Below are 72,089 nucleotides of genomic sequence, written 5' to 3' on the forward strand. Positions count from 1 at the left end.
ATTTGTCTCTGTCAAAGACTGGTTAAGATAGCGGCAGTTTTGTGTATCAACTGCCGCAAATAACATGTTGCTCAATTTGATTTAATAATCAAAATTTGGTGATGCCAGGGCAATTAATCTTCGTTTTTGCGCGAATCCAAAAGGGGGCAAAGGCGCCAATCACCAGTTTCAAGACTCCTTGCCGCCGTATACCTTCCCTCCATCAGCTGTAGCGCTACATCCTTCCTCATCACGGATCTGCTCAAGCTGCCGCATAGCTCCCGCACGCGAAAAGAAGGTGGAGAGGCACGTCCGTTGTTCGTCCCTCTACTGTGCACGTCCCGGTGTCGTCGCGTGGCTTCCCAATCGTCCTGGTGTCATCGTCCTCAACCTTCCCCCCATGCCATGTTGTGTGCCGTGTGAATGCACCTTCTCCCCGCTTCCTGGTTCGCTTTTTCTCCCTTTTTCTGTTGTTCCAATTTCATCTTTTGTCTTTGTACTTTTGTTTCACTTTAATCATTTTGCTTGTTGACCGAATATCTTTGCACCGATTTAGTTTAATTTTGCTTGTTTCCAATTTGTTTGCTATTTTGGTTCGAACCCTTGTGATCATCTGATGGAAACTCAATGGGTTTTCCTTCATGTTCCTGAGCTCAATTCCTATGTGATCATCATTCCTATTGTTGAAAGAAGTTTCAGGTCTGCACTCCACCCTGGCTCTGATTTCCACATCATGATTTGTGCAGAGAGTGGTTCCATGATGAGCGGATAATTTATACGCTTTTTGGCATTATTTTTAAGTAGTTTTTAGTATGATTTAGTTAGTTTTTAATATATAATTATTAGTTTTCATGCTAAAATCACATTTCTGGACTTTACTATGAGTTTGTGTGTTTTTCTGTGATTTCATGTATTTTCTGGCTGAAATTAAGGGACCTGAGCAAAAATCTGATTCAGAGGCTGAAAAAGGACTGCAGATGCTGTTGGATTCTGTTCGAAGCCTATTTAACGCGCTCTCAATTATGTTGGAAAGTAGACATCTTGGACTTTCCAGCAATATATAATAGTCCATACTTTACCCGAGATTTGATGGCCCAAACTGGCGTTCCAAGTTAGCATAAAAATTCTGGCGTAAAACGCCCAAACTGGCACTAGAATTGGAGTTAAACGCCCAAACTGGCACCAAAGATGGCGTTTAACTCCAAGAAAAGCCTATGCGCGTGAAGGCTTCAATGCTCAGCCCAAGCACACACCAAGTGGGCCCCGAAAGTGGATTTCTGCATCATTTACTTATTTATGTAAACCCTAGGTTACTAGTTTTCTATAAATAGGACCTTTTACTATTGTATTTTCATCTTTTTGATCATCTTTGATCTTGGGATCAGGTCTTTGAACCCTTTTTCGTTTGTTTCATGCTATTTGGGAGGCTTGGCCATTCGGCCATGCCTAGACTTTGTTCTTATGTATTTTCAACGGTGGAGTTTCTACACACCATAGATTAAGGTGTGGAGCTCTGCTGTTCCTCATGAATTAATGCAAAGTACTATTGTTCTTCTATTCAATTCAAGCTTATTCTTGTTCTAAGATATTCACTCGTACTTCAACATGATGGATGTGATGATCCGTGACACTCATCACCATCCTCCCTTATGAACGCGTACCTGACAACCACCTTCGTTCTATCTACGAGAGCTTGATTGTGTATCTCTTGGCCTCCTAGTTCACGATGCATGGTTGCCTCTCCTGACAATAGAGCTTCCATTCCGTGCGATCAGAGTCTTCGTGGTATAAACTAGAATCAAATGGGTAGCATTCTTGAGATCTGAAAAGTCTAAACCTTGTCTGTGGTATTCCGAGTAGGATCTGGGATGGGATGACTGTGACGAGTTTCAAACTCATGACTGTGAGGCGCAGTGACAGTGCGCAAAAGGATCAATGGATCTTATTTCCACACGATCGAGAACCGACAGCTGATTAGCCATGCGGGAAACCATAGAGGACCTTTTTTCACTGAGAGGATGGATGGTAGCCATTGACAACGGTGATCCACCTACATACAGCTTGCCATAGAAAGGAGTATGAATGATTGGATGAAGGCAATAGGAAAGCAGAGGCTCAGAGGGAACAAAGCATCTTCATACACTTATCTGAAATTCCCACCAATGAATTGCATAAGTATTTCTATCCTATTTTATGTTTTATTTATCTTTTAGTTATCAAAACCCCATAACCATTTGAATCTGCCTGACTGAGATTTACAAGATGACCATAGCTTGCTTCAAGCCGACAATCTCCGTGGGATCGACCCTTACTCACGTAAGGTATTACTTGGACGACCCAGTACACTTGCTGGTCAGCTGCACAAAGTTGTGTATCACGATTTCGTGTACCACTCCACACAAGTGAAAGCTTCGAGTTTTAATTTAATTGCTTATGTTCATTTGTCTGGGAATCCATACAACTTATTCAGAGAGGCTTATAGTGCTCTGAGAGTTCATCTCAACACCTTTAAGCTCTTGGAAGAGAAGAATATCCCTAGCATTGTTGACAAGTTTGGTTGGTGCACTTGGGATGCATTCTACTTATCCGTGGAGCCTGTTGGAATTTTTCATGGCTTGAAGGATTTCGCTGAGATTGGTGGTGTGTCTCCAAGGTTTATGATCATTGTTGATGGATGGAAAAGCATCAATTATGATGATGGTGATGACCCATATGAAGATGCCAAAATCTTATATTGGGTGGACCACAAATGACAGCAAGGCTTCACAGATTTGAAGAATGTGACAAGTTCAAGAGTTACAAAGGAGGACTTATCTTAGGTCTTAATGCTCCTCCTTTTGATCCAAACAAAGCCAAGGCATTGATATCAAAGGGGATTGAACTTGAATGTTTGGTGAAGGATCGAGACAAAGTAGTTGAATCCAGAAGCTCTGATTTGGCAGAGATTGAAGCAAGGATTGGAGAAAAGGCAGAGGAGTGTGGATTGAAGGCTTTTACAAGGGATTTGAGGACACAGTTTAAAGGGTTGGATGATATATATGTATGCCAATGACTTTTATGAATCTATGCACTCTTATCTTGCAAAATCTGGTGATTTTTAAGGGATGATTTTTGGTTCCGAGATCCATATGGTGACCCCATGGGAGTGTTTTGGCTACAAGGGATACACATGATTCATTGCTCATACACCGGCTTGTGTTCCCTGATGGCACTGTCCCTAGATGCAGCAAAAAAAAATCCCATAAATTTGAAAAGCACACTCATCATTCTTAGGAGGGTGTATCATATACTAAAACACATGAATTACGATTTTTGGTGAAAACAAGAGGTAAATATATATTTTTTCGTGTTTTCCTGACCCCGATTAAACCATGTTTAGCTCCAGAGTCCATGCAAACACTTTCCATTTCCAACAAGAGATTGTCTCTTCAATAATCCTCTATTTGACCACAAAACTCTCCTCAAAATTTGGAATTTAAATAAAGTATCTATCTCACTTTATCATACTATGTTAAATCATATCGTGTTATGATACTATTTCTCACTGAAACTTAAGCTGACATGAGGAGACGAATAAAATAAAGTCTCTTTCTAAATTTGCATGTTTTTTTCATAAGATTTCTTGCTTATACTAAAATTCTTTCAAAATATTTTTTTGAATTTTTAAAATAAATATGCACATAATAATTTTTGTTATAAAAATTTTATAAAATTAATTAAATTTGAAATTTAACAATTTTTAATATTGAAAATAATAGAATCGATGAGTAATACTTTTACTTATTTTTAAAATATAATAATAATTAAAAATGTTATTTGTATATCAAAATTAGTAATCTCACATCAATTATTGTTTTTTTTTTTACCAAAGATAGGAAGATTCGAATCCGTGACTTCTTAAGTGAATATGGAGAGACTATGCCATTTAAATTATAACTCATTGACCAGTTATTGTATTTTGTTAATAGTAATTAAAAACGTTATTGTATTTTTTATATCAAAATTAGATACCTTTGAGTTATGACGGACCTTGTTTGGACTTGTTTCCCACATCAGTTAATTATTGTCATCATTATTAGTATAATTATAATTATAATTATAATAATCATCATAATAATATAATTATTTTTAGTTCTATTATTATTATTATTATTATTATTATTATTATTATTATTATTATTATTTTGTTATGGTGTTTCTTATTATTAGTATTTGTATTATTTTATCCTACTGCTTTGATTTATTGTTTTTATTATTATTATTATTGTAATTATTATTATTATTATTATTATTATTATTTGCAGCTAACATTACTCAAATCGTTCATTATTTGAATCACAGAACTCACCGTCACTACCATAATCCTTATTACTCTCACCACTAAACCATTCGTAGTTCAGCCCCTCCATCCGTTGTCGTTGGCCCTAGTCTTCTTCTCCACGTCGTGCTCGGAGCGGTGGCGTTACAGTACCCGTCGTCGTCGTCGTTGGCCGTAAGAAAACGTCTTTGTCCCCGCGGCGAGCCTTTGTCTTCGAGCCCTTCTCTCTCTGTCTGAGGCCCCGTCGTTCCTCTCTCCTCGTCAATACCATTTCTTCCGCTGCCGGTAAGCACCATTAGTTCATCCTGTGTGGTTGCTGATTTGCTTAGAGAAAGTGAGGCCATTAATGGTTGACAGTTGACATGCATGATTCTTTTGATATTGTTAGCTGAGTTAATTTGTTGAAAGGAGTTTTGAAATGGGGTTTATGGTATTTTTGAATGCGTTTTTAAGTGAGTTAATGCCGAGTAAGATTTGTTAGGTGCGCTAATGTTGTTGATTATTGTTTAACAGTTTTCTTAATCCTGAATTTTGTTGCTGATTATGGTTGCTTCTCAATGAGATTAATGAGAAAGTTGTACTCAGCAAGACTAATCTTTTAGCTTCAGCATTTTATTGCTCCCTCCTTCAATTTATTATTCTTTTAGTTGTCATTGCTGCATATACACTTCATAGTTGTTGTTGACTATATATTCTTTATATTGGTGCTGTTAATAATTGCTTTTAATTTGAGTTTGTTACTTAACAGGAGTTATTGCTTCCCATATTGTTAATTGTTATTCTTAAATTCTGCTTTCGTATGTAAATAATAAAAATTGAGAACTATGTAAAGCCAATATAATTTGGGTAGTCACAATATTGTTGCTGATAATTGCTTTTACTTTTCTTATTGTTACCTAGTTTATTTGTATTCTTTTTTGTCGTTGGTTCTCCTTATTTCCTAACACTATAATTCTAGAAATGCAATATATTTAAAGGAAAAATAAGTGTTGAAGAAAAGACTCTCTTATTATTCGTTCTTTATTCCTTTGCCACACACACTCAATTCAAATGAAAAGACAAAAGTATTATGTTATATTCCTTTTGAAAAATTAATTTTGAATATTTTAGACCAAAATAAACTTTAACTATTTTTCAATTTAAGCATTATTTTATGATTCAATAGAAGAATATATATATATATAATTAACTAATCAATTAATTTAGTTTTCTTTTCATGTCACCCCCTTCAATTTTTCTCCATTCCTCCAATGATGCAGTTTTTTAGGTTGAATTATCACATCATTATGTTTGTAGAGATTAGTTAAAAAAGGCTTAATGTTTTGAGTGGGTGGAAAGGGATTAAAATCTGGTTTCTATGTCTTTTATTTTTTTGTCTAGCAGATTATGAATTTCTATTTTTCAAATATTGAGAACTATTTAAAGCATGATGATTTTGAGTATTCTTAATATTGTTGCTGCTATTTGCTCTTAATTTGACTTTGTTACCTATTAATTGTTATTCGTGGTGGTGTGTTGAGGTTGAACAAGTCTACATGTATTATGATCTTGACGGCTGCTACTATTTTTTGTCTTGAACTTGTTATTGATTCAAAGATTTCATGTTTCTCTATATTTTGGTTTGGATTTACTGTTGCACTGATAAATAAAAAAATTTTATGCATATAGTTTACACTTATATATTAAATTTTGCTGTTGTGCTGATATTTTTTGGCAGTTAAAATTTTCTACTTTATGTATGAATGCATTTCTATATGAAAAAAAAAAACTCAAATACTTGTTTCTATGGTGTTATGATCCGAATGCAGTATATTAAGATGCCCATGATAAGTTGTTGCACTACAAGAAAAAAGGCCTGTTGGCACATTTTTTTCTTTTCACGCTTTTAAAGCGTGCCTAAAAGTGGTCTATGGCCACGCTTTTGCGAGGGTGGCCACTGATTTGTGATTTAGCCACACTTTTTTTGCCACCCTTGAAAAGCGTGGCCATAGAGAAAAATTGGCACGCTTTTATGAGGGTGTCCACTTACTTGAAATTTGGCCACGCTTTTTTACTGCCACACTTAAAAAGCGTGGCGATAGAGGGAAATCGGCACGCTTTTATGAAGATATCCAAGTTGGACACAACATGTCAGCAACCTCAAGTAGGATCTGCTACGGCTTCATCCTCTAATCAAAGGGATTTCCTAGTTCCCCGTCCAGTGGTGGTGGTGCCCCGCAACCTCATCTTTACGCCCCTTTCATCCGCCCCATAGCGAATCACTGCTTGCTCCACAGACTTGTACGAATGGTGTTCAAAACTCATAGCCGGGCGATGAAAACTTAGACCCAAAGGCAGGTGAGGTAGAGTCTTTTGAGCAACACATTGACAACCTTTTTGCTACATCTGAGACTCAAAAGCATAAGGGACATAAGACTACTGAATTTTGGGATGTTAAAACAATTAGTATACAAGATTTTAACAGTTAAAATTTTTTATACTCTATTTTTCTATGATTTCATCGCATCTTGGCCACAATGGTTATTCACACAGACTAACTATGATTTACAGAATCCGATGGAACAATCAAACAATTTCGTTTGAGTGTGAAGGAAGCTATAAGCCACCTAACGGTAGAAAGATTGTACTCAGGTTCAATTGAAACCTGCAACAAGTTGGAGATGAAGCTGGTATACTAAGCGGCGTTTTCGGATTGCTAAGATCTGACTACACCAAATTCCCAATCTGCGATGTCTAATTCAAAGGCACGGTGGGGAGCTTCCACCAGACGTCACTGCAGAGATGAATTCATTGGAGGGACAGAGTGGAAAGTAGATCTTAGGATTGGAAATTGATTTTTTTAAATATACATTTTTTTGTTGACTATGCAACTCTTAGTAGTGAATATACTTTGTTGATATTTGGATAAATATATGAATTTGCTTTATAGTTTTGCTAATGCCTTTTACCCATCAATTTATTTTTTAAGATACAAAATAATTAAGATTTGTAGTATTAAGAAAACCTCAAAAAAAAGAAAGAAAAAGAAAACAACAAAAATAATACCTAATACATTCAAACTAAAAAAAAGCGTTGATTGCCGATGCAAAATACAATATTTTGCGGCCATTTAGTCGGAAAAATAATGGCAATCACAAAATGGCTAAAAATAAGTTTAAAAATATTGAATATCAAATAGCGACAGTTTCTAACCGCCACCAAATATATTTAAAAAATACAACGGTACTTAAATAGCAGCGTGTCATGACTGTCGGTAAAGTGTTATCGAGTTTAAAGTTGGTCAAATAGCGGTGGTTTTACACCGACGCCATTTGTTGATTTTGCTTCGATTGTGTCAACAATCATTAGAACCACTGCAAAATCAAATATCTACCTCTTAAACTCCAACGTTTCTAGAAACGTTGATATGTTGTTTTGTGGTGATTTAAAATTGTCGCAAATTTATTAAAAAACTGTTATAAATTTCCGTTTTTCTTGTAATATATTCATTCTTTTTTTTAATTTTCTATTTGTTTTAATTGTTATAATTTATTTTGTCTTCAACACCTTATATTTTTTGTTTATTTATTAATTTCATTCTTTTTTATTTTTATTGATATTACAATTACGACACTAAAATATACAATTTCTTTTAAATATATAACAAAATTTGAGTAAAAAAGCATGTAGTTGAAGAACAAGTGGTGATGCGTTTATAATATTATTATGTGACGTATGGTCATAGATTTCAACTACCCATTTTCATATAGTAACATATAATTAAGATGATGTCATATATTATTAGTTGTTATTAAAGTTAAGGACAAGCATAGAATCAAATAATTATTTTATAATAAGGTACGTTATCTCATGCCGCCCTTGTGTACCAATTATACGGTAAAGAAAATTTTCAACTTACCAAGTATAGTAGGGGAATGACGGTATCATCCACCCACCTAATAGAGGTCGTTTTAACATGTAATATTTATTTAATTGGTAACTCTTAATCATCAAGCGAATTAAACCAAGTTATGTTTAATATATATAATACAATCTTAATCATAGATAAGAATGAGGTAAGATGCAAGAACATGATTGGCGAGGTTTTTTTATTATATAAAATGGTTAGTTGAGACTTAAGAGAGAGTGAGGGTGTAAATAAATTACGATTATTATTTTAGAATTAGGCAAAAAGCATGGCCTCTTTTTAATTTTAATTTGCACAGGTGGATTGGCACGTACGTTGTATACATGGTCCACATGGTTAGAACCCTATGTTTCCCAGAAGCTTCCTCTTCATTTTTCTACATAAAGAAATCCATAAAGTTGATGAACTCACAGGCAAAGTTAACCCAATTAATTAGATTTGCAAATGTCATCTTGCTTTATGGGTAAAGTTGTATTATGGGTAGATAATAATATAAAAAAAACACTCTATTATACAGATTAAAGTTGTATAGAGAAAAAATATAAATTCTTTTTATAGTTATTTTTTATTATTGTTCAAAATGTGGATCCTAATTTTTTCAATCTCTTTTTCATTCCATAAAAAAAAGATCTGTAAACTTACATCTTTACCTTATAATTTACCAAAAAATATTTAGACGATAATAGAAAAAAAAAGTCTAAAATAGGATAAATGATTTTATTTTATATTTTTAATTATTATTTATTTTATTTTATATTTATTGATTAATGTTAAAATACTTGAATAGTGTTAAATATAATAAATATATAATTAAAGATATATATTAAATAAAAAAATAATTTAAGATTAGAGATAAATACCAAATTGATACTCGAAAGATTCTGACGCTGACAAAATGGTACCTGACTTTTATTATTGACAAAATAGTCCCTAAAAGATTTTAAAATTTGACAAGTGTCCCTGAACTCGCCGGAGCAAATCTCAGACAAGCACAATGCTGACATGGCCACCGTATTTTGGTGACCTGGCAAACCACCCCCAAACCCTAATCCCTCCCTCCCCAATGCAGCTCCATCTCCATCCCCATCGCAGCCCACCCCCTACTCAACGCAATCCCTCCCCCTCCCTCCCCATCCCAGCCCTCCAACGCACACTCTCCCTTCGCTTTTTCTCCCCATCGCAGCCCCCTTCCCTCTCCCTCTTGTCATTACAATCTACTAATACCAGTTGTGATTTTTTTTCAAATGTATTACACTATTTCATCAATTACATTAAAAAAAGAAACAAAAAATCAGTTACAAACCCCCCAAATTTCTTTCCCTTTGATCATACATCCAGATTCTCTATTTGAATGCTGCTCTTAAGAGGCACCTACACTCTACGCCAATATAGTAGATGAACAAATTCACAATCCCATCAAATTCACAATGACCAACACACCCACAATAATCGCAAAAAATAGTAGAGGAAGATAAGGATATCAATTTCTATAATAATTAAAATCAAGAAAATCACGAAGACAAATTTATAGATGAACATAAAAAACGTGACCCAGAGGTAAGTGATGAACAAACGCTTGAAGACTTTGCATTGGGGATTGCAAAGATAGTGGAAGGAAAGGAGACAGCTTTGTTGGTGTAGAGGGAAGCGACAATGAAGACGACGGCGGTGGTGGAGAGGAGAGAGAAGGCGAAGAGGAAGAGAAGGTAGCAGAACTGGATTGTGAGGAGAAGAGTCCATTCATGGTTAGTTTGGGAAGAGTCTTGATAAGGGTTCTGAAACTGAGTGAGGAATGGGTGTGTGAAGAGTGAGTGTGTGAAGATTGTGAATGAGAGAGGAAAAATTAGGGTTAGGGTTATAAAGTAGAACGTCTTCGGTGATCTCTTTAGAATTGAGAGGGAAGGGGGCTGCGATGGGGAGGGAAAGAGGAAGGGGAGTGTACGTTGGGGGCTGCGATGGGAAGGGAGGGATTAGGGTTTGTGAAGTGATTTGTCAGGTTATCAAAATACGGTGGCCATGTCAGCATTGTGTTTGTCGGAGATTTATTCCGACGAACCCAGAAACACGCTTGTCAAATTTTAAAATCTTTTAAAAATTATTTTGTCAATAACAAAAATTAAGTACCATTTTGTCAACGTCAAAATTTTTCGGATACCGATTTGGTATTTATCTCTTTAAGATTATTATCTTTCTATTATTGTTCAATAATATATATATGTTATTAGTGCTTTACATTTTGTTTTAAATTACTTTTTTAAATAAAACGTTATCTAATTTAAATGGAATTCATATCTAATTATAAATAATATTTAAATTAACGTGATATTAGGTATTTAAGGAGTGCCGTTGAAAATGAGATTGTGTGTGTGATGTTCCACCCGGATTAACTTTTAATTTGACTATATATTATAAAATTATGAATTTTAATAACTGGTCACTCAAATTAACCCCCCACATTACCAACCAACATTAAGGTTGCTGCCATATGAGAGTCTCATAGAGAGCTAACTGGTCACTACGGCCACCAATGATTTGAGCAGTTTTAATATATAGTATTAAATTAAGTGCACCATTGCACATTATGCACATAGTGTTAAAATAATATAAAAAATAATTAAAAAAACCCTTAATTTTGAAGACTCACTTATTGCAAGCTTAGTTGTCAATTTATGGCAGCCAGAAAAGGCCAAGGTATGATTCCTGGTTTCTAGGATTATATAAAAACTACATATATCCAAATGATATATTATCCAAAAACATGATGGTATTCTGAATTTCTTGTATTTACTTGTTAATTTGGTTACAAGCAAGAACAACCCATCCTTCTCTATTGCACTTTGTGGCCTAAAATTGCTTGCCTCATCAGATAAGGAATCACAATCAAGTTCAATGTCAATTCAACTATATCATTGACAATAACTTCACTATGGCAACATTATGGAGAGAGAGAAAAGAGGGGGAGGGGATGTTGCAAAATCCATATCTATATCCATTAATTTAAAATGATTGAGGTTCTTTAATTTTCCAGCATATGGTTTCACTTTATTTATCTATTTTTGTTGTTATTGGAAGCACTAGTAACATGGATATAAGGCAAATAATTCATTTTTCTATTATCTGCTTTAGAAAATAAAACAAAACTGGTAAAGAAATAAGAGATGCTTCCATTATTGCAGGAATTTCCACTTTATATCATAACGTACTATTGCTAATTAATTACCAGAGCTCTGACAAGTCATGAAAAAAAAAATTATCAAAGCAAATCTGGGAGCTTTTCGATGCTTTGGATAGCCAAATTTAATGTTAGAAACATAATTTATAATTTATATTCATAGCTCACATGGTCTTGTTTCCATATGTTCACACCCGAATGTGAATTAATGATTGTCACATTGTCGTGTTAGCCACCACTTTCAAAATTTTATTTCATGCATATGAAATTATCCTTTGTTATTTCATGATGATCTTGTCTTACTTAAATTTGTATTCCAAATTTTGTCCTTTGCTAAAACATTAAATACACATTATTATTGGTCCCAAAATTTGGCTTGATGATTTTGAACTAGTCCAACTCCAAAGTCCAAGCACAAATTTGTGGTCAATTGAAAAAATAATTATGCTAAATATACACTAAAATCAGACTATATATAAAATATATATTGAAATATAAAATATATATTAAAAATAAATTAAATAATATATATATTTAATGTACAGAATATATTATGATAAATTTTAATAGTTAATTTTAGTATACAAATAGATTTTTGTTAAACCAAACACACGGTCAGCTAACTAACTAACTTGTTATCAACGTGTAATGTAGTAATCATCACTTTTAACAACCATACAAGCAATAATATGACACAACCTTCAGTCCTTCAGCACTAACCTAGTTCCTTGACTTGACCTAACTTGAATTGGGTTCATTTTATGTAAAGATCTTTCAAGCATCCACATTGATTCATTTTTAATTTTTTTTTTTCAATTTTCATGACTTGAAATAAGGCAGATTTTTTTTTAATATTATAAAACGAGGAGTGTAAATACGGAAATATTACATTAATTTAGTATAATGCACTAATATAAAAATTGTCATTATCACAAAAAATCGTGACTAACAATTTTAAAAAATAACAAAAAATAAAGCAAAATGTGACTAACAATTTTAAGTCAGCCAAATCTTTTTTTTTTTTAAATCTCTGATACCATAAAATCAGTAGTCCCAAATTTAAGTATGATCCCAACCTATAATCAATAATCCAACGATTTTTTATTTTTCTTCCACCTTTTCTCTCTTTACTAAAATCATTATTAATGATTTTTTTAAATTGGTTTGATCAATTTCTGTAAAACACCGTTATGAATCTCATATCTATGTATTACACAGCTAAAGCCTCATTTTGCGTATTACACAAACTTAATTGGCATATCAAAAATAAAAATCCGAAATATAATACATGAAATTAAAAGAAAATGAAATGAAATATGAGAAGTTCACATGGGTTTGTCCAATGATATAGGGGCGAAGCATGCTGGAGTGAGGAGGGGATGTGGACATGGGAGTTTGAAGTGTCTTATCTCTCATTGGTGGGGATAATTGGTCTGGTCAAACACTCAATATGTGTTGGTTTGGTTGGGAAACTGACCCTTTTGGCATTTTCTCACTTCAATTATTTTATTTTTAAAAAATAAACTACCAATGTCCTTCAAAAATTTAGTAATTGATTAAAATACTTAAAAAATTGAAAACTACAAAAACATGATTTAAAAGCGACACAAAAGTATTTTGATATAAAATAAATACAAAGATGATGATTTTAATTACTACATAAAAATAAATACTTTTTTCATCTTTTTAAATATTTTAAAATATTTTTATCATTTATCAGACTAAATATTTTTAGAAAAATATTCCTTTTATTTTAGCATCTAATTCATCATAATTTCTTTTATATTGCAAGAATGTTTAAGGTCTTAATTAAGGAGGAATAATGGGACAAAGAAGCTGAGATAAGAGATTCTGTAAACAATAAATTATGCATACCCAAAATGACCTCAACAAATTATTTTCAGTTGCCTATGCTGTTGCTGCTCTCTAAGCTAGAACCCTTTTTCTGCTTTTGCTTGTCTCCAACACCCCACTTGCCATGCCATGCCATGTGTCTTTTCTTAACATGGCTTTGGAGACTGTAAAACGAATAAGTATCATGTGATCCCCAAACTTGTTACAACATTCTTGGTTACTCTCTGTGTAGATTCCCACCATATAATCTAGACAATAGATGAGTTCTTAAATTGTATTTACTTTGTTTTTTATAAAAAGAAAAAATTTAAGCTAAATTGTCGTTTAAGATTTGAAATAAAAAGCATTAGATATAATGGTAAATGGGTTGCATTCAATTACATATAACGTAATTATTGAAAAGTTATTTTAATCACGATAGTATCTAGGATATATAAAGAAATTATGGCGAATCAAATCATTTTTTTAACTTTTTTTATTTTTTTCGATATCGGCTGAAGGTGAAAATCTAATTTATCGCATTTTGAAATTCTATATATGAGTTTGTTGTTGGCTAACAAATTATCATTTACTAAAGACAAAATTTGAATCATCAACACATATTTAAATAGGTATAAGATGAATAAGCTGACTACTCGACCAATTCAAATTAGTTATGATTAATCAAATTATTGCAATACAAAGAACAAGGAAATTAAATATGAGCTTCAAATTTGGGACCTAATTTATTCATGTCTCACTGAAATTCTTTTCGGTAGCTTGCGGATTTGGTAAACAGTCCACTTTCATCAGGAAGAAATATTGGTTTAGCTAGCTTTAATTTGTTTTGTGTTAAGTATTAATTTATGGATAAATATGAGCTTGAGTAAAGCTCTTCTATAACGTTAGGTCATTGTCAATTCTTTTAAGTGTAAATATGGTTTTTAGGTAAAGCTTTTACTTGCTTGTTGAGAAAGGGAACTCCTTTGCACATGACTATGTTCAGTTGTCCATGTTAGAATTTCAGCACTTGATCACGTTTACAACCTAAATATGGCTTCCATATCTTACCTTCACGCATGTTGCATATTGCCCCACCAAATTAATTATAGTGGAAAATACTATTTATACACTAAAATTAGTCATTAAAACTAATCACTAATATATTTATGTATAAATACATGTGTGATTTAATTTATTTTTAATGTATATTTATATTTTAACATATATTTTATATTAGTTACTGATTTTAGTATATTCGTAGCATAACTCAATTATATTAGATGTATATTTGAAATTAATTATAAAATTAATTATATGTATAAAATATATATTAAAATATAATAAAATAATACATATATTTATACATAAATATAGACGTGTGCGCATACATATATCAATTATATTAGATAATTACTAAAATTATCTGTTAGTGTAAAATACAAAATATATATTTAAAATAATTAAAATATACATATATTTATAGTTAATTTTAGTATATATATATATACACTAAGTTACCAACAAAGACAAATAGCATACATCCATATTTATTGGACCTAATGAAAATTTAACCCCAAAATGATACTTTTCTTTATCTTCAATTCCAAAGTTGGGATACTCTTTTTCCCTTCATGGGATTGGGCCCAATCATATAAAATTAGATTAGTTATTTTTCCTAATTTTACTTATGTATTTGTTATTTGCACTTATTAATAAAGAAAAAATGTATGATTTTTTTTATAAAATATTAAATATGTACCCACCAAAAAATGAGTGGAAGAAATGAAGAATGAAGAAGAGAAGATTAACCTACACTGTATTCCATCACAAGAATTCTATTTATTTGTATTCACAAATGTCACAGAACACAATACATTTTCCTAAGTAGAAAAGAAAAGGTAAGAGACTAAAAGTAAAAAGAAGAAAGAAACAAGATAATAGATGGATTTAGAGTTATGAAAAGAGAGAGAGAGAAAGAGAGGCCTAGAAGATTACCCTACAAAACACAAATATCAACAAAATCTCCCTATTCTTCACAACTCACAAGGAAAACCCATCCAATCAGCAATCACTAACACTGATAAGAGAGCTATACTTCTTGTGGTGGCCCATCCCCTCTGCTCTTCTATTACTTCCTAAACTAAAAAATTCTTCTTTGAAATTTAAAAAAAGGAAAATAAAAAAAAGAAGCATAATAAGAAGAATATTCATATTGAGAGAGAGAGAGAAGAGAGAAGAGAGAAGAGAGAAGCAAATCAACAAGAGTAGGCCAAACGTTGGGCCACACGATCCCTTAGAATTCCGTTATACAAAGCTACCCTGTTTTCTGGCATTCCTCTTCTTCTTCTTCTTTCCCCATTTCCGCAAGTTTCAACCTTTGATTCTGATTCAGATTCATAGTTTGACCTAATCCTCCTCCTGAACTCTTCTCCGTCTCCACAAGAATCCATCACGTCCTCTGCAAAGTGCACCCTTTTCTTCTTCTTCTTCACACTCTTCTTCCCAGCTGCAACAATTACCATGAATTTAGAGAAGAAACAGGGCCAAAGACTAAAGCTTTTGCATTTTCTTGTGAATGTGTAACGAGAAACAGGAGAAGGAAAAAACAGAGACAAAAGCAGAGTACATACCAGAGGAAATGCAAGATCGGAGAGTTTTTGGAGTTTGGGAAGTAGGGATTTCGTGGAAGGAGAATTGGGTTGGGGGGAAAGATTTCTGAAGGCGGAGAGCGAGGAGGATCACCGTGCCGGAGACAGCCATGGCGGTTGCAAACACCACACCTTGTGCGCTCATCATTGAAGACATGCGGCTTGATTTGATGGCGATGGTTCTTCAAAGAAGAAGAGAGGAGAAAGAAGAAGAGATGGAAATGAATGAAGGGAATGGATGTGGTAAAGGTTTTGAGAGAAAGTGGAGAGTGAGAGGAAGGAGCAGTTTTCCTTTTCTTTCTTCTGAGAGAGAAGAGAGAGCAATCAATCAATATTTGTATATTTTTATTTTATTTATTTATTTATATTTTATTGTAAAGTAAAAGGAAATGGTGATGGTATGAAGGAGAGCAACAAGCATGGGTGAATACTATTATATTTTGCATTCAATGACAATTCTCTTTGATTCTTTATTTTATCGGGAATCTTCACAAAGCAAAACACCTATTATTATGCGAAATGTTAATTACACAATCTAAAAGTACGTCATAATTGGCAAAAATATAATAGTGCGTAGTATATACAACTATTTAATAACAAGGTCTTTATTAACGGCTAATTTTTTTTGATATGATTTAAGGGTGTGAGTAATGCTTCATTATGATCATTTTAGGGGAGAAGAAATCGGTGGCACCGATTTCAAGCAAAGAGAAGAGGGAACACAAATCGGTGCCACCGATTTGTGTAAGATGGAGAAACCAAATCGGACCCACCGATTTGTAGGAGTCCTGCTTGATAACATAGTAATCGGTGGCACCGATTTCTGGCGGGAAAAAAAAATTTTTTAATACGACCGTGCACCGATCGGAGCCAGCGATTTGTGTGGAACGCGGTCGGTGGGTACGATTTGCGGTAACTGCTTAAATAAAATGAAGAAAACATCACAGAAGCTTCATTGCTTCGTGTGTGCTCTCCGTCTAAGCTGATGTTCTTCCTCCTCCTCTCCTTTTATTCTTCTCCGTTATTCTTTCCATCATTCTTGTAGCAAAAAATTTAAATGAGTGTGAAAATAGACAAGTACGTATACTGATATGGATGATAGAGTTGTGTTGAAGATTTATTGTTATGGGCAGATTTTGTTGCAAACATACGAAGGAGTTCAATTTGTGTGTGAAAATCCAGTAGATGTTGTTATTCCGTTCACGTTGTCGTTTGAGGAATTGAAAGGTGTGATTTGTGAGAAGATAGATTCTCAAAGATCTAGAAGAGTATCCTATATTTTGTACAGATATCCTTTATCTGTGTTTGGTGGGTTCGTTCAATTTCAGACCAAGTACGTGACGGATGAAGCGAGTATGCATGAAATGTTTTCAATGTATATGGAAAATCGCCACCGAATGTCTTATATCGAGTTGTATGTTGAGTTTGAGCAATCTGAAGCGGACTGTAACATTGTGTTGGAAGATTATAATAGTGAAAGCGAGGATGAATTTGAAAGTAACTATGAGATTGTTGGTCCAGGTGAACACGAAGATGAAGCTGGCGGCGACATGAATGCAGATGTGGCGGCAGTTGTAGATGCACTAGCAAACCCGCATCCGTTTCAGGAGCCTTCTTTCATGCGGTCGTTGGATTTGGAGGCTATGCACGCACCGGAGTTTCCGCAATATATGAATCCAGGTGCGTAAAGCTAGATAGCTGTATGAAACTCTTAAGTAGCAGATCGTTATGTCAGATAAGTAATATATGTGATATGTGGATAGTCATTTGTGAGCATAGCATTTGGTTTTTTTATTAATTAATAGTTCTTTGTTATGAGTTATATTTAGATGTTCTTTACGTAGATAGAATAAGGACAAAGAAGACTATTATGATCTTACATGGTAAAGTGTGTTTATTAATTGAGTTGTAATAAATGATTTATTGCTATGAACACAATAAAGGATTTATTATTTTTGATGTATGCAGTGCTTCCTGTTGTGGCGGGATGGTGAGTTTACAGTGGGGATGGAATTCAGTTCAAGGGAGGCAGTAATCAAGGCAATGAAAGATTATACCATCCGGAGAGGTGTAGATTATCGGGTATATGAGTCGGAACCGACGACATTCTATGCCAAATGTACAGAATATGGTAATGGTTGTGACTGGTTGATCAGGGTTACCAAAATGCAGAAGAAGTACTGTTGGGAGATAAGGAAGGTACAATGGAAGTCACACCTGTACAAGGTCTACTATTTCTCAAGACCATTCGAAGCTGGATTCGAAGACAGTTGTAGAAGCAATTAAGCCATTGGTAGAGGCTGACCCGTCTATGAAGGTAAAGTCAATAATTGCTGAAGTCCAGTCAAAGTTTAACTACACCATCAGTTATCGCAAGGCTTGGTTAGCAAAGCAACAGGCGGTGGAATCAATTTTCGGAGGTTGGGAGGCATCGTATGAAGCTTTGCCCATATGGTTTGAGGCGATGTGTCACAAGGAGCCATCAGCAGTGGTTCACTTCGAAACAATGCCTGCTTACCAGGGGGATGATTTGGTTCCTGATATACGTGTACTGCATAGAGTCTTCTGGAGTTATTACCCTTGTATAAGGGCCTTCAGACACTGCAAGCCAGTGGTCCAGGTGGACGGGACTCATTTGTATGGAAAATACAAGGGTTGTTTATTGGTTGCAGTCTCACAAGATGGTAATAACAACATCGTGCCTATTGCATTCGCAATAGTGGAGGGAGAGACTTCTGACGCATGGTACTTTTTCCTGAGTAACTTGCGTCAACATGTGGTGACACGTGATGGTGTGGGACTCATCTCTGATCGACACGATTCTATTAGGTTAGCTATTGAGAGAAGTAACGGGGCTTGGTCTCCTCCTAGAGCGTTCCATATGTTTTGTATCCGACATATTGAATCCAACTTCTTGAGGAAGTTCAAGGCACCTTACTTGCACAGTCTCACAAGATGGTAATAACAACATCGTGCCTATTGCATTCGCAATAGTGGAGGGAGAGACTTCTGACGCATGGTACTTTTTCCTGAGTAACTTGCGTCACAGTGGTGACGTGATGGGTGTGGGACTCATCTCTGATCGACACGATTCTATTAGGTTAGCTATTGAGAGAAGTAACGGGGCTTGGTCTCCTCCTAGAGCGTTCCATATGTTTTGTATCCGACATATTGAATCCAACTTCTTGAGGAAGTTCAAGGCACCTTACTTGCAGAAGCTAATAGTCAATATTGGTAAGTTTAAATACAATGAACTTTGAATTTATTGTCAGTACGGTCAAATAGAATGGTTTTCATTGTTGACTGAATGTTTTTCATAGGATACTCGAGGACCATCAGGGAGTACCAGATGCGCTATGAACGATTAAAGGAACGGGGTGAGGCTTACACCAACTGGCTTGATCGGATCCCACGTGAGCAGTATGCTTTGGCATTTGATGGTGGATACCGATGGGGTCATATGACCACCAATCTTGTGGAGTGCATCAACTCCGTCTTAAAGGGTGCACGCAATCTCCCGGTGACTGCGCTTGTTAAGGCTACATTTTATAGACTGAATGAGTTGTTCACTAGAAAAAGAGCTGAAGCTGAAGCCCGAATAAATGTTGGACTTGTGTTCTCTGAGTTGGTGACCACCAAGGTGCATGCAAATCAACGGGCATCGGGTAACATACAGGTTAGTTGTTTTGATAGAGAAAATGAAGTATTTGAGGTACGGGAGATGCCAAGTGGGGTTGAGTATGCAGTTGACCTACGCCAGCGTCGTTGCGACTGTGGTGAATTTCAGGTTGACCGAATTCCGTGTCGACATGTGTTTGCTTGTTGTGCAAATCAGCGGTTGGACTGGCAAGTGTACGTTCATGATGTATACAAGATGGACCAAGTTCGAAGAGTATACAGGGCTAGGTTTAGACCACTGGGAAATCCTGCAACCTGGCCTGCTTATCATGGACCTCGATTTGTTGGAAACCCGTTCCTCAGACGTGTGGCCAAAGGTCGTCCGAAGATGACCCGCTTCTTGAATGAGATGGACACTCGTATGTTGCGTCGCCCTAGGCGATGCAAGCAATGCGGTGCCGATGGCCATAGTCGTAGTAAATGTCGCCAAAGTGCCGGACCAAGTGCAGGTCCAGTCGAAGAGTAGTAGTTACCTTTTTTTACATTTCATCTGAAGTTACATTGACATTTATATTCACCAACTCGTGCTTGTATTCATCTGAATTTACATTGAGATTCATATGTACCAACTCATTTTAAACCTGATTAACATATTCGATAAGTAAGTAGTACAACTTAATTTTTAAACTGTAAGAACAACCAAATTGACATACTAATTAAGTAAATAGTTCTACTTAATTTTTAAGTACAAGTAACAACCGAATTGACATACTCATTAAGTAAATAGAACAACTTAAATTTTAAATAGTAATAACATCCTAATTGACAAACTCATTAAGTAAATAGTACAAGTTAAATTTTAAATAGCGATAACAACCAAATAGACATACTAGTTAAGTAAATAGTACAACTTAATTAACAACTTAGTTCATCCATACAACTTCACTTCCTTGGTGCCCACTTCATATTGGTGTATAACTTTTTGCACTTCTTGGCAACCCTGTTAAAAGCAGATGGTGTATACCGATTCGCACTCCGACGAGGAGGATCAGCTCTAAGGTTGTAACCTTTTCCTCTTTCACTTGTGGCCGTTCCTACGAAAACACAACATGTAATACAAATATGTAATACAAATATGTAATACAAATACATTTTCACCATAAAGCTACTAATACAAATACAAATTGTGGATCCTATTACTCAAATGGGTATTCAATATGTAATACAAATACAATTTCTTGAGTAAAGCTACTAATAGAAATTAAGTAATTAAATACAAAAACAACTTTATTTTACCTGCACTGGGAGCTGGATCCTCATCATCATCATCCTCATCCTCATCCTCTCCCTCTCCCTCATCCTCATCCTCATCCTCATCCTTGTCTTCATCATCTGGATGGTCTACTAGGTAGTTATCAGTCTCATCAACTGTCCTATTACTCTCATGAATCAGACTCATCGGAATACGTCTAGGATTTCCACTCTGTATAATCCCTCCAATGCCTTCAGCACTTCTGCTTGAGTCAACAGACATTCTGGCACCAGAATTAGCCGAGAAAGTGTGAACCCGAGGTCTCGAATCCAATGACCTCCTAGCCGGAGTAATCCCACCCGAATGTGCTTGATGGTCGGTGGGAATGTCAACATAATTACCTGAATGTGAGGGGTGCGACCCCGATGCCATAAAACAACATACACATTTTATTATTATTATTATTATTATTATTATTATTATTATTATTATTATTATATTATTATTATTATTATTCATAACACAGCATTATAATTTTTTAATCTAGCGTTAAGTTACTACTAAATTATTTTCTAAATTTTACTGAATTAAAATTCATTTATTATTGATCAAAACTAAAATAATTTATTAAATTTTAATTATTAATCATAATAAATTATTAAACTCAATCAGATGTACTACTAATAATAACTACAATCTACTTTAGGGGAGCATGTACAGTATTTTAGTTCATTAACTAAAAAAAAATTAATTATTTACAGCTTACCATACATACCATACATACATACATGATTAATTTCGATTTTAATTTCTATTACTACCACCTAATCATACATCCATACATACATACATACATATACATACATATATGATGAATTTCTATTTCTCACCTAATAATAAAAATCATACATACAATATGATTTAATTCTGTGTGACGCGTGGCGAAGGTACAAAAATCGGTGCCACAGATTTGTGCACCCTGTCCCACCTGAAATCGGTGCCTGCGATTTCCTAGTCTCCAATCGGTGCCACCGATTTCTGTTGCCCAGCCATCACAGATCCGTTAATCCCCAATAATCACCATATCCCTGCATAACTCCCTCAACGGCATCATATCTAAATTAAAAAACTCCTTTATTAACATCCTATACATTACGCGGATTTACATGGTATATATTTATGATGCACGGACACACGATACTGAATATACACGACAAATTTTAAAATTTTATAAGATATAGTATATATAAATATATAATATTTTTTAGTTAAATTATAATAATATTTTGATATTTTATTAATATTAAAATATAAATTAATTTTTTTATTATTTTAAATATTTTTTAATTATATAAAATATTTAAAATATGTTTTTGTTTTAATAATTAATAATAGAGTTAAATATTTTTTTTGTCTCTAAGATTTTGGGTTAAAATCAAAATCGTCTCCAATCTTTTTTTGTTAAAATCATTCTCAACGTTACAAAATGTTATAAAATCGTCCTTTATCCATAAAAAATAATTTTCGGACAATTTTACTCTTTGTTATGGCCTGGCCCAAAAAAAATATGGGCCGGCCCGACCCGACAAACTCCCGACCCTGACGGCCGGGTAGAAAACATCCAGCTGTCAACCCGGACACGCGTCCTAGACAGTTGTGATAGGAAGCTTTTACGATGATTGGGCCTGACCTTGAGGGGTCAACTCCTGACACGGTATATATGGGGAGGGTCCTACCCCTCCCCCAAGGTACGTCACACATATGACATACTCACTTTTCGCCTGCACACTGACAGACTAGAGCGTCGGAGTGTCTTTGCAGGTGACACCCCCTTTATCCACAACAACTCCTCGGCTGCCCGGTTGATCTACATCCAGCACAGCCACGCTGAACAAGGCGCTCCCCCCCACCTCAAGTCACTATCCAAACCGTCCAGTATCTGACTAACCGAACATTGGTGCCGTCTATGGGGATCGCCTGAATGGACATCGTGCTAGGTCCTGGAGACCATGGCCGTGCAGCCAGCGTGGAAGGGGGCAGCCTCTGTCGCTTCACCAGGAGGAAGACGGAGATCCCCCCGGCAACGTACTGAACCACATTCGAGGGCACGAGAAACACGCCCCTTCGGAGGAACCAGTAGCGACAGCGCCAGGATAATGCAGGAACTGCGCCATAGGGTGCAGAACCTGGAGCGACAACTAGCGTATCAGGAGCACCACCAACGAACTACCGACCCCACCTACTCCACATCTCCCGAAAGCCGAGAGAGAGCCTCCCACCGAAGTCGTTCCCGGCACACCTCCGCCTCCAGGACAGAAGCGGAAAGTAGTCGGGAAGACACACCAATCCCGAGGAGACGAAATGACACAATTATCTACGCCAGAGAAAAGGAAACGCGCCCTACCAGGCGAGATCGCGAGGCAGAGAAGAGAGGTCCGAGAGGACACGGCGACCCATGATAATGGGCGCCACCCCATTCCATCGATCCATCCTCGAAGTCCGGTTGCCAAAGCACTTCGACAAGCCAACGGACATGAGGTACGATGGAACCCAGGACCCACTGGAACACCTCACGGCCTTCGAGGCCAAAATGAATCTGGAGGGAGTAGGAGACGAGGTAAGGTGCCGCGCCTTCCCGATCACGCTTGCAGGACCTACGATACGGTGGTTCAATAGCCTCCCGCAGGGCTCAGTGACCGGCTTCTCTGACATTAGCCGTGCCTTCCTGGCACAATTCACCACCAGAATTGCGAAGGCAAAACACCCAATCAATCTTTTCGACGTGACTCAACGCACCGGGGAGACGACCAGGAAGTATTTAGACCGGTTCAACGACGAATGCCTGGAAATCAAGGGATTAACCGATTCAGTGGCCAGCCTTTGTCTGACGAACGGCTTCCTTAATGAGGACTTCCGAAAATACCTCACCACAAAGCCGGTCTGGACGATGCACGAGATCCAAACCGTAGCCAAGGAATACATAAATGATGAGGAAGTCAGCCAAGTTGTGGCTGCCAACAAACGGCAGCCCTTCTACAATCAACCCAGGCAACCCGGTAACGGAGAAAGGCAGAAGGAGCATACCAGAGACGAGGCCCCGAGCAAGGCACCCAGACCGTTTTCCCGGGTCAGAAAATTCACCAACTACACCCCACTCACCCTCCCCATCATGGAAGTTTACCAGCAAATAGTCGAAAAGGGAATCTTGTCGAAGCCCCGACCTTTGAAGGACTGTACAGGGGGGAACAAAAGCCTCTACTGTGATTACCATAAGGGCTATGGGCACCAAACATAGGACTGCTTCGACCTGAAGGACGCCCTAGAACAGGCGATCAGGGATGGCAAACTGACCGAATTCTCCCACCTTATCAGGGAACTGAGGAGACGACATCGCGACCATGATAAAGAAGGCAAGACCCGATCGGCAAAACGGCGACAAGAGCCAGAGGACAATGACCACGGCCTCACCATAATAAACGTGGTGACCGCCAGAAATGCAGCGCCAAAGTCGAGATCAGCGCACAAGAAAGACGCCAAAGTCCTGGCAGTCTCCTCTTCGTCGGCGCGAAGTTCCAAGAGGCCTCCAACCATCTCTTTCGGCCCAAAAGATCAATGGTTCGATGAGGTTTCTGAGAGCCCACCCATGGTCATCACGGCCAGGGTGGGAACCGGCCTCGTCAAACGAATCCTTGTGGATACAGGGGCAGACTCGAACATTATGTTTCGCAACGTGTTTGATGCACTGGGATTATGGGACACCGACCTAACGACTCACCAGCACAGTGTCGTAGGGCTAGGCGACCACTTTATCAAGCCAGACGGGGTAATATCTCTACCGGTCTCCGTGGGACAGGGACAAGGGCGAAGGTCAATAATGGCCGAGTTCGTGGTTCTGTGGGACTCCACTACCTACAACATCATCCTGGGGAGGAAAATGATTAACGATGTTGAGGCGGTAATCAACACGAGGCTGCTGGTAATGAAGTTTGTTACTGATGACGGATCCGTAGGATCCATAAGAGGAGATCTAGAAATGGTAGTCGCTTGCGACAGCGCCAGCCTCTCCTTGAGGAAGAAATCTAAGGAAGCGTCTGGAGTGTTCCTTGCTGACCTAGACGCCAGAGTTGACGATAAGCCGAGACCAGAACCAGAGGGAGACCTGGAAAAGTTTAGGGTCGGCGACACGGAGGAAAAATTCACGTTTGTTAATAGAAACCTCCCGCATAAATTGAAAGAGCCTCTAGTAGAAATGATAAGGGCTAATGGAGATCTATTCGCCTGGACACCAGCCGATATGCCAGGGATAGACCCCTAAGTCATGTTGCATCACCTGGCAGTCAAGCTGGACAACCGCCCAGTGGCCCAAAGAAGAAGGAAGATGTCGCGAGAAAGAGCAGAGGAGGTGGCCAAGCAGACGGCCAGCCTCCTAGAAGCAGGTTTCATACGAGAACTAGACTACTCGACTTGGTTGTCAAATGTAGTTCTGGTAAAAAAACACAGTGGTAAATGGAGAATGTGCGTGGACTATTCCGACTTCAACAAGGCGTGTCCCAAGGACAGTTTCCCCCTTCCCAACATAGACGTACTCGTCGATGCGGCGGTGGGGTATCGATATCTGAGCTTTATGGATGCTTATTCCGGCTACAATCAGATACCGATGCACCGACCCGACAAGGAAAAGAAAGCATTCATAACACCAGGAGGAACCTATTGCTATAAGGTGATGCCATTCGGCCTAGAAAACGCAGGAGCAACATATCAGAGGCTGATGAACAAAATATTTGGCAACCTTATAGGCAAGATAGTGAAAGTCTACGTGGACGATATCCTTGGAAAGACTACGCAGCCTGACGACCTCTTGAGCGACCTGAAAAGTGTATTCACATCCCTCCGACAACACAGCATGAGGCTCAACCCCCTCAAGTGCGCCTTTGCCATGGAGGCCGAAAAGTTCCTGGGATTCATGATAACCTAGAGGGGAGTAGAAGCCAACCCAGAGAAATGCCAAATAATACTCCAAATGAAGAGTCCGGGCTGTGTCAAGGACGTCCAGAGACTGGCAGGTCGACTCACCTTGTTGTCCCGCTTCCTCGGATCATCGGCAGCAAAGGCCCTGTCATTCTTCAATCTAATGAGAAAAGAAATAGCATTTGAATGGACTCCCGCATGCGAGGAAGCATTCAATCAATTCAAGGAAATCCTAGCAACACCCCCTGTGCTTGGAAAGCCAAGGCCGGAGAGCCACTATACCTATACCTAGCCATAACGGGGGAAGCCCTGGCAGCGGTCCTGGTACGAGAAGAGGGAAAGGCTCAACAACCAGTCTACTTCGTGAGCAAAGCACTACAAGGGGTGGAACTGAGGTATAGCAAACTGGAGAAGTTAGCTCTGGCGCTCCTGACCTCTTCTCGAAGATTAAGGCAATACTTCTAAGGTCACCAGATTGTCGTGAGAACGGACCAAGGAATCAGACAAGTGCTCCAAAAATCCGATTTGGCGGGAAGAATGATGACTTGGTCCATTGAACTCTCCCAGTACAACATACGATACGAACCCCGGCATGCGATTAAGGCGCAAGCAATGGCAGACTTCCTGGTAGAAGTGACGAGGGACCCAACCGAGGAGACGGGCATACGGTGGAGGCTCCATGTTGACGGGGCCTCCAACCAAACGTCCGGGGGTACCGGGATCATCCTAGAGAGCCCAGCTGGGGTCGTGTACGAGCAATCGATCAAGTTTGAGTTTCCTATTTCGAACAACCAAGCAGAGTACGAAGCCCTCATGGGAGGCTTAGCCCTGACAAAGGAAGTCGGAGTGACAAGGCTAGAAGTGCGCAGCAATTCACAAGTCGTTACCTTGCAGGTAAACGGAAGCTACCAAGCCAGAGACTCGCTATTACAAAAGTACTTGGAGAAGGTCAAGGAACTGAGCAAGCTATTCGAGGAGGTCGCGATCCAACATGTTCCGAGGGAAAGGAACACACGGGCAGATCTCCTATCCAAGTTGGCCAGCACGAAATCAGGAGAATGCAACCGGTCTCTCATTCAGGGTATGATGAAGGAGCCAGCAGTTACCCTACACTTGTCAAGACTAAGCCCCTCCTGGATGGATCCCATCACTAGCTTCCTGGAAAGCGGCAAACTCCCTGACGACGAAAAGGAAGCTAAGACGCTGAGAAGGGAGGCGGCCAAGTACGCGATCATCTAGGGACAGTTGTTTAAAAAGGGACTCAGCCAGCCCCTATTGAAGTGCCTACATCCCGACCAGACAGACTACGTGCTCAGGGAAGTCCACGAAGGGTGTTGCGGCCATCATATAGGGGGCAAAGCCCTAGCAAGAAAACTATTTCGAGCAGGATATTACTGGCCATCGATGATGGCAGACTCCAAAGAATTCGTGAGAAAATGTGTAAAGTGTCAAGAGAACGCCAACTTCCACAAAGCACCAGCTTCCGAACTAAGCCTGCTAATGTCCTCCCGACCCTTTTCCCGATAGAGAGTCGACCTCTTGGGACCCTTCCCGGTGGGTCCAGGGCAAGTCAAGTACCTCATAGTCGCCATCGACTACTACACCAAATGGATAGAGGCCGAACCGCTGGCCAGCATATCCTCGTCCAATTGCAGGAAGTTCATGTGTAGACAAGTGATAACTTGGTTCGGCATCCCGGAAGCTATCATCTTAGACAACAGGACACAGCTCTCAGACAAGAAGTTCACGGAGTTCCTCGCCGGCCTGGGCATAAAACAAAAATTCTCCTTGGTAGAACATCCTCAGACAAACGGCCAGGTCGAGTTTGCAAACAAGGTCATCTTGCTAGGACTCAAGAAGCAGCTGGATAACAAAAAAGGTGCCTGGGCCGACAAACTCGCATTGGTCCTCTGGTCCTACCGAACAACCGAGCAGTCATCCACAGGAGAAACCCCATTCCGACTAACATACGGGCTAGATGCGGTAATACCTGTGGAAATCGGTAAACCGAGCCCACGACTACTCCTGAAAGGAGTTGAGGAAGCTATAGAAAAAGACCTCATGGATGAGGCCAGGGAGATGGCCCACTTGTCAGAAACGGCACTCAAGCAAAAAGTGGCCCTACACTACAACGCCAAAGTGTTCAAAAGAGAATTTAAACAAAATGACCTCGTCCTAAGACGCAACGACATCGGTTTACCGACCCCAGGAGAAGGCAAACTGGCGGCAAACTGGGAAGGTCCCTACAGAGTCAAAGAGGCGATTGGCAAGGGTGCCAACAAGTTGGAAAAGCTCGATGGTAAGGAGATCCCGAGAACATGGAATGCGAGCAACTTGAGAAGATTTTACTCCTAGCTCACGTGCCGTCCTGGCGACCAAACAAGCTAAGTAGTTAACTTCTGAGACAGTACCTTTGTTATGACTTTAGACCTTTGGTATGAAATTAGGGTTGTTTAATTGCTTATTAAATTGTACTTGTCAAAGTTTTGTTTCTTTTGTTTGCTTTTCTTGGCCAACTCATCGCGCAAACGAGTTCCACACAATGCGTGTCGAACGGGACAACGATACACGGCCTCGGGACTGATAACCCCGGGAGCCCCCTAAGTTAATGCCATAACGGACGGCTACATCAAAAGCCACGACTCGGCTTAACTAAAATACCAATAATACGGTAAACAAACGCAACTGACAAACCGATAATAGTAAAACGATGTCAAATCAAACCAAGAACACTGCCAGATAAACAGAAAAGTATTAACTACGTTAGCTAAGAAAGCGGCCCAAGAGGTCATTTTTTTACAAAGTTCCACAAAACGAATCATAAAAAAGAGATTCACAAAGTTCTACAAAGTTACCCAATCTACAAAAGACATGAAGAGGTCATTTTCTAGGCATATCAACAATCTTGTCGTCTTTAATCGTCTTGAAGACTCCGATTGCCGATGTGTCGAATTTAGTAGCAACGAGTTTGACCTGAGCCTTAAGGGCCTCTTCAGTCGCTAAAATCGCACCTTTCCCCTGTTTCACGACTTCCTTGTACTTAGCTTTCCATTCCGCAAGTTCGGCTCGGGCAGTCTCTATCGACGAAATGGCCTCATCGCGCTCTCCCTCTAAAGCGGCCACCCGCCCTTGAGCAGTATTGACTTGACTCTCTAAAGTCATTTCTCCCTCGACGAGTTGCAAAACTGTGGCATCAGACGCCTGCAGCTTTTGCTCAGCAACTGAGGCCCTATCCTCGACAGCCTGGAGCTTCTCATTGGACTGGGAAAGTTACTCCCGAAGAGTTTCAACTTCGCGCTTAAGGTCATTATTGGCTTTCCCAGCAGATTCGAGCCTCCTGCGCAGGGACTCCATCCCGAACAGCTCAAACTCAGCCTTCCGAGCTATCACAATACCACGAAGGAGAGTACGATACATCCATCTTGCCTGTCCCGGCAAGAGAGGATTCATGGAAATGCTCTTCCGTTCCAGGAATCAGTTGGGCATCTATGAAGTTCCCGGCATCAAAGTTTTTTTCCATTACGGTGAGAACCCCCTCGGGACTACTAGATGGTTTCCTCTTTTTGAGATTGGGCACCTCTTCCACGTCGTCGTTGGTCACTAGGTTGGACGTCGAACCCCCAATACCGACCACTTCATGAAAAGGGGAAGTATGCATCCCTTCGGTCTCATGAGCCGATGTACCATGAGCTGGCGTACCGGCCTCCTGGGCTCCAACCCCCTGCTTGGATGAAGCCTTGCTCTTATCCTCAGGGGGAACAGTCGACTTCTCATCGGCCGCTTCATCGTCACTCGCGGCCAGGAATGTCTGGAACAAATCATTGAGACCCGTCACTTCAGCAGACATCCCCACTACAACAGAGAGAGAAACCGTTTAGTCGCAAAAAGACATAAGGCAAAGCAAGAAATGAAGAAGAAAGCACAAGTTAAAACTACTCACAAATATAATTCCGACCGACCTCCCGATCACCCATAAGAAGATGAGGCTTCACATGGTTCTTCCCGAAGACTGCCAACAGCACGTCGGCAACCTTCTTGTCCACGGTGGACATGCCCTTATAAGTTAACTTAATGAAGGTATTAGACCCTGCCCCGAAGCTCTAATACGTCGGGATGAGGCGCTCCCCTTCTAGCGACAACCAGAAAGGATGACGGCCTCTGGCGGGGCGCACCTTGAAATATTTATCTTTAAATCCGTGGTAGGAGTCCTCGAACAAACCAAAAATCCTTCGACCTTGGGCAGATCGGAAGGACATGAACCCCTTCCTCACTTTCCCTTCCTTTAAAGGGCTTGTAAGGTTGAACAAGAAAAGGAAAACCCCCACAGAAATCGACAGCTCGAGATATTCACACACCATCTCGAAACAGCGGATCGAAGTCCAACTGTTCGGATGTAGCTGCGACGGCGCCACGGAGATCCGACTAAGAAATGCCATTCGGAAGGCAGAAAAAGGAATGCGAACCCCCACTTGAGTGAACATGGATTTATAAAACCAAATCCAGTCAGGAACTCGGGGAGAATTGAAGTTGATCTCGTATAACCGCTCGTGTGGGGCTGGGACGAAAATGTCATAATTGGATTCCTCGTCAGTTCCTCCGCACAAGTATTCGTTTTGGCGGAACTCGGTGAGCTCCTCCTTGCCCATTTGGTTGGGGGAGTCCCTCAAATCAGAAACCACCCAGGTTTAGGGATCGTACGCCGCGGGAGAAGGGGAAGCTTGTGAGGCGGTGCGAGCCATACCTACATTGGGGGCACCACCCGGTTAGTCTAAGAGGTCGGAAACTCGGAACAAACCCAGAAACTACACCTAACCTATTCTACAACTAAAATAAGCAAGGCCAAAGCACTATCCAATAGAAAAAACCTACCCTGGAATGGTAGCCCCCCTAACAGACCTACTTGACGCAGAAGATCGTCCACCACACAGAACCAGACAAACAGTATGCATGCAGAAAAAACAGTGGCAAAGGCAAAATGGACATAAAATGGCGAAATAAACACTTACCTGGATTGATTACGAAAGATTCGGAGGAGAAGGTAAGAACAACACCCTGAGAAACCCAAGGAAGAAGAAGATGATGATGAGCCTGAAGAAGGAGAAAATGATTGTTGATGGGAGCAAAAATGTGAGAAAGAAACGAACGCAAAATGTTTTAAAACTGCCACTCAAGAAGCGCGAAAGGCCCAGGGGTAGAACGGTCTTTACGCGGAGGGTTTTAACCCATTATGAGCATTTAATGTTCTGCACGAAGAACGAGGAGACGAACGGTCATTCTAGTAACAAATGGGCACGCGCACACGAGGCGCGTCCCCTCAACGAACGGCCGACCTGACGACAAGGCATGGGAAAAGGCATAATCCACCATCAACGATCCGCACGATCCTTGCTGGTGTGTTGGGGGCACTGTTACGGCCTGGTGACAAACTCCATTTTGACGGTTTATCTTGTATTGATTTTAGGGGATTTTGTGACCTTTTACCCACATTTATTCAATGAAATAGCATGGTTTTATAACTTCTCCCTTAATTGTGCTTAAGAGTGAAAACATGCTTTTTAGGTCTTAAAATAGCTAAATTTAATTCACCTTGATTCCATTAGATGCCTTGATATGTTTGTTAAGTGATTTAAGGTTTAGGAGGCAAAGATTGGATTAAGGGAATGAAGAAAGAAAGCATGAAAAGTTGGAGAACTCATGAAGAAATGAAAGAACCGGAAAGCTGTCAAGCCGACCTCTTCGCACTTAAACGACCATAACTTGAGCTACAGAGGTCCAAATGATGCAGTTTCAGTTGGGTTAGAAAGCTAACATCCGGGGCTTCGAAAAAATATAAGATTTGCCATAGTTGCTACACGTATGGTGGCGCGCACGCGCATAGCACGCGCACGCGCCGTTGCTGCCACCTAGTCCACTTAAAGCAAAACGTGGCCAGCGATTTTAGAAGCCTTGTGGGCCCAATCCAACTCATTTATGATGCTATTTAAGCCAAGGATTGAAGGGGAATCAATATACTTTTCATACTTTATAGGTTAGTTACCATTAGTTTTAGTTTAGTTTTGGAAGTAGTTTCTAGAGAGAGAAGCTCTCACTTCTCTCTAGAATTAGGATTAGGTTTAGTTCTTAGATCTAGATTTTAGATTCATCTTCTTCTACTTCTATCCTCTTAATTTCTAGTTGTTACATTCATCTTCCTTTACTCTTTTATTGTAATTTCTTTTATGTTGTTCTTATATTTTGTTGTAGATCTAGTATTGTTCCTTCCATTTTCTTTCAATTCAATAAGAGGTAATTCATAATAATTGTTCTTCTTTGCTTTTCTATTGTTGATCTCTTACCTTTGTAGTTAGATCTCTCTTTAATTCTTGCAATTTATGTTGTTTACTTTTATTGCAGTCTATGTGTTTGTTAAAATGTCTCTTTTAGTTTTAGTGTAGATTTTGTTCCTCTTGGCCTAGGTAGAGTAACTAGTGACACTTGAGTTATCTAATTCCTTTGTTGATTGATAATTGGAGAGATTGCTAATTGGTTTGGAGTGCACTAAAGCTAGTCTTTCCTTGGGAGTTGGCTAGAACTTGTGGCTCAAGTCAATTCATCCGCTTGACTTTCCTTTATCTAGTAAGGGTTAACTAAGTGGTAGCAATGAACAATTCTCATCACAATTGAGAAGGATGACTAGGATAGGACTTCTAATTTTCATACCTTGCCAAGAGCCTTTTATAGTTATTAGTTTATTTTCATTGCCATTTACTTTCACGCCTCTTATCAAAACCCCAAAACAACTCAAACCAATAACAAGACACTTTATTGTAATTCCTAGGGAGAACGACCCGAGGTTTGAATACTTCGGTTTATAAATTTAGGGATTTGTTTTAGTGACAAACAACTTTTTGTATGAAAGGATTATTGCTTGGTTTAGAAACTATACTTCGACGAGATTTTATTTGAGAAATTCTAAACCGTCAAAAATCTATTTGTCACCTGGTCCAAAAGAAATATGGGCCGGCCCGACCCGACAAACACCTGACCCTGACGGCCGGGTAGAAAACGTCCAGCTGTCAACCCAGACACGCGTCCTAGACAGCTGTGATAGGAAGCTTCTACGATGATGGGCCCTGCCCTCGAGGGGTCCACTCCTGACACGGTATATATGGGGAGGGTCCTACCCCTCCCCCAAGGTACGTCACACATACCACCTACTCACTTTTCGCCTGCACACTGACTGACTAGAGCGTCAGAGTGACTTTGCAGGTGACACCCCCTTCTCCACAACAAGTCCTCGGCTGCCCGGTTGATCTACATCCAGCACAGCCACGCTGAACAAGGTGCTCCCCTCCACCTCAAGTCACTATCCAAACCGTCCGGTATCCGACTAACCGAACACTCTTAAATAAAAATAAAAAATATTAAAAAACAAAATAAACCCTTCCCAACCCCTTATCTCTTCGCTCTCTTCTGATTTTTTCTCACCATCCCCTTCCTCCTATCAACTCTCTCTTCCAACTCCTTGCATGGCCCCTTCTTCTTTCTTATTCCTTATTCTTCTCTTCACTCCCTTTTCGCCACCCCACCACCTCTGTCCTTCTTCCTTCTCCACCTTCTTCTCCCTCTCCATCACGAGCCTCAACCCTTTCTCCATTGATGTCAGTCTCGCTTTCCAATTTCGATTTCCTTCTCCAATATCGAGCCCAAAGATATCAGTTTGAAGTTGAATCTCGATATAGGTTAGTAACTTTTTCAATTAAAACATTTGTTCATTCACCCAATTCACCAAGAGTATCAACGACAAAAGAAATTTATGGGCTTGTGGGTGTGGAACAGTTTCAAAACGGGCAGAGGAGACACAACGATTTCTAGTTTTTTGTTGCTATTTTCTTCCCTTGCACTCTTTTCTTGTTTGTTGTTCTTATTTTCATCTTCGTTTATTTTTTTTAATTTTGTTGCTGATTTTGGATTTAAAATTGTTGTTAATGATTACTAAATTGTTGTTTAATATGAAATTTTTATTGATTTATTTCATGGTTGTTGCTGTTGTTAAATTGTTGCACAAAGAAGAAAAGTGGTGATTGTTGTTAAATTGTTGCTGTTTCAGTAAAAAGAAAAGGATTAGAAGTAGTGGCTAGGTGGTACTGATTTAGGATGAAGAACTGATAATAGAGAGAAAGAAAGTGTGCTGACTCTGGTGGCAGTGGTCATGGTGATGATGATGCAGAAGTTAGTGGTGAAGGGGAGATGGTTTTTTAATTTTTGTTTAAAGGTAAAATTGTTCGAAAAATATTTTTTTTGGACAAAAGGATGATTTTATAACATTTTGTAACGTTAAGGATGATTTTAATAAGAAAAAAGGTCAGGGACGATTTTGATTTTGACTCAATATTTTAGGGACGAAAAAAGTACTTAACCATTAATAATATATGTTATTTTTAAATTTATTTTAAGAATACATATTACGAATAATACTGGACACGTGATGATATTTAGATGTGTTCAAAATTTTTTTTGTATTAAAACACGGTTGGACACAGCAAACACACGTGTCGGACGAGTATGTCGTGTCCGAAATATGTCTAACACGCGAATACGGCAACTCAACGAACTGTCTGTGTTTCATAGGTTATGTATATATATATAACTCAATTATTAAAATCATCTATCATATATTTGTGTATAAATACATGTATAATTTAAATAATTTTTAGTGAGTATTTTATATTTTAATATATATTTTATACTGATAACTAATTTTAGTATGCATCTAGTATGATTGAAATATATAAGAGTTTAATTTTGATAATGTAAAATAATTTTATATCATTATTTAATTATATCTTTTTTTATAATTATTTACATGATTAATATAAAAAAGGGTAAAGTATACTTTTTTTCTCTAAAGTTTGGCAAAAGTTTCAAAAATACTCCAAAGTTTTATTTTGTTTCAATTTTGTCCCAAAAGTTTTTTATTTGCATCAAATATATCCTAGACGGCTAAATTTGCCAAAAAATTAAGACCAATCTAACAATAATGTATGAAAATTATGCTTGATTTGCTTGTATTAAGAGTTGTTCTTATGAAATTGTTGTTGAATTGGTCTTAAATTTTTTTTAAAATTTGTCGTCAGGGGTATATTTGATGCAAATCGAAAACTTTTGAGACAAAATTGAAACAAAATAAAACTTAGGGGTATTTTTGAAATTTTTATCAAACTTCAAGGATAAAAAATATATTTTACCCAAAAAAAAAAAATGATTGAAAACTTAGCATTACCTAATTAGATATTTGTATAAAATTATTTATACTATTAAAACATTAAAACTTTATATATAATGAAAGAGGTTAATTTTGATATAATATGACCGTGTAAAATTTTATATAATTATTCAATTAAATTGATGAACACTTTTGTTGATGTTATAATATAGGGTAAATACCCTATTCGGCTTCTTACTTTTTTTTCTGTGAGACATAATGTATCTTAATCATTCTTAAGTCTCAACCAGGCCCCATCCATTAAGAAAAATGGACAAATCGATCCCTACTACCAAAGGACAAAAATTGTTCGCTGACATGTCATGTAATAGTCTCAAGTGATACTTTCAAATAGTTGTAAGGGCTAAAAATCCCCCTTCTTTATCTCTTCTTCTTCTTTTTCTTCTTCCTTCTTCCTTCTTTTATTAATGGCGAATTCCACTGCCATCCCTTACACAACTACTAAACCTCATTCTCCATTCACCTCAAGGATCCACCATTCAAAACTCTTTCAACCTCTTACGTAACTACTATTTCTCGTTGCTCTCCTACTATTTTCCTTCATAAGTCCCTTACTTTGTGACCCAAACCATACTCACAAAATTTTGAGAGCTTCTTTATTTTCTTTTTATTAAAATTGTTGTCCAATATTTGAACACATTACAATTTGCTAACTTTTAACCTAGGTATAGTTTATCATATTCCCTATCTTTAGAAAATAAGAGCATCTAACCTAGAACCTCACTAATAATTTAATTGAGAATTAAAGAGAAAAGAGTACTTAATAATCCATAAAAGTTTTAAGCAGATAAAATTTAGAAATATTATATATAATATATCACGTCACAATTGCATAAAAATTCAAATTTCCATTTGTTCATTAACACAAAATAAATCTAAAAATCATAATGAAAAAGAAGAAGCTAACTGCTTCGGAGAGGACAGAGGAGGTATCGACGCCGTCTAGAGAGATGTTGGTAGAGATGTTGAGGCATGACATCGTTTCTCTATTTTTATTCTTTAATGCTTACTATTGAACTGAAACATGTAAAGAAAAAAAAGAAGGAGAAGAAAGAGGAGGTAGAAAGGGGGTTGTGTAAGGGATTGGATGGATTTTGGATGGTGGATTCTTGAGGTGAATGGGAAATGAGATTTAATGGTTGTGTAAGGGGTGGCAATGAAATCCGTTTGTCAGAATATATTAGGATTAATTACCATTCTAGACAACTTGAATAGACACAAAACTTTTTTTCTGTTGCTCTCTCTTACCTTTTCTAACATGGTATCAGAGCCATGGTATCCTCCTTGAGGATGATATGTTGTTTTTCTTCTGGTGAAATCACTGTATTTTTAATAATTTTCTTCTGTGCTATTTTTTTTCCTTCTCTTTTGTCAATACTTTGATGCTTTCTCACTTAATCGATTAGCTCATTCCCTAGCTACTTATTTATTCTCATGGATAAACCATATATTTTTCGTCACCTTCCGATAGTTTTCCATCTCTTTACAATTTGTTACTTTCTCAGCAGTTTTCACGCAGTTCGCCATCTTTTCAGCAGTTTTTTGGTAGTTGGCCACTCTTCTGATAGTTCCATCTGTATTTTTTTGTGGCAGTTCTGTCTGCGTTTCTTTATGATAGTTCCATCTGTGTTTTATTCAGACAGTGGCAGTTTCATCTGCGCTTCCTTCCGTCAGTTCCGTCTGCGGTTTCTTCAGACAACAGTAGTTCTGTCTATGCTTCTTTCAGACAGCGGCAGTTTCGTCTGCACTTCTTTTAGACAGCAGCAGTTCCATCTGTACCCGTTCTATTAGTTTATGCATTTTTTTATTTTGTTGTTTTAAATAAAATATTTATTTTATTTATTAAAATAAAAAATTCTTCAGATATACTAAATAATTCTAATGAATGTTAATTGATCCAAATATATTTTGATACCGTTATTGATAAAGGAAGGAAGAAGGAAGAAGAAGAATAAGAGGTAGAGAGGGGGTTTTTAGTTCCTACAACTATTTGGAAGTGACACTTAGCACTGTTATCTACACGTTTTTGTCATTCAATAGGAAGGGCCAATTTGTCCATTTTTTTAATGGGTGAAAACCTAATTAAAGTTTAAAAATGATTAAAGTGTGCTACATCTCACAGAAAAAAGTCAGGGATCAGATAAGGTATTTATCCTATTATATAAGATTAGTTATTTGTGTAAAATTTTGTATGTTATAAGTATATGAAAATTAAATTCATTTATATATTTTAATGAAGACTCTTCAACCATATATAGAAAAAATATAGTTATTGGTTATGATTAACATAAATTAACAATAATTAAAAGCGAAAGGGTAACGCCCGGATATGTTAAGTTAAAGGGTGCAGCTGTTTATTTTTTTGGATAAAAATAATAATTGAAAAATGCTAGAGATTCCAGTTTTGGAATTTTTGGGTTGCTCAGATATAGGGGTGGCAGGAGTACCCGAACCCGCGGGTACCCAACCCGCCCCGACCCGGACGGGGTAGGTTTTGATCGGGGTGTGTGGCTGAGCGGGGCGGGGCGGGGTCGAGGTCAGGGTAAACCCGCCCCTACCCGCCCCGGAGTGCATAGTATATATACACACTTACAAATTTAGGGTTTCTCTTTCTTAGTTCTCACAACTGCATAGTTTACCTCTTCACAGCTTCACTCCTTTAGATTTGAGCCCCCAACCCTAACAGAGAAGAGGTCACCTTTTCCTCTTCAGCCGCCACCTTCTTCCTCTCCCGCCGAGCCTATCACTGCCGCAATGCTACCTTCCTCCGAGCCCCTCGCCCACTTCCTCTTCCTCTTCAGCCGCAACCCTCTTCCCCTCCCGCCGAGCCTATCACCGCCGCGACGCTACCATCCTCTGAGTCCCTCGCTCACTTCCTCTTCCTCTTCAGCCGCAACCCTCTTCCTCTCCCGTCAAGCCTCTCACAACCGTGACGCTACCATCCTCCGAGCCCCTCGCCGAGTCTGCATCTGCTGAACAGTGAACCCCTCGCTGTGTCACTGCGCTGCCGTCCTGGGCTACTGAACCTCTGCGCTGCCCTCTTTGTCGCCGTCTTCCTCCTCTAGTAACTGGTAAGTTGCCCCTTTCTCTATCTCATGCTCTCTCTGTTTTTTCCTGTAAGTGCTTGATCGATTTGAAATTGTTCAGATTTTGTGATTGTTCATATCGCATTTGGTGAGCCAATAATCATAATAATTGCCATATTAGTTTCATCGTTAGATAGCTCAACACTTATGTATGTTCCTTCTTCATTGAATTGGTTGATTTGTTGATTGTTGATTGATTTTAGTAACTATAGACTGTAGATGAAATGACATAGGTAGCTCTGTTTTGACTGCATATTGGTTGATAGAAATAAGCTTTGTAAGAAATGACATAAGTAGCTCTGTTTTGACTGCATAGTGGTTGATGGAAATAAGTTTCGTAACCATTTTGTGGACTTGATAAGTTGCTCTTGCATGCTTAGGAGTTAGGACTACGTGTTAGTGAGTGATTTTATTGCTGTTGTAGGCTATTATTCTTCTTTTCTCTTTTGACACTCGTACATGATTGTGTTTCAAATACAGACATGCTGAATCCTCATATGAGTGGAAGAAAATTCTATTTGTCGGTTTACTTTTAAGATTATTGTAATGTAAATATTTTCTCTTTCTCATTCCTTTGAAGTCATATATTCAACCTGTGCATAATACTTTAAAAGGCTTAGCTTATCCGCATTGAGCTCTAATACTTTGTATTATTGATATTAATTGAACATTCAATTTGATAAACATAAAAGAGTAAGTTGTATTGGAACTTAATTGTTTTTTTAATTGTTTTCTCTTGTTCATATTTCCTCTTAATTGTTTTTTTCAGGAGGATCCATATTTCAAAGAAAGCATAATTGAAGCTTTGATGTGTGGCCAAAGTTAGTTGTGGACAACTTTAGGAAATAAAGATGATATATTATTTAATATTTATTTATGTTAATTTTTTACATCATAGTAATTAATATATTAATTGCTATCTCTTTTTATTTTTAGGTTTGAATCTTGATCTTCAAAACTTTAATGATGATGAAGATGTGAAAAGTGATCAAGAATAAAGATTGAAGACTTTTTTATATTTTAATGATGTAATTTTTTTATGTTTGTATTTTAATTTAGTTATTTGACATTGTATGAACTCTTTTTTAATTTTAAGTTATTTGACATTGTATGAATCTTATGTTTATATTTTAATTTCAGTTATAAATTTTAAGTTTGTATATTGATTTATATATGAATGTGTAAAATTTAAAATATCATTTACTTTTTATAGGGGCGAGTAGAGGCGGGTAGGATAGTAGTGGAGTACAAGGAGGGCGTGGCGGGATCGGGTAGGGCAAAAATCCGCCCCTACCCGCCCCACTGCCATCCCTACTCAGATAAACATCTTTTGTGATGGATTTTAAAGTTTTACACTTTTTACCTTTCTTTTATCCATTAGAAAAAAAATTATAACTCACTTTGAGGTTAAAACTTTTATATATCGGTGATTTTTGAGCGAAACACAATAATATTTAGTTATTTTAGTATTTTATACGGTTATAATAAAAATATCATTTATTATTGATATATTGTAAAAGATATTTTTAATAATATAAAGACAAAATGTCTAACAAAATATTTTTTAATTATATAAAAACAAAACGTGATGTTATGTATTTTTTCTTTAACTATATGAAAACAAAAAGTCATTATTCTTTTATAATAAAATATTTTTTTAATTATGTAAAAACAGAACAACATTAACGTTTTATACAAAACATTATTATCGAATTGTAAAATTCACAATCACAACCACGTATAACACTAATTTTAGAAAGTTCACCTCTAATGACCTAATATTAAAAAAAAGGTTCTCACTTTGAAGGTGTTGCATTTACTTATAAATTCATTATATCGTCATACATAAAAAAGATTTGTTTATTTTTAAACATTTTTATTAATTAACAAAGTTTAATTTTTAAAAAGTGCTGCAAACATTTTACTTTACTATTAGCATTAGTCTAGATAAACTATATTTTTAGAGTTAAACTCCACTTTAGTCTCTGAAATTAATGCGTGGCACTGATTTAGTCTTCAAAATCTCAATTGTTCTAAATTAGTCTCCTAGATTCAAAAAACTGTACCACATTGGTCTCTCAATTATTTTTCGTCATCGAAGCAGTGATTTCGTGAGTGGCATAGCCATACCTTACCACTCTAGAATACAGAAACAGCGTCATATATATTTTGGCGCTAAACAGACCTGCAGGATTGTAGAGTTTAAAAAAAACTCTCTGTTCCAAGGATAAGAGAGATTACCGATTGCAAGATGCGTTAAGGTTCTTGGAAATTATTGGAACACCACTTACTATATTTGGTTGTGCAAAGAGTTCTTTTGTCTCTCCAATCTCTTATTTTGTCACAAAAATTAGTGTAAAGGTTTTTTTTTCAAATTTTATGTGATACTTTGATTGTTGATCATCGTTGGTTGTTTTGTATTTTGTTATTCAACTTTTTTTGAAGTGAATTCTTTGTTAAGGGTTCTATGTTTAAGGTTGTGCGGCTGTGTTTAAGGGTTTTTTTATGTTCTGTTTCAATGGTGGAACAATGGTGTCTTTTCGTTAGAAATTTGGGTTGGTACACTGATTTGTAAAAATATTTTGTGTTATTTATGAATGCTACTGGTGAATTATGTCAACGTGATTAGTATGTGTGTATCTGATCTGCTTATCAAAATGAATTTTTCAAATATGCAGATGAATGTGTTGTTGGACATTCTATTCCATCATGGGAGAAAGTTTTAGAAAGATGAAAAAGAGATAACTGTTTATTCAGCTAATAAGAAGGCTTGTGTTGGTGACCTTGATGAAGATATATTAGATGTATTTTGGGTTAGAAATTACTATAAAGAACTAGGGTATGACAAATAGAAGAATGCTTGTGGCATGTTTTTGGGAGAAGTTTAGACAATGGTTTATGTAAGACCTGGATAAATAATAAATAATTAGTTAATAAATTAAAAGTGAGCAAAAAAGGTTAAAATTTAAAATGTATAATTTGAAAATTTACCGGTGAAAAATTAACTTAGAAAATTAATTGGAGCGCGAAAATATAAATAATTGCAGAAGCACGCGTACCAGTATTATAATTAACTGTACATGTTTAAGTTTGTCCGGTACTGCGTATGAAAAAAGTAAAAATGTAGGATTCACCAGAAAAATATTTAGGATACGAACCAAAACAGTTATCTTAAATATTTTGGTCTTAGGTGAGACCAAAGGACAAAAATTACAGAATTGTCCCTCACTTATGGAATAAAGGGCGTGACTTAACCCCCTCACTCCCAATTTCATTCATTCATTCACAAGAGAGGGAGAGAGCCACGAGAAAGAGAAAAGAAGAGAGAAATCCTAACATTATTCACCTCATCACTCAAATCTACTTTTTTTCACAAACTGGAGCTTTGATGGACGACTCGTTTGTGGCCACGTGATCACCTCATCATCTTTTTTGATTCCATATAACTTTTGCAGTGAGTACTCACGGGAACTATATTCTATTTTCGTTTTTCTCCTTATTTTGTGTTTTGGTAATGTGGGGTATTGAACATTGTGATTTTGATGCTTTAGGGGAAGCTCAAGCACAATCTCTAGCGAGATTTTGAACCAAGATCGTATAGAACAAGGTAGGAGAACTCTTTCTCCCTATTTTCCCTAATTTTGTGCAAAAAATTATTGTAAACAATTGAGAATTTGATGTAAATAGATTGAATGGAGTAGATTGAATGCTTGGTTTGATTTGGTGGGGAATTGGGTGCGTCACTTGGTTGGAGGAGGATTTTGGTTGAGGTTTGGTTGCGTTGATTGAAGCTTGGATTTGATTGGAGAGGAAATTCAAGGGATTTGAAACCGCCATCAACGAAGGTACGTGTTTTGGTTTCGGATAAACATTATATAACGTTATGAAAAAATCTAGGTTAGACGACCTTAGGATAGTGTTGGAATGGTATGATTGATGTCGAAAACTGAAATTTCAGATTCTGCAGCACACCAGAAATTTACTGGTGTGTGCGTGCACACAAGGGCGTGCACGCGCACCAGTCAGGGCTGGAAACGAGGTCATGTGTATGCACGGGTTGCGCGTACATGCCAGTCTGGGAAGGCTTCTGTTATGTGTGTTCTCACAGAGGTCTGCATGTGCACACGTCCTGTTTTCTGCAAAATCTAGTTTTTTTACTGTTTAGCCTTCTCAGCAAGCTTGTAACTCCCTGTAACCACCATATAACACCCGATAACTAATTTTTAAGCTTTAAATAGAGTGTGGGTAAATATAAAGAATTGAATTGATTAATTCCCGGATAAACACTTCGTTAACCGGATGAAAATGTCGTGGGGATGGTGGTTCATCATGCCTTTGGTGAGGATGATGGTTAGTTCCACTCATGAGATAATGAGATTGAATAACTGATAAACTAATGGGGTTACTGTATATGAGGACTTATGGAATTGATTGAAATTGTGATTATAACTAAGGATGATTATGAATTCTGGTGTAATATTGAGCCCAATCTTGTAAGAACGACGATACGTAACACTCACTTGAGATATGGTGCATAAAGCTTAGTGGGGACAGCAATACGTAATGCCCACTTGAGACTATGAGTATGGCTTATTGAAGACGGCGATACATAATGCTCACTTAAGACCGAAAGGATGATCCCCATGAGGACGGTGATACGTAACGCTCATGGAAAAATATGTTTTCTAAGATAGGGATGACGATACTTAACGCCTATCTTAGGAATATTGTCGGGTATGGGCAACCAACCAACACGTGAGTTCATGGTCTGTTTAGGACTAGACTTGCATCATGTGCATCTGATTGCTATTGTTTGAATGTGCATATTGGTTTGGCTTGCCTATCTGAGTACTTCTGTTTAACTGCTAATTGTAATATTTGTTGTACTTGCTCTTTGATTGTGTTTGTCTTTCATTGAATATTAATTATGATTGTTACTGCTGTATTGAATACTAAACTAAGAAATTATGACATTGAAAATAAATATGACTGAGGAGTGATGATGATGCATTGGAAATTTCTGAGACTAGAGATAGTTACAGAACCGAGATTTTAGTAAACTAACCTTGGATGGATTAGTTGGACCCTAGGCTTGAACTTCGGTTAAGTTAGAGTTTAAGATTGCCTAGTGGGTTCATTTTTCTTTATATGTTTTTTATTTGAAACTATTACCCTACTGGGAACCTTTGGGTTCTCACCTGTCGTGGAATTTTCTGTTTTTTAGATGCAGGGCGTGACGTACTGATGAGCGGATAATTTATACGCTTTTTTGGCATTGTTTTTAAGTAGTTTTTAGTAAGTTCAAGCTACTTTTAGGGATGTTTTCCTTAGTTTTTATGTTAAATTCATATTTCTGGACTTTACTATGAGTTTGTGTGTTTTTCTGTGATTTCAGGTAAATTCTGACTGAAATTGAGGGACTTGAGCAGAACTCTGAAAAAGGCTGACAAAAGGACTGCTGATGCTGTTGGAATCTGACCTCCCTACACTCAAAATGGATTTTCTAGAGCTATAGAACTCCAAATGGCGCGCTCTCAACGGCGTTGGAAAGTAGACATCCAGGGCTTTCCAGCAATATATAATAGTCCATACTTTATTCGAAGAATGACGACGTAACTTGGCGTTGAACGCCAAGTACATGCTGCTGTCTGGAGTTAAACGCCAGAAAAACGTCATGATCCGGAGTTGAACGCCCAAAACACGTCATAACTCGAAGTTCAACTCCAAGAGAAGCCTCAGCTCGTGGATAGATCAAGCTCAGCCCAAGCACACACCAAGTGGGCCCCGGAAGTGGATTTATGCATCAATTACTTACTCATGTAAACCCTAGTAGCTAGTCTAGTATATATAGGACATTTATCTATTGTATTAGACATCTTTTGACAGTTTAATCTCTTTGAATATTCGGTCACTTGATCATGGAGAGGGCTGGCGATTCGGCCATGCCTGAACCTCTTTCACTTATGTATTTTCAACGGTGGAGTTTCTGCACACCATAGATTAAGGGTGTGGAGCTCTGCTGTACCTCAAGTATTAATGAAGTTCTATTTTCTTTTATTCAACTCCTCTTTTATTCTTATTCCAAGATATTCATTCGTACCCTAGAACATGATGAAGGTGATGAGTTAGATAACCCTCATTATCATTCTCACTTATGAACGCGCGTGATTGACAACCACTTCCGTTCTACATGCAACCGAGCTTGAATGTGTATCTCTTAGATTCCCCAACAGAATCTTCGTGGTATAAGCTAGATAGATGGCGGCATTTATGAGGATCCGGAAAGTCTCACCTTGTCTGTGGTATTCCGAGTAGGATCCTGGGAATCCGGAAAGTCTAACCTTGTCTGTGGTATTCCGAGTAGGATTCCGGTAATGAATGACTGTGACGTGCTTCAAACTTGCAAGTGTTGGGCGTTAGTGACAGACGCAAAAGAATCAAGGGATTCTATTCCAGTAGGCGCGGGAACCAACCAGTGATTAGCCGTACTGTGACAGAGTGCGTGAGCATTAGTTTTCACTGCGAGGATGGGATGTAGCCATCAACCATGGGTGATGCCTCCAGACGATTAGCCGTGCGATTGACAATCGCATAGGATCATTTTCCCGAGAGGATTGAAAGTAGCCACCGCTGATGGTGAACCCCTATACAAAGCTTGCCATGGAAAGGAGTAAGAAGGATTGAGTAGAAGCAGTGGGAAAGCAGGCGTCCTTGAGCCATACAGCATCTCTATATGCTTATCTGAAATTCCTACCAATGAATCTACATAAGTATTCTATCCCTTTTATTATTTCTTTTTATTATTAATTTTCGAACCCCATAACTTTTTAATCTGCCTAACTGAGATTTACAAGGTGACCATAGCTTGCTTCATACCAACAATCTCTGTGGGATCGACCCTTACTCACGTAAGGTTTATTACTTGGACGACCCAGTACACTTGCTGGTTAGTTGAACGGAGTTGTGAATTTAACCAAGAGACACAATAGTTTTTGTGTACATACTAAAGAGCCAATATTATTGATCACAATTTCGTCCACCACGTACCTTGCTGAGTGTGCAGGATTCTATTGGCGAAGCGAAGAAGACTTTTCTTTTGAGATTTATTTTGTTACTTATCATTTTCTCCACTTTTGAAAACTTTATTATATAATTTTCTTCTTAGAGGTTTTTATTTGGAGAAACATAATTTTTATTTTGTACACTTTCTGGTTTGTAATATTCTAGCCGGTCTTTTCTTCGCGGGTCGAGACTAGTAATTATTATGTATCTTATTCGAAACTTGTGTAGATATATATACCTCTTTTGCTCCTATATATGATGTTTCTTATGTTATCGTTTTATATGAATGTCGGCGCTCAATTTTATTTATCTTCCCTTCACAGACTCCTAGCTATATTATTATTCTTTAACTATTATATATGTATCTTTCTTTTAGGTGTCGTAATACCTCACCACCTTTAATTTACGACAATAGTGTAAAGCTTTATCCGGTAGGGTGTTACAGTTTAAGAGCTTTGAATTCTGACAATGAGTTGCGGAAGATGTGCTTTATGGCTCAGAAGAATGATAGTGTAATTGATGTTTACTTTGAACATGGAGTGTCTTCACCAGAAGTACTTGAGGATAAGGAGGTTGTTGTTTATGTTGATGATGGTAATGATGACATCAGAGTGAAAGGTGACTCTAATGGCAATGACCCTAACAAACAATCTCACATTCAAAATGAATCTCCCAAGCCTGATGAAAAAGAAGCAACCATGTACAATAAGGAACAAAATGAGAGTAATGTTTTCACCCCAAGCACCTTGCCCAATAATAATCAACCCACAAACCTTGTTGCTGCTAATTCCCCATATCCCAACAATAAGAAACTAACACACCCAGCTACTAATGACCCCCTTCCCCACAATAATGAACCCAGCTCAACATCTAATTCTCACCGCAACACCATGACACAGCCTAAGCCCTTCATATCCAACTTCAATTTTCCATAACTTTCTATCCAGATTTCCGATTGATAAGCCGTCAGTAGCCACGCGTTTGTCTTGAAATTTTTTACGAAATCCACTGAACAATTTGGTAAAGAATTTGAGATTTCATACCCAGTTCTTACCCTTTTAGTTTTGAGATTTGAGTGTTATATGCTGAGGAAATTTGTGTTTTTGGTGATGTTAGGTGTGAATTAACTTTGAAAAATCATTGGGCTTTGACCCAATCATTTGTGAATAAGGTGAGAAGCCTCTAACTCTTGTAAAATTATTGAATTAGCAAGCTTTGGTGTTGATCATAGTGATATAATGTGAAAATAGATTGAATTATGTTGATTTGAAGTCCAAATTAGTGGTTGAGTTGTTGATTTGAACCTTGGAGGATGGGAATTCGATTTTGGTGTGGTCTTGGTGAAGTGAAAGCTTGAGGAACGGTGGAATTTAAGATGTTCCGACCTTAGAGAGGAATTGGTCAAAGTATAGTTTTAGTTTCTCATAGTTAATGTTTGATTTCATGTGAAAACTTAGGCTAGCTGACCTTAGGATATGTTGAATTATGTGATTGGTGCATACTTAGTGGATAAAGTTAATGGATATTGAATGGATATGAATTGTAGTTGAAATGAGTAAGTAGTAATGAAGAATTACATATTGAATTGATGTGGTGTAGTTTGAATTGATGAAATTATTATGTATATGCATGAATGTGGTGAATAAGATGTTGAGTTGATAATGAAGTATTGGTATTTTTGGTAAATAAATGGTTGATGAGTAATGAGTTGGTGTTTGGTGAGTTATAACCATGTTTGAAATGGTTTTGTTTAGAATTGTGTTGGATTTGATTTGGAAAACTTGTGTTTTGAAGTTTTTGGTTAAACTTAATTTTTAACATACTTTGGCAGTCCATAACATGAGCCATGGATTTTAAATTTGAATGAAATATATTTCAAATTAAAGATAATTGTAAGAGCTTTAAAACGATTTAAAGATTGAGGAAATCGGAGTTTTGTAGAGGAAGTTATGGACGTCGAAAGTTAGCTGCAGAAAACTAAATTTTTCTAAGTTGCCGAAAACCAGGATTGCTTGTGTGCATGCGTACGCACGAGGGGATGTGTGCTCGCACACCCTGAGGATTTGCAAGTAGGGCTGTCAAACGGGCTAGCCCGGCCCGTTAAGCCCGCAGGTTAAACGGGCTGGCCCGTTTAAACCTGCTTTATTCACAGGCCAAAATTTTCTAGTCTGGACCGTTTATGGTCATCCCGATGGGTTAAACGGGCCAGCCCGTTTATCATTTTATTTTTTTTTAAAAATATTTTGACAAAAAATACCACTTTTAGGTAAAAACTATTAAAAAATAATATTTTTTTGTTGATTGGTCAGATTTTTGGGTCAGATCGAGAGAAATATTAGCTAAAAGTGCTACTTTTTTTTAAAAAATGTAAAAAAAATTAAACAGGCCACCCGTTTAGCCTGTGGGCTAACCCATTTAACTCGTCATTTTTTTCAGGTTAATCGGGCTCAACCCGTTTAGCCTGAAATTTAAATGGGCCTAATTTTAGAGGCAAAGCCTGCCCATTTAAACGTGTAAACGGGCTAGCCCGATGGGTTTAGCCCATTTTGACGGCCCTATTTGCAAGTTGTGTGTACGTACACCATGATGCGTACGCACAGGCATGGGAAGATCGTCTGGTGCGTGTGTACGCACACTTTAAGAAATTTTGGTGTTGCATGCGCACGCATGTATGATGCATACGCATGATATCCTGTTTTACACAAAAGTTCTGTTTTTACTGTTTGACCTTCCCGACAAGCTTGTAAACCTCTGTAACCATTGTTTTTTTGAAATACCTTTTGAATTATTAACTATTTCTCTGGCTGTCTAAACTTCTGAAAACTCTCTTTAAGATCCGTTGGCAAGCTTTTAAGCCTTAGAATGAGAGTGAGTATGTTAGTTAAATTGAGGGGATATTGGAAAGGGTTTTGCGAGATGATAACTGAATTAATGAGGTGTTGATAACGTCGAATGAGATGTGATTGATAAAGATAATGATAATAATAATGAAACATGATTGAATTGAGATGTGAATATTGAGATTAGTGATGACTGAGTATGGCCGGATTGGCTGAGATGGCAAGGTCTGGGTGTGATCCCACTTGCGTGTTAACTAAAAAATTGTGTTGGCGCCTACACCAGCAAGGACGGAGGTTCCATCCCGTTTTTCTCGTGGTTGCGGTGTCGTGATGGGGATGGAGGTTTTATCCCGCCAGTGATGAGGACGGGGGTTTCATCCCGCTCACGAGGTTGGCAAGTTGAGGATGAAAGATTTCCTCTTTTGTCATGATGTGGATGTGGGGATGGTTGATAATCCCCATTTGTAGGATTTATCTTGTATTGATTTTAGGGGATTTTATCATCTTTTACCCACATTTATTCAATGAAATAGCATGGTTTTGTATATTCTCCTTTAATTGTGCTTAAGAGTGAAAACATGCTTTTTAGGTCTTAAAATAAATAAATTTAATTCACCTTGATTCCATTAGATGCCTTGATATGTTTGTTAAGTGATTTTAGATTTAGAAGGCAAAGATTGGATCAAGGGAATGAAGAAAGAAAGCATGAAAAGTTGGAGAACTCATGAAGAAATGAAAGAACCGGAAAGCTGTCAAGCCCGACCTCTTTGCACTTAAACGACCATAACTTGAGCTACAGAGGTCCAAATGATGCGGTTCAAGTTAGGTTGGAAAGCTAACATCCAGGGCTTCGAAACGATATAAGATTTTCCATAGTTACATCGTGCATAGGGGTGCGCACGCGCACGGTACGCGGACGCACCGATGGTGGCACATGACCCACTTAATGCAACACGTGGGCAGCGATTTTAGAAGCCTTGTGGGCCCAATCCAACTCATTTCTGATGCTATTTAAGCCAAGGATTGAAGAAGAATCAAGATACTTTTGATCATTAGTCATAGTTTAGTTTTAGAAGTAGTTAAAGTTAGAGAGAGAAGCTCTCTCTTCTCTCTAGAATTAGGATTAGGAATTAGGGTTAGATTAGGATCTCATAGTTCTAGGTTTAATTCAAGTCTCCTTCTACTTCTACCTTCAATTGGTGATTGCTACACTTTGGTTCTTCTTTTTATCCCTATCCTCTTGTTGTAATTTCTCTTATTTTGTTTCTAGGTTTTGTAATTGAGATACTCTTATTCTCTTTGTTTTCTTTTAATAATGCAATTTGAGGTAATTCATGATAATTGTGATTTTCTTGATTGTTGTTGTTAATTCTTTGTATTCAATTGTAGTTAGAATTCATTCTTATTGTGATTGACTATACTTTTCTTTTGTACCTTCCAAGTGTTTGATTAAATGCTTGGAAGAATGTTAGACTAGAATTTTATGTTCTTGGTTTGAGAAGGTAACTTAGGATTTCTTGAGTCACTAGTGTCCAATTGATTGATAGTTGATAGCCATTAACTCTAGCCTTCATTAATCCAATTAGTGAAAAGCTAGGATTTATGGACTAGGATTGATATAATTCACTTGACTTTCCTTTGTTAATTGATTTAAGGATGACTAAGTGGGATTAATCCTTGCAACTACCATACTTATGGCTAGTGATAATGATGAAGACCCTTGACAACCAAACCTTGCCAAGACCATTTTGTTAATAAAGTTTTCCTACCATTTACTATTCACATTCCTCATCCAAAACCCCAAAATAAACAAGTCCATAACCAATAACAAGAACACTACCCTGCAAGTCCTTTGAGAGACGACCCGAGGTTTAAATACTTCGGTTTATAGATTTTAGGGGTTTGTACTTGTGACAAACAAATTTTTGTATGAGAGGATTATTGTTGATTTAGAGACTATACTTCGACGAGATTTCATTTGGAAAATTCTAAACCGTCAAAAATCCAATCATCAATGGTAGAAAGGCACGCTCCTTTGTAATGTTTTCCCCCCACTTTCTTTCTAGTTTCAAGGTGGAAAGGCACTCTCATTCATTTATATTCCTCCTGGGGATACGCAACCTAAAGACCATATTCGGGTTAGCTACCGATGTGTCGGGATTCTGGCAATATAACCGACACATGAGCTCACGACTAGTAGGAAAGACATTCATCATATGCATTTGTATATTTTACTTGAGTTATGCATTGTTTTTGTTTGCCTAAATGTTTATATATGCTTAATTTCTAATTGTTCTAACTACTGTAACTGCTTTCTATATCTGTGCTTTCTTTGTTTGTCTTGTTTGTCTTTGTAACTGAGAGATTCCTCATGTTGGTTGAGGTGACGCTGAGGGTAGTTCCACCAATGCTTTGGAGGGTTGGAGGAGACAGAAAGTAAAATGTTAGGTCAAAGATAGCTTAGGACATGAATACCTTAGATAGTTTTATCTAAATTGCTGGTTTAGTTGGATCTTAAGTTTAAATCTGAGTGTCAAAGTTCTAGGATTGCCTTTGGTACTTTTACCATACTGAGAACCCCAAGTTCTCATTCTATATATGTCTTGTTATTTTTTATATGCAGGTCGAGAGGCACCGTACTGAGCATTCTGGAGACTCTTGGAAGCGAAGAACTATTTTGGGACTTAGTATATATATTTTGTTTATATATATATATATATATATATGTGTAAATAGATTCTCTGCCTTGTTTATATTATACTTTATCCCTCTTAGAGGTTGATTTCAGAGAAACAGGTTTTGTATTTTGTCTTTTAGATATGGTTGGGTTTTATATAAATATGTATATCTATACTCTGGCCGGTCTTTTCTTCCCAGGTTGAGTTCGGAGCTTGTTATCTATTTTTTAAAATTCTTATTTATATTTAAGATTCTAGCATTCCTTTCGATCTTGCTTATCCGTCTACACTTAACTTTCGTGAGCGATGCAAATTCTATTTCGATTTTGATTAGCTTCTCTTTCAAGTCTCCTAGTTAAAATTCTTTCAACTATACTATATATGTATTTTTACTTTTAGAGGTCGTAGCGCCTCACCACCTCTAATCTACATCCTAGGCGTAAAACTCTGTGTGGTAAGGTGTTATAACATGCAAAAGGTATTCTCTATCTCTTTTAAAAGAATATTAAATTTGCATATTATTGTGTTCTATTCTTTGTTGAATTCATTTTTGGGATGGACTGATTTGCATAGGAATAGTTCTCAGTAGTTTAGGGAAAGAACAAATTAAGGTTACGACTTGTAAATGGGGGACTATTTCATATTCATTAAAAGAATAATAGGGATCATTATGGGTTCATTAAATAAATGTTAGAGACTAGATTGTATCACGATAAAAGTGATTGTGTTGTTCATTTTAATGCGTGCAGGGATTAATATCAGCTGCTCAGGAGGTCATGCCTGATGTCCACCACAGAGTATGTGTGTGGCACTTTTGGAAAAACTTTAATAAGCAGTGAAAAGATATGGAGCTTAGGGGCTACTTACTATGGAAATGTGCAAGATCAACCACACACCAAGATTTCTCTACCAACATGAACAAGATTAATAAGGTCAATGAAGATGCATGAAATTACCTTAACTAATGGCCCATGGACGAAGTCAGCCTTTAGTCATAGTATAAAGCTAGACAATATTTGCAATAATGCATGCGAGGTCTTCAATGAACATATAAAATATGCAAGGACAAAACCTATCATCACTCTGTTGAAGGAGATTAGGATGTTTGTGATGAGAACTATTGCAAAAAAATAAGGTTAAGTTTGCAAACCATGTGGGCGGCTACTAACTGTAGTTCAGAGTAGAATAGATATGGTGAGAAAGGAGTCTAAAATTTGGATGTCAATCTAGACTGGGGATGATGCTCATGAGAAGTTGATACCCTATAAATATGGTGGTGGACTTAGGCAAATGGATGTGCACTTGCCAATTTTGGATGTTAACTGTAAGAACTGGTATAACTGTTTTAATAAAATAATAATTTTAAGTGCCCGGAGTAGATTCAAAACTTAGAAGTTTTAATTTGAAAATATAAATATGAAATTTGATTTCAATGAATTTTTTGAGTTGGAAAATGTATCATTTTTGAAAACTTTTCGTAAAAATACGTACTGGCACTTAAGCCGATAGTATCGGCTCTTGTTTGTCCAGTACTATGTATTTTGGAAAATAAGATTTTGAAAATTGATTTATTGTTTTGAAAGGACAAAAAATAATTTAGAATTGAAAACCATACATTAATCTTAAAGGTTTTGGCGCAAAGTGGGCCAAACAAACAAAAAACGCTAACAAATTGGACCGGGCCCAAATCGGACGCAAGGCCCAACATATATATGCTCATTTAATGAGCATTTCAGCTCATTCCACTTCAATTTGAAGAAGGGGTGCAGTTGGAGAAGAGAGGAGAGGTGAGGGTGTGATCACGATTCACATCCACCTTCTGGTGATCATAACTTGAGCTATGGAACTCCGATTGATGAGTCGTTTGTGGTCACGCGAAGCTCTTGTCGAGCTCTTCTTTCCTATCTAAGAAAATCTGGTAAGATCTCTTAACTCATGCTCCATTTTCCAGCCCTAGAAGTTTTATGTTTTTGGGTTTGATTTTTGAGTAGATTTTGTGGTTTTGCTTGTTTAGGTGATCTCTAGTGATGGGTAATTGTTGGATTTTACCCCTAATCTCGTTGAGTAAGGTAAGATTTTACTAAACCCTTGTGTTTAGTTATTTTGGTGAACCCTAAACTTTATGTTTGTAAGTTATATGTATTTGGCTTGATAGTTGGTAAGTCTTGGAGGTGGTGTTGGTGCTTGAGGCTTCTTGATCTTGTTGGAATCAAGCTTTTGGTGTTTGCGCATGTTGGGAATCGGCCAAGGTATGGTTTTGGTCTCCTCTATGTAATATATAATATCTCTGGATACTTAGGCTAGTGGACCATAAGATAGGATTGAAATTGGATGTTGATGAATATAATGTATGATGACTTTGAGTATATGTAGCATGATGATGGATTATTGATGTTGTGTTGAGATAGGTGTTGGGTGATTATTTTGATGATGATTGGTGGTAAGTGATGGATCTATGTATGAGAAATTATTGATGTGTAATGTTGTTGCAAAATGTTTGGGAGGTTAATGATTTGATGATAATGTTGAGAATTATTATAGTTGTTGAGAGTTGTCGATATTGTTGATGATTGATGATGAGTTGTGAAAATGTTATTGGTGAATGAGGAGAATTATGAGTCTTTATGATGAATTTGGATGTTGTTGAAAAATGATTATGATGTGTGATGATATATGTTGATGATGATTTTGGGGTTTTGAATCTCGTGGTTGGGGATGATATTGAATGGTGGTTAAAAAATTTGGATGTGATATTAGGTTGAATTTAGAGTCGGAATGAGGCGAGTATTAAATGGTTTAATGACTGAGAAGGTTGTGTTGTGTGATTGATAAAATAGTTGAAGGAGTGTTTGGTATGAATGTTGGGTTGTTTTGGTATAGTTAAAAATGGGTTTGAGTTGGTCTTGAATTGAGAGTTCTGGCAAAATTGAGTTGTTAGTGTTTTTGGTAAAAACAGATTTTTGGTGAACTTTGACGGATCATAACTTGAGTCTCAGTTTTAAAATTTTTTTTAAAATTCGCTTTAATTTAAAGTTCATGGAAAAATCTTTAAATGGATATAAAGTTGGTATTTGAATTCTGTGCATGCTGCAGAATTTATGATTTCTAGTTTGTGTGCGCACGCACATCCTTGTGTGCACGCACACCCCTGTGAGTTTTTGAACCTGTGCACACGCACACACAGGGGAAGACTTGCTGTTGAGAGCGCTAGCACGACTTGTGCGCGCACTGATGAGCGGATAATTTGTACGCTTTTTGGCATAGTTTTTACATAGTTTTTAGTAAGTTTAAGCTACTTTTAGGGATATTTTCATTAGTTTTTATGTTAAATTCACATTTCTGGACTTTACTATGAGTTTGTGTGTTTTTCTGTGATTTCAGGTAAATTCTGACTGAAATTGAGGGATTTGAGCAAAACTCTGAAAAAGGCTGACAAAAGGACTGCAGATGCTGTTGGATTCTGACCTCCCTGCACTCGAAATGGATTTTCTGGAGCTACAGAACTCCAATTGGCGCTCTCTCAACGGCGTTGGAAAGTAGACATCCAGGGCTTTCCAGCAATATATAATAGTCCATGCTTTATTTGAAGAATGACGACGTAACTTGGCGTTAAACGCCAAGTACACGCTGCTGTCTGGAGTTAAACGCCAGAAAAACGTCATTATCCGGAGTTGAACGCCCAAAACACGTCATAACCTGAAGTTTGACGCCAAGAAATGCCTCTACACGTGGATTGATCAAGCTCAGCCCAAGCACACACCAAGTGGGCCCCGGAAGTGGATTTACGCATCAATTACTTACTCATGTAAACCCTAGTAGCTAGTCTAGTATATATAGGACACTTATCTATTGTATTAGACATCTTTTGACCACTTTAAACTCTTTATTCATTTGGTCACTTGATCATGGAGAGGGCTGGCCATTCGGCCATGCCTGAACCCTTTGCTTATATATTTTCAACGGTGGAGTTTCTGCACACCATAGATTAAGGGTGTGGAGCTCTGCTGTACCTCAAAGATTAATGAAGTTCTATTTTCTTTTATTCAATTCCTCTTTTATTCTTATTCCAAGATATTCATTCGTACCCAAGAACATGATGAATGTGATGAGTTAATAACCCTCATTAACGTTCTCACTCATGAACGCGCGTGATTGACAACCACTTACGTTCTACATGCAACACAAGCTTGAATGTGTATCTCTTAGATTCCCCAACAGAATTTTCGTGGTATAAGCTAGATGGATGGCGGCATTTATGAGGATCCGGAAAGTCCAACCTTGTCTGTGGTGTTCCGAGTAGGATCCTGGGAATCCGGAAAGTCTCACCTTGTCTGTGGTATTCCGAGTAGGATTCCGGTAATGAATGACTGTGACGTGCTTCAAACTTGCAACCTGCTGGGCGTCAGTGACAGATGCAAAAGAGGGATTCTATTCCAGTAGGAAGCGGGAACCAACCGGTGATTGGCCGTACTGTGACAGAGTGCGTGCATTAGCTTTCACTGCGAGGATGGGATGTAGCCATCAGCCATGGGTGATGCCTCCAGACTGGTTAGCTGTGCGAGTGACAGCCGCATAGGATATTTCCCCGAGAGGAATGAAAGTAGCCACAGTTGATAGTGAACCCCTATACAAAGCTTGCCATGGAAAGGAGTAAGAAGGATTGAGTAGAAGGAATAGGAGAGCAGGCGTCCGAGAGCTCTACAGCATCTCCATTCAGCTTATCTGAAATTCCTACCCATGAATCTACATAAGTATTTCTATCTCTTTTATTATTTATTTTCTTATTTCTATTTTCAAAACCCATAAATCAATATTTAATCCGCCTAACTGAGATTTACAAGGTGACCATAGCTTGCTTCATACCAACAATCTCTGTGGATTCGACCCTTACTCACGTAAGGTTATTACTTGGACGACCCAGTACACTTGCTGGTTAGTTGAACGGAGTTGTGACTTCAAATAAGGACAATTATTGAATAAATCCATACAAAGACAAACAACTTGAAAAGAATAGTGATCACAATTTCGTCCACCAAGTTTTTGGCGCCGTTGCCGGGGATTGTTCGAGTATGGACAACTGACGGTTCATCTTGTTGCTCAGATTAGGTAATTTTCTTTTCAAAAATCTTTTTCAAAATTTTTCTTTTCTTTTTCGTTTTCTTCAAAAATATTTTCGAAAAAAATTAATGAAAATCCAAAAAAATTAGAAAATCATAAAAATTAAAAATATTTTGTGTTTCCTGTTTGAGTCTTGTGTTAATTTTTAAGTTTGGTGTCTTTTGCATGCTTTTAAAAATTTTTTTTTCTTGCATTTTTCGAAAATCTCATGCATTCATAGTGTTCTTCATGATCTTCAAGTTGTTCTTGACAAGTCTTCTTGTTTGATCTTGATGATTTCTTGTTTTGTGTTGTTTGTTGTTTTTCATGTGCATTTTTGCATTCATATTTTCCATGCATTAAAGATTTCTAAGTTTGGTGTCTTGCATATTTTCTTTGCATCAACATTTTTTTAAATTTATGTTCTTGATGTTCATCATGATCTTCAAAGTGTTCTTGGTGTTCATCTTGACATTCATAGCATTCTTGCATGCATTCATTGTTTTGATCTAAAAATTTCATGCATTGAGTATTTTTGTTGTTTTTCTCTTTCATAATTAAAAATTAAAAAAAATCAAAAATATCTTTTCCTTATTTTCCTCCAAAATTTCGAAATTTTGGGTTGACTTGGTCAAAAATTTTCAAAATTAGTTGTTTCTTACAAGTCAAGTCAAAATTTCAATTTTAAAAATCTTATCTTTTCAAAATCTTTTTCAAAAATCATATCTTTTTCATTTTTTTTATTATTATCTTTCGAAAATTTCAAAATTACTTTTCAAATTATTTTTAAAATCTTTTTCTTATCTTTACATCATATTTTCGAAAATTAGCTAACAATTAATGTGATTGGTTCAAAAATTTGAAGTTTGTTACTTTCTTGTTAAGAAAGGTTCAATCTTTAAGTTCTGGAATCTTATCTTGTAGTTTCTTGTTAGTTAAGTAATTTTAAAAATTAAATCTTTTTCAAAAAAAATCTTTTTCTTAAAAATCTTTTTATCTTTTATCTTATCTTTTTAAAAAAAAATTTTATCTTTTTCAAAATTTGATTTTAAAAAAATATCTTATCTAACTTACTATCTTCTTATCTTTTTCAATTTTGATTTCAAATCTTTTTCAATCAACTAACTAACTTTTTGTTTGTTTCTTATCTTTTTCAAAACCACTTAACTACTTTTCCCTCTCTAATTTTCGAAAATATCTCTCTCTTTTTCAAAAATTCTTTTTAATTAATTAATTGTTTCATGTTTTAATTTTAATTACATTTTATCTCTAATTTTCGAAAATCACTAACCATCTTTTCAAATTTATTTTCGAATTCTTCCTTCTCTTCTCCTCTTCTATTTAATTAATTAATTACTAACACTTCTCTTCACCTCTCTTCCTCCATAAATCCGAAACCTTCCATCCCCATTCTTCTACCCCTTTCTTCTTCTACTAACATAAAGGAATCTCTATACTGTGACATAGAGGATTCCTCTTTCTATTCTTGTTCTCTTCTCTTTTTATATGAGCAGGAACAGGGATAAAGGCACTCTTGTTGAAGTTGATCCAGAACCTGAAAGGACTCTGAAGAGAAGATTAAGAGAAGCTAAATTACAACAATCCAAAAACATCTTTAAGAGAAACAACCTTTCAGAAATTTTCGAACAAGAGGAAGAGATGGCAGCTGAAAATAATAATAATAATGCAAGGAGAATGCTTGGTGACTTCACAAAGCCAACGTCCAAGTTTGATGGAAGAAGCATCTCCATTCCTGCCATTGGAGCCAATGATTTTGAGCTTAAGCCTCAATTAGTTGCTTTAATGCAACAAAATTGCAAGTTTTATGGACTTCCATCTGAAGATCCTTACCAGTTTTTAACTGAGTTCTTGCAGATCTGTGACACTGTTAAGACAAATGGAGTTAATCCTGAAGTCTACAGACTCTTGCTTTTCCCTTTTGCTGTAAGAGACAGAGCTAGAGTATGGTTGGATTCACAACCCAAGGATAGCCTGGACTCATGGGATAAGCTTGTCACTGCATTCTTAGATAAGTTCTTTCCTCCTCAAAAGCTGAGCAAGCTGAGAGTGGATGTTCAAACCTTCAAGCAAAAAGATGGTGAATCCCTCTATGAAGCTTGGGAAAGATACAAGCAGCTGACCAAGAGATGTCCATCTGACATGTTTTCAGAATGGACCATACTAGATATATTCTATTATGGTCTTTCTGAATTTTCGAAAATGTCATTGGATCATTCTGCAGGTGGATCTATTCACCTGAAGAAAACGCCTGAAGAGGCTCAAGAACTCATTGACATGGTTGCAAACAACCAGTTCATGTACACTTCTGAGAGGAATTCCGTGAACAATGGGGTACCTCAGAAGAAATGAGTTCTTGAAATTGATGCTCTGAATGCTATATTGGCTCAGAACAAAATGTTGACTCAACAGGTCAACATAATCTCTCAAAATCTGAATGGATTGCAACATGCATCCAACAATAATAGAGAGGTAGCTTCTGAAGAAGCTTATGATCCTGAGAACCCTGCCATGGCAGAGGTTAATTACATGGGTGAACCTTATGGAAACACCTATAACTCATCATGGAGAAATCATCCAAATTTCTCATGGAAGGATCAACAAAAACCTCAACAAGGTTTTAACAATGGTGGACGCAACAGGCTGAATAATAGTAAGCCATATCCATCATCTTCTCAGCAACAGACAGAGAACTCTGAACAAAATACTTCTAATTTAGCCAATATAGTCTCTGATCTGTCAAAAGCCACTTTCAGTTTCATGAATGAAATAAGATCCTCCATTAGAAATTTGGAGGCACAAGTGGGCCAGCTGAGTAAGAAAGTCATTGACACTCCTCCCAGTACTCTCCCAAGTAATACAGAAGAAAATCCAAAAGGAGAGTGCAAGGCCATTGATTTAATCAAAGTGGCCGAATGCACCAAGGAGGAGGAGGACGAAAATCCCAGTGAGGAAGACCTCCTGGGACGTTCCTCAAGCAAGAAGGAGTTTCCTATTAAGGATCCTGAGGAATCTGAGGCTCATCTAGAGACCATAGAGATTCCTTTAAATCTCCTTCTGCCATTCATGAGCTCTGAAGAATATTCATCCTCTGAAGAGAATGAAGATGTGACTGGAGAGCAAGTTGCTCAATACTTAGGAGCTATCATGAAGCTGAATGCCAAGCTGTTTGGTAATGAGACTTGGGAAAGTGAACCTCCCTTGCTCATTAGTGAACTAGATACTTGGATTCAGAGAACTCTACCTCAAAAGAAACAAGATCCTGGCAAGTTCTTAATACCTTGCACCATTGGCACCATGAGCTTTGAAAAAGCTCTATGTGATCTTGGGTCAGGGATAAATCTTATGCCACTCTCTGTAATGGAGAAGCTGGGAATCATTGAGGTACAACCTGCCTTGTTCTCATTACAATTGGCAGATAAGTCCATAAGACAAGCTTATGGAATAGTGGAGGACGTACTAGTAAGGATTGAAGGCCTTTACATCCCCACTGATTTTATAATCCTAGACACTAGGAAGGAAGATGATGAATGCATCATCCTAGGAAGACCGTTCCTAGCCACAGCAGGAGCTGTAATAGATGTCAACAGAGGTGAGTTAGTCCTTCAATTGAATGGGGACTACCTTGTGTTTAAGGCACATGGCCATCCCTCTGTGACAAAAGAGAGTAAGCATGAAGAGCTTCTCTCAGTTCAGAGTCAAGAAGAGCCCACACAGTCAAACTCTAAGTTTGGTGTTGTGAGGCCACAACCAAACTCTAAGTTTGGTGTCCAAACCCCATATCCAAACTCTAAGTTTGGTGTTGGGAATACCACACTTAAGTTGACCTGATCACCTTGTGGCTCCATGAGAGCCACTGTCAAGCTATTGACAGTAAAGAAGCGCTTGTTGGGAGGCAACCCAATTTTATTTATCTAATTTTATTTTATTTTGTTTCTTTGTTGTTTTTGTGTTTAATTAGGTACATGATCATGAGAAGTCACGAAAAAAATCAAAAAAAATAAAAACAGAGTCAAAAACAGAAGAAAAAAATTTTCACCCTGGAGGACGCACAGGCTGGCGTTCAACGCCCAGAAGGTGCATCTGGCCGGCGTTCAACGCCAGAACAGAGCACCATTCTGGCGCTGAACGCCCAAAACAAGCAACAACCTGGCGTTTAACGCCAGGATGCGCACACAGAGGACAATCTGGCGCTGAACACCAGAAACAAGCTTGAAACTGGCGTTCAACGCCAGAAACAAGCATCACATGGGCGTTTAACGCCCAGAACATGCACAAATGGGCGTTTAAACGCCAGAATGATGCATGAAGGCATGTTACATGCCTATATGGTGAAGGAATGGTATTTGTTTTCACCTCAGGATCTGTGGACCCCACAGGATCCTCACCTCAGGATCTGTGGACCCCACAGGATCCCCACCTACCATATTCCCACCTTCTCTCTTAATCCAAATCTCATTCTCAATATCACACTTCCCAAAAACCTTCACCAATCACCTCAACTCCTCTTCCCAATTATTCCATTCACCATTCACATCAACCTCCTCTTCCCCATAAACCCCACCTACCTCCATCAAATTCAAATTCAATTTCCCACCCTTTCCCACCCAAAATGGCCGAACCTATACCCTCCCCCCTCCCTATAAATACCCTTCTTTTCTTTTACATTTTCACACAACACAAACCCACATTCTCCCACATAGCCGAACCCTCTCTTCTCTCTCTCTACCATATTTTCTTCTTCTTCTTCTACTCTTCTTTTCTTTTTTGCTCGAGGACGAGCAAATTTTAAGTTTGGTGTGGTAAAAAGCTTAAGCTTTTTATTTTTCATTCACCATCAATGGCACCCAAGACCGGAGTTTCCTCAAGAAAAGGAAAAGGGAAGGCAAAAGCTTCTTCCTCTGAGTCATGGGAGAAGGAGAGATTCATCTCCAAGAGCCATCAAGACCACTTCTATGATGTTGTGGCAAAGAAGAAGGTGATCCCAGAGGTCCCTTTCAAGCTCAAAAAGAATGAGTATCCGGAGATCCGACATGAAATTCAAAGAAGAGGTTGGGAAGTCTTGGCCAACCCCATGCAACAAGTTGGATTATTGATGGTTCAAGAGTTCTATGCCAATGCATGGATCACTAGGAACCATGACCAAAGTATGAACCCAAGCCCAAAGAATTATCTCACAATGGTTAGGGGGAAATACTTGGATTTTAGTCCGGAAAATGTGAGGTTGGCATTTCACTTACCCATGATGCAAGGTGATGAACGCCCCTACACAAGAAGGGTCAACTTTAACCAAAGGTTGGACCAAGTCCTTATGGACATATGTGTGGAAGGCGCCCAATGGAGAGTAGACTCCAAAGGCAAGCCAGTCCAACTAAGAAGACTGGACCTCAAGCCTGTAGCTAGAGGATGGTTGGAGTTCATTCAAAGATCCATCATCCCTACAAGCAACCGATCTGAAGTTACTGTGGATCGGGCCATCATGGTTCACAGCATCATGATTGGTGAAGAAGTAGAGGTTCATGAAGTCATCTCCAATGAACTCTACAAAATAGCTGACAAGCCTTCATACATGGCACGGCTAGCCTTCCCCCACCTTATATGCCATCTATGTTACTCAGCTGGAGTTATCATAGAAGGAGATGTCTCCATTGAAGAAGACAAGCCCATTACCAAGAAAAAGATGGAGCAAACAAGGGAAGCTCCTCACGGCCTCCAAGAAGAACATGAGGAAGTGCATCATCAACAAATGCCTCAAGGAATGCACTTTCCTCCTAACAACTATTGGGAGCAACTCAACACCTCCTTAGAGGATTTGAGCCATAATGTTGAACAACTAAGGGTGGAACATCATGAACACGCCCTCACTCTCCAAGAAATAAGAGAAGATCAAAGAGCAATGAGGGAGGAGCAACAAAGGCAAGGAAGGGACATAGAAGAGTTGAAGAACATCATTAGTCCTTCAAGAAGAAGACGCCACTAAAAGGTGGATTCATTCCTTGTTCTTTATTTCTTTCTGATTTTCGGTTTCTAGTATTGTGTTTATCTATGTTTTGTGTCTTTCTTTCATGATCATTAGTGTGTAACCGTGCCTTAAAGCTATGAATAAAATCCATTAGTCCTTCACCTCTCTTAAAAGAAAAATGTTTTAATTCAAAAGAACAAGAAGTACATAATTTTCGAAATTATTATTGAATTTAGTTTAATTATATTGATGTGGTGACAATGATTTTTGTTTTCTGAATGAATGAATGAACAGTGCATATGTCTTTGGATCTTGTTATTTATGAGTGTTAAAAATTGTTGGCTCTTGAAAGAATGATGAACAAAGAGAAATGTTATTGATGATCTGAAAAACATCATGAAATTGATTCTTGAAGCAAGAAAAAGCAGCAAAAAAAAAAGAAAAAAAAAGAAAAGAGAAAAAGGGGCGAAAATTTTAAAGCAAGGATCCAAGGCTTTGAGCATCAATGGATAGGAGGGCCTAAGGAAATTAAATCCATGCCTAAGCGGCTAAATCAAGCTGTCCCTAACCATATGCTTGTGTCATGAAGGTCCAAGTGAAAAGCTTGAGACTGAATGGTTAAAGTCGTGATCTGAAGCTAAAAAGTGTGCTTAAGAGCTCTGGACACCACTAACTGGGGACTTTAGCAAAGCTAAGTCACAATCTGAAAAGGTTCACCCAGTTATGTGTCTGTGGCATTTGTGTATCCGGTGGTAATACTGGAAGACAAAGTGCTTAGGGCCACAGCCAAGACTCATAAGTAGCTGTGTTCAAGAATCAACATGCTTAACTAGGAAAGTCAATAACACTATCTGAAATTCTAAGTTCCTAAAGAAGCCAATCACTCTGAACTTCAAAGGAAAGAGTGAGATGCCAAAACTGTTCAGAAATAAAAAGCTACAAGTCCCGCTCATGTAATTAAATTAATATTCATTGATATTTTGGACTTTATAGTATATTCTCTTCTTTTTATCCTATTTGATTTTCAGTTGCTTGGGGACAAGCAACAATTTAAGTTTGGTGTTGTGATGAGCGGATAATTTGTACGCTTTTTGGCATAGTTTTTACATAGTTTTTAGTAAGTTTAAGCTACTTTTAGGGATGTTTTCATTAGTTTTTATGTTAAATTCACATTTCTGGACTTTACTATGAGTTTGTGTGTTTTTCTGTGATTTCAGGTAAATTCTGACTGAAATTGAGGGATTTGAGCAAAACTCTGAAAAAGGCTGACAAAAGGACTGCTGATGCTGTTGGATTCTGACCTCCCTGCACTCGAAATGGATTTTCTGGAGCTACAGAACTCCAATTGGCGCGCTCTCAACGGCGTTGGAAAGTAGACATCCAGGGCTTTCCAGCAATATATAATAGTCCATGCTTTATTCGAAGAATGACGACGTAACTTGGCGTTAAACGCCAAGTACACGCTGCTGTCTGGAGTTAAACGCCAGAAAAACGTCATTATCCGGAGTTGAACGCCCAAAACACGTCATAACCTGAAGTTTGACGCCAAGAAATGCCTCTACACGTGGATTGATCAAGCTCAGCCCAAGCACACACCAAGTGGGCCCCGGAAGTGGATTTACGCATCAATTACTTACTCATGTAAACCCTAGTAGCTAGTCTAGTATATATAGGACACTTATCTATTGTATTAGACATCTTTTGACCACTTTAAACTCTTTATTCATTTGGTCACTTGATCATGGAGAGGGCTGGCCATTCGGCCATGCCTGAACCCTTTGCTTATATATTTTCAACGGTGGAGTTTCTGCACACCATAGATTAAGGGTGTGGAGCTCTGCTGTACCTCAAAGATTAATGAAGTTCTATTTTCTTTTATTCAATTCCTCTTTTATTCTTATTCCAAGATATTCATTCGTACCCAAGAACATGATGAATGTGATGAGTTAATAACCCTCATTAACGTTCTCACTCATGAACGCGCGTGATTGACAACCACTTACGTTCTACATGCAACACAAGCTTGAATGTGTATCTCTTAGATTCCCCAACAGAATTTTCGTGGTATAAGCTAGATGGATGGCGGCATTTATGAGGATCCGGAAAGTCCAACCTTGTCTGTGGTGTTCCGAGTAGGATCCTGGGAATCCGGAAAGTCTCACCTTGTCTGTGGTATTCCGAGTAGGATTCCGGTAATGAATGACTGTGACGTGCTTCAAACTTGCAACCTGCTGGGCGTCAGTGACAGATGCAAAAGAGGGATTCTATTCCAGTAGGAAGCGGGAACCAACCGGTGATTGGCCGTACTGTGACAGAGTGCGTGCATTAGCTTTCACTGCGAGGATGGGATGTAGCCATCAGCCATGGGTGATGCCTCCAGACTGGTTAGCTGTGCGAGTGACAGCCGCATAGGATATTTCCCCGAGAGGAATGAAAGTAGCCACAGTTGATAGTGAACCCCTATACAAAGCTTGCCATGGAAAGGAGTAAGAAGGATTGAGTAGAAGGAATAGGAGAGCAGGCGTCCGAGAGCTCTACAGCATCTCCATTCAGCTTATCTGAAATTCCTACCCATGAATCTACATAAGTATTTCTATCTCTTTTATTATTTATTTTCTTATTTCTATTTTCAAAACCCATAAATCAATATTTAATCCGCCTAACTGAGATTTACAAGGTGACCATAGCTTGCTTCATACCAACAATCTCTGTGGATTCGACCCTTACTCACGTAAGGTTATTACTTGGACGACCCAGTACACTTGCTGGTTAGTTGAACGGAGTTGTGACTTCAAATAAGGACAATTATTGAATAAATCCATACAAAGACAAACAACTTGAAAAGAATAGTGATCACAATTTCGTCCACCAAGTTTTTGGCGCCGTTGCCGGGGATTGTTCGAGTATGGACAACTGACGGTTCATCTTGTTGCTCAGATTAGGTAATTTTCTTTTCAAAAATCTTTTTCAAAATTTTTCTTTTCTTTTTCGTTTTCTTCAAAAATATTTTCGAAAAAAATTAATGAAAATCCAAAAAAATTAGAAAATCATAAAAATTAAAAATATTTTGTGTTTCCTGTTTGAGTCTTGTGTTAATTTTTAAGTTTGGTGTCTTTTGCATGCTTTTAAAAATTTTTTTTTCTTGCATTTTTCGAAAATCTCATGCATTCATAGTGTTCTTCATGATCTTCAAGTTGTTCTTGACAAGTCTTCTTGTTTGATCTTGATGATTTCTTGTTTTGTGTTGTTTGTTGTTTTTCATGTGCATTTTTGCATTCATATTTTCCATGCATTAAAGATTTCTAAGTTTGGTGTCTTGCATATTTTCTTTGCATCAACATTTTTTTAAATTTATGTTCTTGATGTTCATCATGATCTTCAAAGTGTTCTTGGTGTTCATCTTGACATTCATAGCATTCTTGCATGCATTCATTGTTTTGATCTAAAAATTTCATGCATTGAGTATTTTTGTTGTTTTTCTCTTTCATAATTAAAAATTAAAAAAATCAAAATATCTTTTCCTTATTTTCCTCCAAAATTTCGAAATTTTGGGTTGACTTGGTCAAAAATTTTCAAAATTAGTTGTTTCTTACAAGTCAAGTCAAAATTTCAATTTTAAAAATCTTATCTTTTCAAAATCTTTTTCAAAAATCATATCTTTTTCATTTTTTTTATTATTATCTTTCGAAAATTTCAAAATTACTTTTCAAATTATTTTTAAAATCTTTTTCTTATCTTTACATCATATTTTCGAAAATTAGCTAACAATTAATGTGATTGGTTCAAAAATTTGAAGTTTGTTACTTTCTTGTTAAGAAAGGTTCAATCTTTAAGTTCTGGAATCTTATCTTGTAGTTTCTTGTTAGTTAAGTAATTTTAAAAATTAAATCTTTTTCAAAAAAAATCTTTTTCTTAAAAATCTTTTTATCTTTTATCTTATCTTTTTAAAAAAAAATTTTATCTTTTTCAAAATTTGATTTTAAAAAAATATCTTATCTAACTTACTATCTTCTTATCTTTTTCAATTTTGATTTCAAATCTTTTTCAATCAACTAACTAACTTTTTGTTTGTTTCTTATCTTTTTCAAAACCACTTAACTACTTTTCCCTCTCTAATTTTCGAAAATATCTCTCTCTTTTTCAAAAATTCTTTTTAATTAATTAATTGTTTCATGTTTTAATTTTAATTACATTTTATCTCTAATTTTCGAAAATCACTAACCATCTTTTCAAATTTATTTTCGAATTCTTCCTTCTCTTCTCCTCTTCTATTTAATTAATTAATTACTAACACTTCTCTTCACCTCTCTTCCTCCATAAATCCGAAACCTTCCATCCCCATTCTTCTACCCCTTTCTTCTTCTACTAACATAAAGGAATCTCTATACTGTGACATAGAGGATTCCTCTTTCTATTCTTGTTCTCTTCTCTTTTTATATGAGCAGGAACAGGGATAAAGGCACTCTTGTTGAAGTTGATCCAGAACCTGAAAGGACTCTGAAGAGAAGATTAAGAGAAGCTAAATTACAACAATCCAAAAACATCTTTAAGAGAAACAACCTTTCAGAAATTTTCGAACAAGAGAAGGAGATGGCAGCTGAAAATAATAATAATGCAAGGAGAATGCTTGGTGACTTCACAAAGCCAACGTCCAAGTTTGATGGAAGAAGCATCTCCATTCCTGCCATTGGAGCCAATGATTTTGAGCTTAAGCCTCAATTAGTTGCTTTAATGCAACAAAATTGCAAGTTTTATGGACTTCCATCTGAAGATCCTTACCAGTTTTTAACTGAGTTCTTGCAGATCTGTGACACTGTTAAGACAAATGGAGTTAATCCTGAAGTCTACAGACTCTTGCTTTTCCCTTTTGCTGTAAGAGACAGAGCTAGAGTATGGTTGGATTCACAACCCAAGGATAGCCTGGACTCATGGGATAAGCTTGTCACTGCATTCTTAGATAAGTTCTTTCCTCCTCAAAAGCTGAGCAAGCTGAGAGTGGATGTTCAAACCTTCAAGCAAAAAGATGGTGAATCCCTCTATGAAGCTTGGGAAAGATACAAGCAGCTGACCAAGAGATGTCCATCTGACATGTTTTCAGAATGGACCATACTAGATATATTCTATTATGGTCTTTCTGAATTTTCGAAAATGTCATTGGATCATTCTGCAGGTGGATCTATTCACCTGAAGAAAACGCCTGAAGAGGCTCAAGAACTCATTGACATGGTTGCAAACAACCAGTTCATGTACACTTCTGAGAGGAATTCCGTGAACAATGGGGTACCTCAGAAGAAATGAGTTCTTGAAATTGATGCTCTGAATGCCATATTGGCTCAGAACAAAATGTTGACTCAACAGGTCAACATAATCTCTCAAAATCTGAATGGATTGCAACATGCATCCAACAATAATAGAGAGGTAGCTTCTGAAGAAGCTTATGATCCTGAGAACCCTGCCATGGCAGAGGTTAATTACATGGGTGAACCTTATGGAAACACCTATAACTCATCATGGAGAAATCATCCAAATTTCTCATGGAAGGATCAACAAAAACCTCAACAAGGTTTTAACAATGGTGGACGCAACAGGCTGAATAATAGTAAGCCATATCCATCATCTTCTCAGCAACAGACAGAGAACTCTGAACAAAATACTTCTAATTTAGCCAATATAGTCTCTGATCTGTCAAAAGCCACTTTCAGTTTCATGAATGAAATAAGATCCTCCATTAGAAATTTGGAGGCACAAGTGGGCCAGCTGAGTAAGAAAGTCATTGACACTCCTCCCAGTACTCTCCCAAGTAATACAGAAGAAAATCCAAAAGGAGAGTGCAAGGCCATTGATTTAATCAAAGTGGCCGAATGCACCAAGGAGGAGGAGGACGAAAATCCCAGTGAGGAAGACCTCCTGGGACGTTCCTCAAGCAAGAAGGAGTTTCCTATTAAGGATCCTGAGGAATCTGAGGCTCATCTAGAGACCATAGAGATTCCTTTAAATCTCCTTCTGCCATTCATGAGCTCTGAAGAATATTCATCCTCTGAAGAGAATGAAGATGTGACTGGAGAGCAAGTTGCTCAATACTTAGGAGCTATCATGAAGCTGAATGCCAAGCTGTTTGGTAATGAGACTTGGGAAAGTGAACCTTCCTTGCTCATTAGTGAACTAGATACTTGGATTCAGAGAACTCTACCTCAAAAGAAACAAGATCCTGGCAAGTTCTTAATACCTTGCACCATTGGCACCATGAGCTTTGAAAAAGCTCTATGTGATCTTGGGTCAGGGATAAATCTTATGCCACTCTCTGTAATGGAGAAGCTGGGAATCATTGAGGTACAACCTGCCTTGTTCTCATTACAATTGGCAGATAAGTCCATAAGACAAGCTTATGGAATAGTGGAGGACGTATTAGTAAGGATTGAAGGCCTTTACATCCCCACTGATTTTATAATCCTAGACACTAGGAAGGAAGATGATGAATGCATCATCCTAGGAAGACCGTTCCTAGCCACAGCAGGAGCTGTAATAGATGTCAACAGAGGTGAGTTAGTCCTTCAATTGAATGGGGACTACCTTGTGTTTAAGGCACATGGCCATCCCTCTGTGACAAAAGAGAGTAAGCATGAAGAGCTTCTCTCAGTTCAGAGTCAAGAAGAGCCCACACAGTCAAACTCTAAGTTTGGTGTTGTGAGGCCACAACCAAACTCTAAGTTTGGTGTCCAAACCCCATATCCAAACTCTAAGTTTGGTGTTGGGAATACCACACTTAAGTTGACCTGATCACCTTGTGGCTCCATGAGAGCCACTGTCAAGCTATTGACAGTAAAGAAGCGCTTGTTGGGAGGCAACCCAATTTTATTTATCTAATTTTATTTTATTTTGTTTCTTTGTTGTTTTTGTGTTTAATTAGGTACATGATCATGAGAAGTCACGAAAAAAATCAAAAAAATAAAAACAGAGTCAAAAACAGAAGAAAAAAATTTTCACCCTGGAGGACGCACAGGCTGGCGTTCAACGCCCAGAAGGTGCATCTGGCCGGCGTTCAACGCCAGAACAGAGCACCATTCTGGCGCTGAACGCCCAAAACAAGCAACAACCTGGCGTTTAACGCCAGGATGCGCACACAGAGGACAATCTGGCGCTGAACGCCAGAAACAAGCTTGAAACTGGCGTTCAACGCCAGAAACAAGCATCACATGGGCGTTTAACGCCCAGAACATGCACAAATGGGCGTTTAAACGCCAGAATGATGCATGAAGGCATGTTACATGCCTATATGGTGAAGGAATGGTATTTGTTTTCACCTCAGGATCTGTGGACCCCACAGGATCCTCACCTCAGGATCTGTGGACCCCACAGGATCCCCACCTACCATATTCCCACCTTCTCTCTTAATCCAAATCTCATTCTCAATATCACACTTCCCAAAAACCTTCACCAATCACCTCAACTCCTCTTCCCAATTATTCCATTCACCATTCACATCAACCTCCTCTTCCCCATAAACCCCACCTACCTCCATCAAATTCAAATTCAATTTCCCACCCTTTCCCACCCAAAATGGCCGAACCTATACCCTCCCCCCTCCCTATAAATACCCTTCTTTCTTTTACATTTTCACACAACACAAACCCACATTCTCCCACATAGCCGAACCCTCTCTTCTCTCTCTCTACCATATTTTCTTCTTCTTCTTCTACTCTTCTTTTCTTTTTTGCTCGAGGACGAGCAAATTTTAAGTTTGGTGTGGTAAAAAGCTTAAGCTTTTTATTTTTCATTCATCATCAATGGCACCCAAGACCGGAGTTTCCTCAAGAAAAGGAAAAGGGAAGGCAAAAGCTTCTTCCTCTGAGTCATGGGAGAAGGAGAGATTCATCTCCAAGAGCCATCAAGACCACTTCTATGATGTTGTGGCAAAGAAGAAGGTGATCCCAGAGGTCCCTTTCAAGCTCAAAAAGAATGAGTATCCGGAGATCCGACATGAAATTCAAAGAAGAGGTTGGGAAGTCTTGGCCAACCCCATGCAACAAGTTGGATTATTGATGGTTCAAGAGTTCTATGCCAATGCATGGATCACTAGGAACCATGACCAAAGTATGAACCCAAGCCCAAAGAATTATCTCACAATGGTTAGGGGGAAATACTTGGATTTTAGTCCGGAAAATGTGAGGTTGGCATTTCACTTACCCATGATGCAAGGTGATGAACGCCCCTACACAAGAAGGGTCAACTTTAACCAAAGGTTGGACCAAGTCCTTATGGACATATGTGTGGAAGGCGCCCAATGGAGAGTAGACTCCAAAGGCAAGCCAGTCCAACTAAGAAGACTGGACCTCAAGCCTGTAGCTAGAGGATGGTTGGAGTTCATTCAAAGATCCATCATCCCTACAAGCAACCGATCTGAAGTTACTGTGGATCGGGCCATCATGGTTCACAGCATCATGATTGGTGAAGAAGTAGAGGTTCATGAAGTCATCTCCAATGAACTCTACAAAATAGCTGACAAGCCTTCATACATGGCACGGCTAGCCTTCCCCCACCTTATATGCCATCTATGTTACTCAGCTGGAGTTATCATAGAAGGAGATGTCTCCATTGAAGAAGACAAGCCCATTACCAAGAAAAAGATGGAGCAAACAAGGGAAGCTCCTCACGGCCTCCAAGAAGAACATGAGGAAGTGCATCATCAACAAATGCCTCAAGGAATGCACTTTCCTCCTAACAACTATTGGGAGCAACTCAACACCTCCTTAGAGGATTTGAGCCATAATGTTGAACAACTAAGGGTGGAACATCATGAACACGCCCTCACTCTCCAAGAAATAAGAGAAGATCAAAGAGCAATGAGGGAGGAGCAACAAAGGCAAGGAAGGGACATAGAAGAGTTGAAGAACATCATTAGTCCTTCAAGAAGAAGACGCCACTAAAAGGTGGATTCATTCCTTGTTCTTTATTTCTTTCTGATTTTCGGTTTCTAGTATTGTGTTTATCTATGTTTTGTGTCTTTCTTTCATGATCATTAGTGTGTAACCGTGCCTTAAAGCTATGAATAAAATCCATTAGTCCTTCACCTCTCTTAAAAGAAAAATGTTTTAATTCAAAAGAACAAGAAGTACATAATTTTCGAAATTATTATTGAATTTAGTTTAATTATATTGATGTGGTGACAATGATTTTTGTTTTCTGAATGAATGAATGAACAGTGCATATGTCTTTGGATCTTGTTATTTATGAGTGTTAAAAATTGTTGGCTCTTGAAAGAATGATGAACAAAGAGAAATGTTATTGATGATCTGAAAAACATCATGAAATTGATTCTTGAAGCAAGAAAAAGCAGCAAAAAAAAAGAAAAAAAAAGAAAAGAGAAAAAGGGGCGAAAATTTTAAAGCAAGGATCCAAGGCTTTGAGCATCAATGGATAGGAGGGCCTAAGGAAATTAAATCCATGCCTAAGCGGCTAAATCAAGCTGTCCCTAACCATATGCTTGTGTCATGAAGGTCCAAGTGAAAAGCTTGAGACTGAATGGTTAAAGTCGTGATCTGAAGCTAAAAAGTGTGCTTAAGAGCTCTGGACACCACTAACTGGGGACTTTAGCAAAGCTAAGTCACAATCTGAAAAGGTTCACCCAGTTATGTGTCTGTGGCATTTGTGTATCCGGTGGTAATACTGGAAGACAAAGTGCTTAGGGCCACAGCCAAGACTCATAAGTAGCTGTGTTCAAGAATCAACATGCTTAACTAGGAAAGTCAATAACACTATCTGAAATTCTAAGTTCCTAAAGAAGCCAATCACTCTGAACTTCAAAGGAAAGAGTGAGATGCCAAAACTGTTCAGAAATAAAAAGCTACAAGTCCCGCTCATGTAATTAAATTAATATTCATTGATATTTTGGACTTTATAGTATATTCTCTTCTTTTTATCCTATTTGATTTTCAGTTGCTTGGGGACAAGCAACAATTTAAGTTTGGTGTTGTGATGAGCGGATAATTTGTACGCTTTTTGGCATAGTTTTTACATAGTTTTTAGTAAGTTTAAGCTACTTTTAGGGATGTTTTTATTAGTTTTTATGTTAAATTCACATTTCTGGACTTTACTATGAGTTTGTGTGTTTTTCTGTGATTTCAGGTAAATTCTGACTGAAATTGAGGGATTTGAGCAAAACTCTGAAAAAGGCTGACAAAAGGACTGCTGATGCTGTTGGATTCTGACCTCCCTGCACTCGAAATGGATTTTCTGGAGCTACAGAACTCCAATTGGCGCGCTCTCAACGGCGTTGGAAAGTAGACATCCAGGGCTTTCCAGCAATATATAATAGTCTATGCTTTATTCGAAGAATGACGACGTAACTTGGCGTTAAACGCCAAGTACACACTGCTGTCTGGAGTT

General features: G+C 37.7%; 3 protein-coding genes and 1 long non-coding RNA gene across 4 annotated transcripts; 3 read left to right on the forward strand and 1 right to left on the reverse strand.

The window, feature by feature from the left end:
* Window positions 1–4,306: 4,306 nt before the first annotated feature.
* Window positions 4,307–7,215, forward strand: LOC130939818 (uncharacterized). Its single transcript, XR_009070216.1, has 3 exons — window positions 4,307–4,582; window positions 6,106–6,634; window positions 6,848–7,215. It is a non-coding gene; the product is annotated as an uncharacterized LOC130939818 (long non-coding RNA).
* Window positions 7,216–15,008: 7,793 nt separating this feature from the next.
* Window positions 15,009–16,178, reverse strand: LOC130960414 (uncharacterized). Its single transcript, XM_057885806.1, has 2 exons — window positions 15,843–16,178; window positions 15,009–15,718 (listed from the first exon to the last, which is right to left on the reverse strand). The coding sequence occupies exons 1-2, from the start codon at window positions 16,015–16,017 to the stop codon at window positions 15,468–15,470; spliced, it is 426 nt and encodes a 141-aa protein (XP_057741789.1). The 5' UTR covers window positions 16,018–16,178; the 3' UTR covers window positions 15,009–15,467.
* A 773-nt stretch (window positions 16,179–16,951) lies between these two features.
* Window positions 16,952–20,004, forward strand: LOC130934597 (uncharacterized). The gene is made up of 5 exons (XM_057864155.1): window positions 16,952–17,540; window positions 17,863–18,059; window positions 18,115–18,818; window positions 18,910–19,094; window positions 19,181–20,004. The coding sequence occupies exons 1-5, from the start codon at window positions 16,952–16,954 to the stop codon at window positions 20,002–20,004; spliced, it is 2,499 nt and encodes an 832-aa protein (XP_057720138.1).
* Window positions 20,005–23,191: 3,187 nt separating this feature from the next.
* Window positions 23,192–25,045, forward strand: LOC130934605 (uncharacterized). The gene is made up of 2 exons (XM_057864164.1): window positions 23,192–23,905; window positions 24,026–25,045. The coding sequence occupies exons 1-2, from the start codon at window positions 23,192–23,194 to the stop codon at window positions 25,043–25,045; spliced, it is 1,734 nt and encodes a 577-aa protein (XP_057720147.1).
* Window positions 25,046–72,089: the final 47,044 nt, after the last annotated feature.

The sequence above is a fragment of the Arachis stenosperma genome, chromosome 1 (assembly GCF_014773155.1).
Source record: "Arachis stenosperma cultivar V10309 chromosome 1, arast.V10309.gnm1.PFL2, whole genome shotgun sequence".
In the NCBI taxonomy this organism is placed as follows: domain Eukaryota; kingdom Viridiplantae; phylum Streptophyta; class Magnoliopsida; order Fabales; family Fabaceae; genus Arachis; species Arachis stenosperma.

Coding starts and splice junctions, on each gene's coding strand:
- LOC130960414 (XM_057885806.1), bottom strand. CDS start 16,017: ATGTCTTCAATGATGAGCGCACAAGGTGTGGTGTTTGCAACCGCCATG. Junction 15,719..15,842: donor CCGATCTTGCATTTCCTCTG/GTATGTACTCTG, acceptor TAATTGTTGCAG/CTGGGAAGAAGAGTGTGAAG.
- LOC130934597 (XM_057864155.1), top strand. CDS start 16,952: ATGGATGATAGAGTTGTGTTGAAGATTTATTGTTATGGGCAGATTTTG. Junction 18,060..18,114: donor ACTGTTGGGAGATAAGGAAG/GTACAATGGAAG, acceptor GACCATTCGAAG/CTGGATTCGAAGACAGTTGT. Junction 19,095..19,180: donor GAAGCTAATAGTCAATATTG/GTAAGTTTAAAT, acceptor TGTTTTTCATAG/GATACTCGAGGACCATCAGG.
- LOC130934605 (XM_057864164.1), top strand. CDS start 23,192: ATGGGCGCCACCCCATTCCATCGATCCATCCTCGAAGTCCGGTTGCCA. Junction 23,906..24,025: donor TCACCCTCCCCATCATGGAA/GTTTACCAGCAA, acceptor CACCAAACATAG/GACTGCTTCGACCTGAAGGA.